Source organism: Rattus rattus, chromosome 14 (genome assembly GCF_011064425.1).
Source record: "Rattus rattus isolate New Zealand chromosome 14, Rrattus_CSIRO_v1, whole genome shotgun sequence".
Classification (NCBI taxonomy): domain Eukaryota; kingdom Metazoa; phylum Chordata; class Mammalia; order Rodentia; family Muridae; genus Rattus; species Rattus rattus.
This window is the reverse complement of record NC_046167.1, coordinates 41612296-41681464: the sequence shown is the minus strand read 5'-3', so window position 1 is coordinate 41681464 and position 69169 is coordinate 41612296. Positions and strand designations below refer to the sequence as shown.

General features: G+C 42.7%; 7 protein-coding genes, 6 non-coding genes and 1 pseudogene across 13 annotated transcripts in view; 4 read left to right on the top strand and 10 right to left on the bottom strand.

Annotated features, from left to right (window-relative positions):
- The window catches only part of Prss16 (serine protease 16), a 7582-nt gene extending 6107 nt beyond the window's left edge, over positions 1-1475 (bottom strand). Inside the window, exons 1-4 of the mRNA XM_032884603.1 lie at positions 1389-1475; positions 1148-1314; positions 350-449; positions 91-220 (exon numbers count right to left, since the gene is read on the bottom strand). Coding sequence (XP_032740494.1) covers positions 91-220; positions 350-449; positions 1148-1314; positions 1389-1455 — 464 coding nt within the window. The 5' untranslated portion in view covers positions 1456-1475. The remainder of the gene's footprint in view (positions 1-90; positions 221-349; positions 450-1147; positions 1315-1388) is intronic.
- Positions 1476-3778: 2303 nt separating this feature from the next.
- On the bottom strand, positions 3779-5106 carry LOC116883777 (peptidyl-prolyl cis-trans isomerase D-like). Its single transcript, XM_032885021.1, has one exon. It carries the CDS (start codon positions 4817-4819, stop codon positions 3947-3949), a length of 873 nt encoding a protein of 290 aa, XP_032740912.1. The 5' UTR covers positions 4820-5106; the 3' UTR covers positions 3779-3946.
- Positions 4989-6546, top strand: LOC116883205 (annotated as a pseudogene).
- A 2939-nt stretch (positions 6547-9485) lies between these two features.
- Trnav-aac lies at positions 9486-9558 on the bottom strand. The gene has a single exon. It is a non-coding gene; the product is annotated as a tRNA-Val (tRNA).
- Positions 9559-14403: 4845 nt separating this feature from the next.
- Positions 14404-14476, bottom strand: Trnar-acg. The gene has a single exon. It is a non-coding gene; the product is annotated as a tRNA-Arg (tRNA).
- Positions 14477-15753: 1277 nt separating this feature from the next.
- Positions 15754-15835, bottom strand: Trnas-cga. Its single transcript has one exon. It is a non-coding gene; the product is annotated as a tRNA-Ser (tRNA).
- Positions 15836-23381: 7546 nt separating this feature from the next.
- On the top strand, positions 23382-23455 carry Trnai-aau. The gene has a single exon. It is a non-coding gene; the product is annotated as a tRNA-Ile (tRNA).
- A 928-nt stretch (positions 23456-24383) lies between these two features.
- Positions 24384-24457, bottom strand: Trnat-agu. Its single transcript has one exon. It is a non-coding gene; the product is annotated as a tRNA-Thr (tRNA).
- Positions 24458-30319: 5862 nt separating this feature from the next.
- Positions 30320-31063, bottom strand: LOC116883353 (histone H2A type 1-H-like). The gene has a single exon (XM_032884431.1). It carries the CDS (start codon positions 31024-31026, stop codon positions 30520-30522), a length of 507 nt encoding a protein of 168 aa, XP_032740322.1. The 5' UTR covers positions 31027-31063; the 3' UTR covers positions 30320-30519.
- A 153-nt stretch (positions 31064-31216) lies between these two features.
- Positions 31217-31657, top strand: LOC116883356 (histone H2B type 1-K). The gene has a single exon (XM_032884435.1). It carries the CDS (start codon positions 31230-31232, stop codon positions 31608-31610), a length of 381 nt encoding a protein of 126 aa, XP_032740326.1. The 5' UTR covers positions 31217-31229; the 3' UTR covers positions 31611-31657.
- Positions 31658-32458: 801 nt separating this feature from the next.
- Positions 32459-37242, bottom strand: LOC116883357 (histone H4). The gene is made up of 2 exons (XM_032884436.1): positions 36830-37242; positions 32459-33404 (listed from the first exon to the last, which is right to left on the bottom strand). Exon 1 carries the CDS (start codon positions 37140-37142, stop codon positions 36831-36833), a length of 312 nt encoding a protein of 103 aa, XP_032740327.1. The 5' UTR covers positions 37143-37242; the 3' UTR covers positions 32459-33404; position 36830.
- A 1127-nt stretch (positions 37243-38369) lies between these two features.
- Positions 38370-38773, bottom strand: LOC116883355 (histone H2A type 1-B). The gene has a single exon (XM_032884434.1). It carries the CDS (start codon positions 38767-38769, stop codon positions 38377-38379), a length of 393 nt encoding a protein of 130 aa, XP_032740325.1. The 5' UTR covers positions 38770-38773; the 3' UTR covers positions 38370-38376.
- A 286-nt stretch (positions 38774-39059) lies between these two features.
- LOC116883354 (histone H2B type 1-C/E/F/G/I-like) lies at positions 39060-50758 on the top strand. Its single transcript, XM_032884433.1, has 2 exons — positions 39060-39440; positions 50527-50758. Exons 1-2 carry the CDS (start codon positions 39064-39066, stop codon positions 50591-50593), a joined length of 444 nt encoding a protein of 147 aa, XP_032740324.1. The 5' UTR covers positions 39060-39063; the 3' UTR covers positions 50594-50758.
- A 9382-nt stretch (positions 50759-60140) lies between these two features.
- Trnas-gcu lies at positions 60141-60222 on the bottom strand. The gene has a single exon. It is a non-coding gene; the product is annotated as a tRNA-Ser (tRNA).
- Between the last annotated feature and the right edge of the window lie 8947 nt (positions 60223-69169).

Sequence of the window (69169 nt, the reverse complement as noted above, 5' to 3'; positions counted from 1 at the left end):
CCCAGAGGCTCAGAGGATAGTGGGCAGTGGCAGAGACTGTGGAGACTAACAGAGCATTCTTGTCCAAACACTTTCCATATCCCCACTCACGCATGGCGGCTGGACAAGTAGTGGAGCAGGGTCACATCCAGGCCCCCAGCAGGCATACTCAGACCATAGAATCTGTGTTCCAGGCTTATCACCAGGGCCCCCCAGGCAGGGGCCAGTGCAGCAGGATGCCCTGTGAAGAGCACATGATAGAGAAGTGGATGTGAGTTGAGTATGAGCTGTGGAGCTTCTTAGGTCTCACATATTTTTATCTGCTGTTCCCTTCCTGGTCAACATCAGTTCACCAAACCTTGCTTCTTACCTGTCATTACTGAGCCAGGTCCAAGGCTGCCCTCACCTCCTATGTGCAGAAATACTGGTGCATCTTGGCCAGTTCTGTGTTGATCATTCACCCAGTACCGCTAGGTGTGGAGATGAAGGAAAAGAGATGGCAGTGAACATCCTGACTCCCTTCCCCTCACTCCAGCCTTTTCTCCAAGACTTTCCTCATCTACTCAGTGGTGTCTTAGCTGGACTTGTCTAGAGCACATGGCTATGAAGGTAGATATTTGGGGCCCTGGGGTGCACTGCTCAGCTTGCTGTGCTTCTGCAATGTGATCTATAAAGTAATTTTTCCTTAAAACATGGTACATGTTTTTGTTTATGTTTTTATTCTTAAATCCTCAGGGTCAGAGGGAACTGGCTGGTGCATGGTAGGCCTCTGCTATTTTGTGAAGCAGTAATTATAGAGTAGTGACTGACTTGATTTAGGCGTAGTGTAGTGACCTTGGAAGGGCAATGAAGAGGGGTAAATTTGTTTATTCCTTCTTGAGATTTTTGAACACCTGTTGCCACTGCTGATTTGGAGTTCTGCTACATGTTAAAAACCTGCCACTCCCCCCCCCCTGCCCAGGAGACAGTTTTTTGTCACTCACACTGGCCTCAAACTCACTACGAAGCCCAGGATGACCTTGGCCCCCAATTCTCCTGTCTTCCCTCCTCAGTTTCTGGGATTACAGGTGTGCAAGGCAGGGTAGAAAGCAAGGAACTGGGTTTGGGGCTGGGGTAAGTTGACTGACAAGAGAGTACAGGGGATATTGACCTCCTCTACTAGCCTCACCTGTAGGAAGATTCGTCTGTCAGTTGCATTGAAGGGATCCAGTGGCTGTTCTAACCACCCTTGTTTGGGGATAGCCCCAGGACCGTGGCCTAGGACAAAGCCTGGGTGTATGTTAGAGCTCTCCTGAAAGTTCTGAATGTGTTCTCTCAGGCGCCTGAGAAGCAAAGCTGTGAAACAGGAAGTCATGGGTGTTAGGCTGGGGTCTGTAGGTCTCTCTACTTGACCCTCAACCCCATCTTACCTGGAGCTGACAGTCCCCAGAGGGAAACCAGAAGCAAGAAGCCCAACCATGAAGCCTTGACTGCCATTCTCCCACTATTCTGTCTTAGGAAGGGTTCCAGGCACTCTGCTCTTTTCCATCTCTGAAAACCTATATAACATGTCCCTGGACTGGGCTTTGTCTTTCATGAGATGCTCCTGTTTCATGGGACGCCTCTCCTGGCAGGTTAAGCGTCAGTAGTAACTGCTAAAGCAAAACCAGACGCCAGCATCTCTGGATGATCCAGCAATACCGGCTGCCCCTGGCTCCCTCACGCTGCCCCTCTATCTCCTTCTCTACTGGTGCTTCCTTCCTCCTTGCAACAGTCAGTCTTTTCCCTGCTGATTTCCCATTCCCCATTTATGCTTTACCTTCTTCCAGGTTCTTCCCTTTAACTTCAGTGCCTCCTCTTGCACCCCCAGTTTCCCCTTACTCAATCTTAGACCATCCTCTCTGCCTCTTAGCACATCCTTGGTTATCCTAAGAATCAATATCCCTTTTGTTCTTTGGTCCCAAATTTTTACCTTAACTGTTTTCAGGTTTCCCATACATATCAAATTCACCACTCTCTCTGACCTACAATCCTACCACTCTTTCCTTAAAATTCTATACAGTGTATGAACATGGTGGGCCTATGCTGGCTCAGAATTCTTATCCCTGATTGTCCTCTCCATGAGTTGCTATTTCTTCATAAATCCATGGGGTTTTCCTCCTTAATCTTTAGTGTTTAGAAAGATCTAAGGTGGTTATCTTTTTTTTTCTCAAGGGCACAATGACCTGGGATGTGGTTTGGTTGGTAGAATGTTTGCCTAGGGTGTATGGCTCCCTAGGTTTAATCTCCAGCACCAAATTAGCCAGATGTGCTGCTGCAAGCCCAGGACACCTATAATCACATCACTCAGGAGGTGGAGGTGAGGAACAGAAGTTCAGTCATCTTCAGCTACACATAGCAAGTTGGAGGGCAGCATGAGACACAGAAGGAAAAAATAATTGTCAAAGATAATTATCTTTATTTCTCTTTTAGCTTGATATTTTTTCCTTTCAAGTCACTGTGAGAGAATTTAGATTTTTAAAATTATGTGTCTGAGTGCTTTGCCTATGTGTACATATATGCACTATGTTTGTGCCTAGTACCCAAGGTCAAAGGAAGATGTGAGAAGCCCTAGAACTAGAGCTACAGATGATGGTGAGCCACCATGTAGGTGAAGCAAATTTGGCTCTTCTCCAAGAGCAACAAACATTCTAAACTACTGAGCCATCCCTTCAGTATGAGAAGTATTATACCTATTTTCATGAATATATAGTTTGCTGTCCCTCTAACTAGAAATCAGCTCCAGTCAGGTTGGGATTCTTCTCTCTTCCTTTGCTAAACACTAAATTCCACTAATCATGCACATTGTAATTATTTGTGACAAGAATTCTTCAATTAATTTTGTTAGGTCTTCTTTAAAACTGTATCAAAGATTTATTGACTTTTCATACTTCAGTGCTCTCAGGTCTGATTACCGTTTCACTGACTTGTCTAAAAATCCTCTTAAAGGTTTGCCTCTTTCTGCCACAAGGTCATTTCCACTTAGCAGACAGGAGTTTCCATTAAATATGAGACCAGCCTTTCCCTCCATGGTTCAGGACACACTCCTGACTCCCTATCTTACTCAAAGTAAAACACAGAGCATTTAAAGTGGCATTTGAAACTGCACATGTGCAACCACTGTTACCTTCACAGTTTCAGGATAAGCCCCTTGCCCTCGGGCTCATTGCTCCTGCCATACTGAATCTAGAAATAAAGAACAGAAAGGGCTAAATGAAGGGGCTGGAGGAGGCAAGGTAGAGGAAGGAGTATGGGGAAGGATATCTAACATTAAAGACGCTAGAGAATAAGTGGTTTCAAAAAGGATCAGGTCTCTCTGCCTAAAATCTATAGCTCACAGTGTTCTGGGTAAATCTGACTTCCTTGGCCTCACATGAATTCCTATGGCGTATAGAGTCTTTTTGTTTGTTTGTTTTGTTTTTGTTTTATGAGATAGGGTTTCTCTGTTTCTCTGTAAAACAGCCCTGGCTGTCCTTGATCCCCCTTTGTAGCAGACTGGCCTAGGGCTCACAGATATCAGCCTGCCTTTGCCTCTGGAATTCTGGGATTAAAAGTGTGCACCACCACACAAAGCTTTGGATTAGTTTTCTTAGTTACACACACACACACACACACACACACACACACACACTAAAGGAGTTTAAATGGAGATTCAAGGGGATCTGATGACTTTGGGCTCCACAAGCACCTGAACTCACATGTGCACATGCATACACATACATACACATACACACAATTAAAATAAATTAAGATAAAAATAAATCTTTTAATAAAATAAATGTTTTTTTTTTTTCACTGTAATTCGTAACTTTATTAAGGAACCGATGTCAGCACTGCTATGTAAACAATGACAAAGATCAAGGGAAACACATCAGGGATTATGTAGACAGTAATATACATTGTCCTTTATATAATCAATGTATAATAGTTAAGGAAACTTTAATCCTTATTAAGCAAACATTTTTGCATACACTGCCTTCTCTTTATCTTTCTGTGCCTTTATCATTTGTTTGACTTTAAGCAATTCTGCCTGGATAGCTTTATCTCCTGGGGCTATCTCCTGCGCCTTCTTAAGATCAGCCAATGCTTGATCATATTCTTTCAATCCTTGCCATCCTTGCGCTTTTCGGTATAGTGCTTTAGTGTTTGAAGGGTCCATTTCAAGAGCCTCCAAGCAACTGTCAATTGCCCCCTGCCAATTTGACATCTTCAATTTACAAGCACCAATATTCAGCACACAACTTAAGGCTATGGGTTGCAGTCTGGATACATCTGCTTTCTCAATAACAGCCTTTGAACTATCCACGTACCTTAAAACCTTTGCATATTTTTTAATAGCCATCTCCCAGTTTTGAGACTTGAAAAAAGTATTTCCAATGTTTTTTAAGTCTTCAGATATTAATAAAATTTTATCTACATCCTTTAAGTCTATGTCTGCATCCTCAGGGAAATCTGGATGACAGTCCCCAGAGCCATCTTTGGGGAATATTCCCCAGTCATCCCCTTCCTTCAATTCTCCACATTCTGCAATAACACAGAGTTTGGCAGGTTTTTCACCATTCACTTCTACATTTTCAAGCATCCTTGCCACACCTAGTCCTTTTATTACTTGACCAAATACCACATGTTTCCCATCCAAATGAGGAGTTGGAACTGTTGTGATAAAGAACTGAGAACCATTTGTATTGGGGCCTGCATTTGCCATGCTCAGCAAACCCTCCCGATCATGCTTATAATGAAAATTCTCATCTTCAAATTTTTCACCATAAATACTTTCTCCACCTGTCCCATTCTGATTTGAGAAGTCTCCACCCTGAATCATAAATTTCTTAATAATTCGGTGGAAAGGGCATCCTTTAAAATGCAGAGGTTTCCCAGTTGTCGGTCCAGTGCCCTTTTCTCCTGTACACAATGCACGAAAATTTTCTGCAGTTTTAGGAACAATATCTGCAAACAATTCTAAAACAATTCGTCCAACTCGCTCCCCGCCGATGTCCACGTCAAAGAAGACTCGCGGGTTCTTGGAATTGGAGGGCTTGCTGCTGGGGATGGGTGGGACATCTTCACTGCAGGCGCTGGAAAGCAGGACACAAGTGCCTCGTGTACGAGAGGGGCAAAATAAATGTTTTTGTCCTGCATTTAAATTCACACAATCGCCCACTTCTGTGCCAGGCACTGAGCTAGGCACTTGATGAGCTTCACTTCTTAATCCTCAGAACATTCCAGGGAGGGTCCCATCTCCTGGGCCATAAGTGAATTGAAGGACTGCCCATTGCAGTTTCATGACTTCAAGTCTGTGGACCACCTGAAGGTCTGTCCCAGGTACACGGCAGTGCTGGCCCACTCCGAGGATGATGGCATTGGCATCGAGTAGCTGGACACCCTGCAGCTGGAGCTTGAGACCCTGCTGTCCTCTGCAAGCAGGGGACTGCGTGTACTGGAAGCTGAAACCCAGATCCTTCCTGACTGGCAGGATAAGAAAGGTGACAGGTGATTTCTGAAGCTTGGTTGAGACCATGAGCTTGGTACCCCCCCAAAACATGGGAAGCACAAGAAGCAGAAACCGGAAGGAAAGACAGGACATGGGCCAAACCCTGGCCCAGGACTACCCAAATCCAAAAATGTTCAACCCAAGATCCAGAAATATGAATTTACTGATGACCCAATCGATGTGCCTCGGATCCCCAAGAACGATGCTCCCAACAGGTTCTGGGCCTCTGTGGAGCCCTATTGTGCCAACATCACTAGTGAGGAGGTACGAACACTAGAGGAGCTCCTGAAGCCCCCTAAAGATGAAGCTGAACATTAAAGATTCCCCCACTAGGGAAACATTACTCCCAACGCTGGTCCCAGGAGGATCTGCTGGAGGAGCAGAAAGATGGGACTCGAGCAGCAGCTGTGGCTAACAAGAAGAAAGGCCTCATAGAACCGCTGACAGAACTGGACACAAAAGATGTGGATGCCCTGCTGAAGAAGTCTGAGGACCAGCATGAACAGCCAGAAGACAGCTGTCCCTTTGGTGCCCTGACACAGCACCTGCTGCAGGCCCTCGTGGAGAAAAATATTATTTCCTCTATGGAGGACTCTCCAATTCCTGACATGTCTGGGAAAGAATCAGGGGCTGATGGAGCGACACCCCCCTCACCCCGCAATCAGAACAAACCTTTCAGTGTGCCACATACAAAGTCCTTGGAGAGCCGCATCAAGGAGGAACTGATTGCCCAGGGCCTACTGGAGTCCGAGGACCGGCCTGCTGAGGACTCAGAGGATGAGGTCCTCGCTGAGCTGAGCAGACGGCAGGCTGAGCTGAAGGCGCTCAGTGCACACAACCGCACCAAGAAGCACGACCTGCTGAGGTTGGCAAAGAAGGAGGTGAGCCGGCAGGAGCTGAGGCAGCGAGTCCGCATGGCAGACAATGAGGTCATGGATGCCTTCCGCAAGATCATGGCTGCGTGGCAGAAGAAGCGCACCCCCACAAAGAAGGAAAAGGACTAGGCCTGGAAGACCCTGAAGGAGCGGGAGAGGATCCTAAAGCTCCTAGATGGGTAGCCTTACCTGCTGCTGGCCATCTTCCTGGCTGCAGAAGTCCACTTCCTCTGAAGCCTTGGCCAGAGGCTGCCTATCAAATGACAACAGTCTCAGGGCTGAAACACTCTCAGGCCACTCAGCCGAGCTTTGTGCAGCCAGTATGCAAGGCCTTACTGCGCTTGCCTGGACTTAGCATCTGCCTGATGACGCAGACGAGCAGGCTTGTTCCTTGTCCCCTTTCCCTCGTACCATCTCCACACCTCTCCCTCAAGGACTTCTTCCTTGAGGTTTTGTAAAGTACAAACTTAAGAATAAAGTGACTGCCGTGTTTTGTTTTGTTTTTTTTTTTAAAAAGAAAAGTTATAAAAAACAAAAAAAAATTCACACAATGATCGTATCAAATTATTCAGAATTTATAATCTGCTCAATAATTTCAAGATGATGCAATAGTTTACTTTTATAAGGAAAATAATTTTATATTTACAGTAAAGAGGAAGCCTAACTTTCAAGACAATCTTACAGGAGAATTTACAGCATACTTTTATTTCCATGGAATGGAATCAAGGACTAAGACCGAAAGATATACATTAGAAATCAACACATGCAGGGAAAAGACTTTAAAGATGAAATGAGGACTGAACATAGGAAACTTTTCAATGCGATCTGTTGACAGGAGTCAGTACCAGTACTGGATCACACAGTTCTAGGACCAGAGCAAAGTAAGTGGTGCTCGAAAGGGACTACAAGCAGAGTCAACATTAGGTAGGTAAATTGTAGGTAAATTCCTGGAGGTATTTACATACAAATCAGATATATTTCTTAGACATATACACAGAAAGAAGAGTTGATCGTTACTTACTATCTGCAATATCGACATTATCAAAATAGAAAAAAAAAACTCACTCAGATTCTGATTACATTCAGTAGAGCAGATTGTAAATTTCACAAAACCATTACCTCAACCACCACGTCTCCCTCACAGTTCTACCTCCACTGTCCTTCTCCATACTAGTAGTTGTCCCTTTTTCAGACTCCAATGCCTCCTGCAAATACGACTAGCTTAAAGCTACTTAGATGAAACACACCAAGGACTCTGAAAGTCTGTCCACACTTTGTTTTCACACCCTAAGTCTACAAAAATCTGTTTCGTTTTGTTTCAAACGGGAGCAATATATAGCCTTCAAAAACAATCCCAGAGGAGGTTAGGGGTGTGCAGGGGAAAGGTGTGTGTGTGTGTGTGTGTGTGTGTGTGTGTGTGTGTGTGTGTGTGTGGCGGGTTGTGGGGGTTGTCAGGGAAGGATAGGACATGAACCGAGAGACGAAGACCGGGCCAGTCATCTGGAGATTTTTATTACTTTAACAAGGGCATCTTCAGAATGAAACAGTTAAGATTCACAAAGGCTAGCGAACAGGTTAGCCGGGACCGGGACCAGAGGCTGTTGGGCGTTCTTTAGTTGGGGAGAGGATTGGACCAGACAAGATGTTTTCAGAAATCAGCTTGGCAGATTCTACATAAATAGTCTGAAGGTTGTAGCGATGAACATCCAATGAGACAACCAAGTGACAGTTTTTCCTGTTGACCTTCTCCGCCGGTGGGACTTTACCAGGAGGTTCTTCCTGACTAACTCTTCCGGATCCGGAGCAGTAGTCCGGGATCCCTCAAAATCCTGGGAGAAGGCGGAGGGCGCGCTGCTTGGGCACTGGCACAGAGCAGTTGTCGTGCCGTCGGTAGGTAATTGGTTTGCAGTTGGGCACTCTTCTCGCTTTCCCCAGTGCACTGACTTGATTTTTGGTAGACTGCTAGTTTATCAAGATTCCCCGGGGGAGTCATCAGAGTCACCCCCTCTCCGCGGCGGCTCAAGGCCACGATGTTCTGCTACTGCCTGCTTACTTTTCCTTTGTGTATGCTACTGGACTGGGGTCCAGGATGCCTTCTTTCTTTGGTGCGATGGTAAAGAGCAAATGGGAGAAGCTTACCTCATGTTCTTAACGTCCGTTCCTGTGAGCTTTGATGAGAGGTTTGTCTGCCCCTGACTGGTTGCTCTCTTGATAGCCCCCCACTTCAGTTGGTGTGATCATTATCATCTATTTCCTACCCCTCACGTATGCACAAATGCACATGCACAACACTGGCAGGCAAGAACCATTTCTTCACCCTTAAAAAAATATCAGCGGTTATCCTTCAAGGAAAAGCAGTTATTGTTCAATCTCAGAATAAAAATAAACTAGTTAGGGAAAGTGTGTATGAAAACTACAAACCTTTTAAAAATTAGGGAGGGGACGATATTTGAAGCCTAAGGGCTCAACTCAGTTCAGGGTAAAATGACTAAGCTCAGTTTTGCATCGATTGTTTTAATTTTGTTTCTACTGGAACAGCCTCCGAGACCAAAGCAAGGTAATGCATCCTAAGTGTTTAGGCAGAGTAGGCGGCTGCGCCCTCTCAAACAACAGCCACCGAAACAAAAAACAAAGCAAAACAAAACAAAAATAAATAAATAAATAAAATAGAAAACAACAAAACTGCTCGGGAATCAGGCGTGGTTACTCCCATGTAAGCTTAGCACTTTAGGGAGCTGAAGCAGGAAGCTTGGGGTTCATTTAGGGCTCCCCTGTACTACAGAGTGAATTCCAGGCCAGACTGTTTTGAGGCTTACAACAGAGGGCATGGAGGCCTGAGAATGGAAAGAAGCCTGAAATGGCTGGAAGAAATCTGCAGAAAGCTCACTTGCCACCAGCGTTCCTTAAAGAGTGGAAGTCCATTAAAGTCTACTCGAAATGGCCTCTCGCCTCCGGGCATCTGTCTCAGAACTAGAGGAGACTGCTCATCTTTGCGAATGAGGTGAACTCTCTGCGCGGAGTAGTTTAACACTTAGCTGCGTTTCAGCTGTTATTTTATTTGGCAGTCTTTGGTTGAAGAATAAAACTTCTGTGTAAGGATTTCGAATTTGCAAAAATGACAGTGTTTCCGCCCGGTTTCGAACCGGGGACCTTTCGCGTGTTAGGCGAATGTGATAACCACTACACTACGGAAACACCCCTAATGCTTGTCTTGCTTTTCTGTACTAGTTAAAAATAGACCTTACTATTTATCTCCATTTGATTCTTAAATTCAACAATGTAAATTAAAGCCCAAAGACTAACTGTGAAACAGGTAAAGTTCCTATACAGCTGCAATTCCTTCTACACGGACTCCAGGCGGAGAAACTCAGGTCAACTCTTGGCAAATTTTACCTAATGGAATCTCCTCATGCATTATATGCTCCTTTCTCCGCTTGAGTGAGCCTATCTTACTTTCCCATCCTTAGGCTAAATAAAAGACCAGACTGAGTTTTCATTCCAACATTTTCAGAAACTGCTCAGGTTGCGATCGACACGAAAGGCCAAGGTATTGTTCGCAAAGCGGATGTAAGGGATAAGTGGCTTGGGAAGTCTTGAGAAGTTTTTGAGAAGTCTAACACCAGGACAGGAAAACTTTATTCAGTTTGAGCAATTATCAACGAGCAGATAGATATCTGTGCTCTGATAATAAATATATGTCTATCACAGGACCATTTGGTCACATCTTTGTTCCCCAGTGATGGATAATCACACGGTAAAGCAGAGCTAAATCTAACTATAATGATGGCAAATTGAATAGAGCCTTCGCTGTAATCTTGGCGCCACACTGCAGTATGTGGAGCATTAGAAGTGTTGAAAATTGTCAATGCGCAAAGACCGAAGGATGACAAAGTAGGAGTAAAAGCATGGGAAGCCCAGAGATAGTTAGGAAGGGGGGCTCTTACTATGTGATGTTGTTTTTGGACTTTCTAAGTAACATGTGCTCCACTACTTTTCATGGCTGCATAGTATTTATCACTCTTTAGCTATTTCCTTATCCAGTGATGGCGCCAAGGTTGAATTCAATTTATAAAGGTCAATATTAATGCTACCATTAATATCTATCTCCCTATGACTCTGTTTCTTTGTATATTGGGTGTAAGAGTCATACCTAACTAGGAGAAGAATATCTAGATAACTAGATGTAAGGAACTTTTTCCCTTTGAGACAGGGTATCATGTAGCCAAGGCTGGCCTTGAACTCTTGATGCTTCTAATTTGGTGCTGGGATTACAGGTGGGCACAATCATTAGATATTGATATTCCAAACTTGGTTATAAAGTTTGGGGTGCTTTCATAAATGATTGCATCAGTGTAGCTCCCACCAGCAGAGATGAGAGAGTTGTTATATCTGCTTTGTCCCTGTTATTATTCACATATCCAAGTTTCTATTTCTAAACTTCTTACATATATGAACCTATATAAGGTTTTATATATATTATATATATGCATTTAAATTATAAACACGTTATTTTTTAAAAGGTTTTTTATTTTTGTATACACGTATGCATGTCTGAGTGGAGTGCCCATGGAAGGCCAGAGGGAAGCACTGGACACTCTGTGCCTAGAGTTAAAGGTGCTCATGAGCCGCCCAAAATGGGTGCTGAGACAAGTGCCGCAAGCACTCTTAAGCACCAAGCCATCGCTTCAGTGATTTAAACTCTTTAGACAATCTTTTAAAAAGTAAAATCCACAAATGATTCTACTGTATAGTGCAAGAATCACAACAGAATAGTATATTTTAAAACCCTCTTTTGTACATCAGTGTAGGTAGGTGGGACTCATTTTTGATGTTGTCCTTTTTTATACACTAGTTCTCTGGTCCCAGCCTTGACAGGCCAGGATTTTGCTTAATATACAGAGTTCTAATTGTTCTAATCAGATATGAGGGCTTTTCTTTTTTACTTTTTAAGCAGTGCTACAAGGCTTTGTTTCCTTTGTATATGCTCTTAAACCTAACTCCGGATTTTATAAATGCAACTTCATAACCACTTAGTGTACATTTACAATCTGGAACAGTTTAAACATAATACAGTATTTCTACTGCTGCCTAGCTTAGTGGACTTAAAATCAAATAGATACAAGTTTGTGTGTTCAACTCTTACTCTCCTTGCTAAAACTCCTGAGGGACAAACTTAGAGTTTTTGCAAGCTTAGAGTTTTTGAATGTTTCATCTTGCCTCTCAGACAAGCAGTATCAAGCAGGCACTTTTGGAACTCCTAGGCTATTGGGATGGGGAATGGGCAGGTGAAGCCTATTTACATCTAGAGAGACTTGGATTCTGCAGACAACTTACTCCAGGAGAAGACACTGTGGAAACCATCTAAGTGTTGAGACAGGTGAAAGGAAATGGAATCCACTTGCCCTCCCTCTTCTGGGACAATGAGGAAAGAAACTCAAGTCTCTACTGGAATCCTTCAGGAGCCTCAGAGCAGGCTGTCAGATCATTCTTCACAAGAGAGTTTAGGACAGCATCCATCAACAAATAAGGGAGTTTTCAATGTACTTAAATGATTAGGAGACAGTCCAATGATCAAAGGATAATGTGGGGGAGGGGGAGAGGAAGAGGGAGATGGGGAGGGAAGAGGGAGGGAAAGAGAGGGCAGGGGGACAAATGTTCTTGGTTTGATTACTGTTTGAGAAGAGAAAAATGTAATTGGAGCATCTCTGTAAATAACGATACTGTCCTTGGGCCTGGTGGCTGTAGCTGGATGCTATTTGGCTCCTGTTGTTTTTAGGATCTGTGCCTGTCCGTCTCCACAACGGGGTGTATTCTTAATGTCCTGTTATCACCTTGCATTGCAGACTTATGGAGAATCTGCTTAGGTGTTTCTGAAAGGCACACATCAGCATCGAGTGAGTATTTACATTACCCCTTCACTGACCTTTGCTATTTTAAACACCCAGGCATTTCTTTGACTTTAATTTGTATTTCTAAAGATTTAAGCATCTTTTCTTGTGTTTATTTAGTACTTGTATTCATACTTTTGTGTGTGCTAAAATATTTGCTCATTTTTATTTTTATTTTTTGAGACAAGTTCTGGGATGATTGTGAATTCCAGATCCTTTTCTCTTGATTCTCAAATGCTGGAGTTACAGCCTAGCATTATGACATCCTGCATGGATGGTATTCCTATTACAGAGTGTTGACAGTTCTTCATATATTCTCCAATGCATCTCAGTCATCAGATACATGTTTTGCAAACACTTCTTCTAATTATAAAACATGCATGTCTTGTCATTCATAGAGGGCCCAGTTCATCAAGTTCTCTTGAGAGTCAGGTTAATCTGTAAGAGAGGTTTTTCTTCTTTTTCTATTTTCAGCTAGTGTCAAGCCAAATAATAACTTTTGATTGCTGGACCTTGGTATTTAGTCTCAGGGATGAGTCAGTAGCCATATAAAGGAATTGACATTAGGGGCTGGCTTTAGGAATGTAATCTAACAGTTTAGTAAGGGAGAGGGAAAGGGCAAAACCTGCTGGCACCATGTTTGTCATGTTCCTGCCTGTTAGAGTCAGCAAGTCACTATAATTATAAAATACAGAGTTGTATCTCCCTTAGAAGCTGTCCTGTCCTCTGTTCTGGGGAGCTCATCTTTATTTTCCGTGTGTGGGTGAAATCGCATGTTCATATGTTCAGGTCCCTTTTCTTTCCTTAGATTTCAGAGTATATTGGTTACTAGGATACATCAGCTCACATATGGTTCAAGAAATTAATTATGTATCACTCAATTATCTGCACTATTTAAGTTAATTGGGAACTCCAGGTTTCAACACAGTGCTGCGTACGTGCAATGGATAACGAGGCATAGGAAAATTCTCCCAGTTTCAAGTTCAGTTGGCCTGGTCATTTTGAAGGATTTACCGGCACCTTAGCCTGAAGAAAACGGACATGGAAGGGGAGGCGATGAGCGAGCCACCCCGAAATAGCCAAAGTGCCTTGAGGAGGCCAGAATAGCTGCATTCAGCGACGCTACGCACAAACTACACTCGCCGTGGAATCCGTGGGTTAGCGGTGGTTCTTCATGAGAAAAACGAGAAAATCCGAGACGCTCCAAACCCTTTCTCTTTTCACGCTGTCTCTCTCTCAACTGTATGGAGTAGTCGCAGTCTGGGCGCGGCGTAACGTCATTTTTTAATCCCAGCACAGCTTGAAATTCAAACTATTCGATATGGATAAGATATAAAGAATAGGGTGCATATCGCAATTTAATTTTAATTTAATTTAATCTGTGTTCCTTCCCGGTTTCGCCTAGACACCCTTTTCAAACACCTCTTCCCTTCTCCTTGCCTCAAGCTTCATGTCCCGGAAAATTTTAGAAGGTAGATCCACTTTCCTCAGACACTGCCCCAAAGCTACACTTCCCGGTTTTCCTATACTCTCTGACTCTTAATTTTATCTGGGATCACTTTCAAGTATGAAAATTTCTTAGCCCACTTTATCGAGTCAGTCTCTGTTCCTACTCTCACCAACCCCGGAGGTGCTCAGAAGTATAGCCAACTGTGGAGCCCAGCCCAGGGCGGGGACGAGTGGTTGGGAATGAGCCAATAAAATATTGATCAATTTTTAGTTTTTTCCTCTGCTACTATGATTTTCAAAATACAGTTCAGCCTTTTACACTGTTCAATTCAGTGGTTATTCGTGTACCCGTATTACAACACCGTCGTTGTTTTCTGACTTCAAGATTATCTTTCCTCAACACCTGGCAACCGGTGATACTTCCTAACACCAGGTTTGGTGGTCTGGACAATTTATTTCAACGACAGCATGCAGTATGTACCTTTTGTATTGACTTCTTTTTCTCAATACAGTGTATTCCAGTTTCACGCATTTGGTGCTGTTTCAAGCTCTTTCCTGTTTGTTAGTAATCGTATATTGTTGGGTAATGTAAGTTAAGATAAAGTAAGAGCCAGCTCAGGTTTTTTCAGGACTAACCTGTTTTTCTTGCCAATCTCAATACATGAACAGAAATTTTCTAAACAGTATTATTAAAACACAAAGCCGAGCCAGCCAGGAGTCGAACCTAGAATCTTCTGATCCGTAGTCAGACGCGTTATCCATTGCGCCACTGGCCCGCCGTGAGAAGTAGGTGGTCTACTCTACTTATTAATAGCTGCAACCTTAAATTATAGTCCTGGTCTCAGTAAATGTAACAAATGTTTAATTTGCATAATTTACACCATTTGTATTACAGAAGCTCGTTTTTCCGTCTTTGCGGTTTCCGTTTTGTTAATAATACAGTTAGTTCCTCTGACATTGAAAACCCCTACCGCCAACCCGCTGACAGAATGAAAACGTAAAACAAAACTCACTCTTTCCTCTTTTTTCTTCTTTCCCCGTCTCCTGCTTTTACTTTTAGATGTTTAGAAACAATATCATTCTGTAGCCCTGACTGGCAATTCTTCTGTCTCAGTCTCCTGGAGTTCTGGAATTACAGGCGTGCATCACAAAGTTAAGTATTTTACGTTTTACAATCTCAATTCACGCAGCAATTTAGAAGTTCAGGGTGCAGTTGAAAATTAAGCTGAGCCAGACGCGGTGAACAAGCCTTTAGATCCCTGCATTCCGGATTTACCTAGAGAGTTGTCTTTAAAATCTAAAAGAAAGTTTGACTGAATATTACTTAAGTGTTCATTCAATGTGAATGAAACCATTTAAAAATGTACTTGTAAGAAGAGACAAACGTTTCCTGGTGCGGCTGCGGGGTCAGCCTGTATGCTGAGTGCGGGGCAGGGCTACTGTGTAACATCTAAACCGCTTTGTGTGGTGTCTCTTTTCTCATTTTCACCTGCCTGGCGAATCAGACAAGCTCTGTAATTCTACTCCGTTTTAGTTCCCAACAGCTTTTTTGTCTTTGGTTTTGTATCCCCCCCCACTTCTTTTTAAACGCCACAGAACTGTAAATATTTAAAGTAATTCGCCCTTCTCTCTCCCCTCCTCTCCCCTCCTTTTTTTTTCTTTCGTTTTTGTTTTATTTTGTTTTTCGAGAAAGCGTTTCTCTGTGTCGTTCTGGCTGTCTGGGAACTCGTTTCATAGACTAGGCAGGCCTCTTGCTTCTGTCTTCCAAATTCTGGGATTAAAGGTATCCGGTTGCATTTCTAATGTAAGTACGGAAAGTTAAAAAAAAAAAAAAAAAAAGTTTGGGGATTTAGCTCAGCGGTAGAGCGCTTGCCTAGCAAGCGCAAGGCCCTGGGTTCGGTCCCCAGCTCCGAAAAAAGAAAAGACAAGAAAAGAAAAAAAAAAAGCGAGCGCAGGAGTAAAACTTACTTTTCCTCTGCTTAAGTTTGTGAATTAACAAACTGACCAGGCTTCCACAAACTAGGGTGTTGAAAAACCATCTTAACCTCTCATACGCTGTGAGCAGGATTTGAACCTGCGCGGGAAGAACCCATTGGATTTCGAGTCCAACGCCTTAACCACTCGGCCATCACAGCTCACTCAAGCTGCATGTATGTTATGTCATTTGTATATTAAAAAAATAATTTAAAAAATTCTCTGAAAGCAAATTACATACTCTGAAGGCACTGAATGCTATAATCGCATCAATGCCAGACACTCCCAACTATTAGGAAATTTCCTTTCAGCAATACACAGAAAGCAATCACTAATCAGATCTCTTCCTCAAGTCTTACTCAACCCTATCCCTGTAGGCTTTTTAAAGGGAGAACAATATTCCAGCATACCAGAATCTCTGGTTTTAGTCTTCTCTTCCCCACTTCCGGTTTTCACGGCTTACCGAGTTTTTCTTCATAGATGTGGCAGGGAATCGCGTTTGAGCTAGTTGTGTGTACAACTATAATCTTAAATAAGATTGCTTTCCCGACACAACTCGAGAAGCACTGCTCTCGAGGGAGACAATTTGGTAAGTTCTATCTATACTCAAAATTTATGTGCCTTCTGAGGCAATATTTCTACAAATGTGCAAGATATGTTTGCACACATGAGTGGTTTTGCTGGGGTCAAGATCATTCTCTTCTGAATATGCAGGGTTGAGGAAAACATCAGCAATATGTGTTTTTAAAAATAATTCTCTTGTTAGTGTTAAACAATTTAAAATAATTTAACCTGGTAGATTTTTGGCAACACACACACACACACACACACACACACACACACACACACACGTCGCGCGCAGATCTAAATATGCATATTTAAGAGTCGGCTGTGGTTACACACCTGAAATTCTAGCACTTGAGAGGTGGAGGCAGGGAAAGCTTAAATTTTAGGCAATCCTCCATTACATAGTAAGTTGGAGGCCAATATGGGCTACATGAGACCCTGTCTCAAAGAAAGAAAAGAGAAAAATGAGACTATGAGATGTGTGTGTGTGTCCACACAAGATAGATAGACATCTTTAATATGAAATCAATGTTGAGATCGAAGTGTTTCGAGTACTACCACAGGAGTGTATACATGTATTTACATGGGAGATCAGACTTATATTTTTATAAATATAAGAGAGCTGGGTACGATGGCACATACCTTTAATCTCAGTACTTGGGAGGCCACAGTAAGCAAATCTCTGAGTCTGAGGGCAGCCTGGTCTACATAGAGAGTTCTAGGACAGCCAGTGGTATATGCAGAGAAACTGGGGGAAAAAAAGTCTCAACAATACATGATTAAGGAACAACTGAGACAAGATGATTCCTTCAATGGGTTTGAAAATTTTGTGGTATTAAAATGGTAAAATGCACCCTGTGTAGTCTAAGACAACTTTCTACTTGAGGCTAGTGCCCTTTTGAGCATTAATTAGGATCTGTTGCACGGTATCATTATTGAAAAGTTTCTCCTTTATTAAGCTCTGGGTTCTTGGGGGTGAGTTCTTTCTGGAAGGCGTTGCTCAGCTGTTACAGTGTAATCAGCTCAGGATGTCTATCAGGATGCCAAAACCGGAAGGCTTGTATAGCAACATAGATTTCCCAGAATTCTGAGGCTAGAAGTCCAAAAAGGCATTTCTTCCTATGCTCTTGTGAGAGCTTTCCTCTGTGTGTACACGGAGGGCAGTCTATGATGTCTTTTACTTGGTCTCCTAAGAACACATGCTGCACTGGATTACAGCCTCATTTTGAGATCCTATTTAACTTTTTTTTTTTTTTGGTTCTTTTTTTTTCGGAGCTGGGGACCGAACCCAGGGCCTTGTGCTTCCTAGGCAAGCGCTCTACCACTGAGCTAAATCCCCAACCCCCCTATTTAACTTTAATTATCATCTAAAACGTCCATCTCTCAATGCCATCGAACTGGAATGAATGTGGGCTTCAAAGGAATGAATCTCCACGAAGACACAATCAGCCCCATAAGAAGACCCTGCATGTCTTTGGTAATTTAGTGCCCACATTGGTCCTATCACTCTCAGTTGCACTTGTCTCAGTGCTTGCAGGGTTCACTGTGATGTCTAGCAAGAATGTACCAGAGCTGTGTGTATGAGTTTTTCTCACAACATCAATGAAAGGTCCTCTGGTGAAGCTCACCATTTTCAAGAAGGTCCTAGATCTGATATAAATCTCACTTTAGTCTTTAAACCTCCTCAGCCTGTAAGTATTTTGCTCTACAGAGATACTTCATTTCATTATGTTGAGTCATTCTAACTGTAGCTCATGTATTAATCAACTAGGAATACTTACAACCATTGCCCTTGAGCTGTAGCACTAAATCAGCTGAGTTTGATCCGATGCAATGTTCATAACCCTTCTCCATTGATCCCACACTCTTAAAGTCCATTCCCTTTCAGATTTGTTAGATTTCCATTAGCACACATTGACAAATTTAGCCTGGTATGGTGTCCTGAATCTCAGTAACTAGGAGACTGAGGGAAGGGGGAAGAGGATTGGCACAAGTTCTATACCAGCCTGGGTTACAATGTAAGGCCCTGTGTATGTATGTATGTATGTATGTATGTATGTATGTATATGTGTGTCTGTATGTATGTGTATGTATATGTGTGTACGTATGTGTATATGTGTGTGTATGTATATGTATACGTGCATATGTATATATATGGTATGTATGCATGTTTGTGTGTATGTATGTATATGTGTATGTATATGTATATGTGCATATGTATATATAGTATGTATGCATGTATGTTTGTGTATGTGTATGTATGTGTGTATATGTGTGTATGTATGTATATGTATGTGTGCATATGTGTGTATATAGTATGTATACATGTATGTGTATATATGTATGTGTGTATGTATGTATGTATGTATGTATGTATGATGACTACAATGACACAATTCTTCTGGTATGTATCACACCTCCTCAAGGTCACACTTTGACTTTACCTTCAAGGGTCAGAGACATCCTGAGGACATCCAGAGAGCCTCAAAGGACAGCTCCAGCTGCTACCAGCTATCAAGAGGAGTCAAAAGCTGGAACCAGAGAATCATTTCAGAAGATGTGGTTCAGGAAGGTCATAGTTCCCACCTTCCAATCTTATTTTATTACAGATAAAACTTCCTAAATTTCATCAGTGCTCCAACTCAGACAAGCATCTCTTACCTACTAAAGTTCCCCGTTTTACCTGTCTGTTCTACTACATCCATGCCTTGTGGGGTAGAAGAAATGTCTTTGCTTGCTCGCCACTAGAAGAATCATGGCTCAGGCTTGTAAAAGAGACAACAGATGACAACAAGAGACATTTTATTAGTAGTATTAAAACAAGATTTAAATTGGGTATTGGTGGTTCATGTCTTTGATCCCAGCACTTGGGAGGCATAGGCAGGCAGATATATGATTTCAAGGCCCGCCTGGTCTACAGTGTGAGGTCTGGGGCAGTCAGGATTATACAGAGAAATGTCTTGAAAAACCAAAAACCGACCAATCAAACAAAAACCCTAAAAACAACAACAGAAAATCCCACCAAGATTTATATGGTCTTGGATAGGGTGCACAAGTGTAATACCATTACCAAAATAAGAAAGAAAGACAGACAGACAGACAGAAAGAAAAAAAGACAGACAGAGAGAAAGAAAGACAGACAGACAGACTTTTAGGATTGGCAGTCCCAAAGAAACAGGCAAACCATGTTAGGTTTGACGAAGACAGGCTAATTATTTATATAAGAATTATGATCAGATGATAATAAACTGGGGTGGGGTGGACACTTGATTAAGGTTGGTACAGATTATTTTCTGTGTTCTTGAGTCCTTTGCTTTGATTAATAAAACAGAAATATGATACTATCATGATTTTACAAAGGCCTCATAAGAAGACACATGTTTCTTTGAGGGAAAAGATCATGCCTTTCTGTATCTTAATTCTATTGTAGACAGTGGCATTCTTGGTTTTGTTTGTGTCTCTGAATTTTCCAGAAAACTGGCACAAGTGAGTTTGTCGAGTTGATTGCCTGCAGAGGAAATAATGCTTATAGTTGCAAGCAATGCAGAGGGCCCCTGACTCTCTCCTGGGCTCATAGTGTGCACTTCAGATTCTTTAAGAGTCATTTTTCTGTCACCAGGAATGAGCATTTAGGTGCGTTGAACGTACAGAAGTTAGCTATGTAGACAGTGTGCGGAGTCTGGAAATTCTCTTTGCAGAATGTGTCCTTAGCTTTGCTTGCTCCTTCGGAGTTGGATAGAACCTTTTGTTGATTTTTATTTATAAACATAGAAGAGTGAGAGAATCCTATTGCCTATTAATGGTGAACATTTTTTGACTGGCCCATAATGAAATCTTAAACCTACGGTTGTAGGAAGCTTTCTCACTTATACATGGATGTAACCACCAGACAAAAGCACTAGTGTGTCGTTTCTGTAATTTAGTGGTTAACACGTTCGCCTCTCACGTGAAAGGTTCCCAGTTCGAAACCGGCCTGAAACAACTGGGTGTCTCCCCCCTTTTTTTTTTTTTTTTTTTTCCACCCCTGAATCAAATTTTGTTTAGATCATGAAAATACATTCTCCGGTGGCCGGGTGCTCTGAGACTTGCTCTTCATCCTGTTTAGCACGGTGCCCTCTACTGCCGAAGAAGAGTCTACCCGCGATTCTCTGGGTCGATGGTTTTGCACCTGGACCAAGGTGCAAAGTAGAATGTTACAGGTCAGCGCGTGGGAATTGGGAGGTGGAAGAGTGGTCTTGGAGTGAAGGTGGGGCGGGATACCAGGCCCAAAGTAACACAACCACGCAGCACCAAATACAAAATACAGAATCTTAACTAGTACTAGTGGTTTTTTTTTTTTTTTTTTTTTTTTTTTTTTAACGTTATAAAAAGGCATTTAATTGAAATTACTCTATTTGGTAATCAGTTACATATCTGCTATCTTTTAACCCAAAAGGACTACTAGTATAAAAATGACAGTAATTAATGTAGAACTAATTGAGCATAGGAGGATACAGAAAATGTCAATATTTCTGTCTTCTGATTAAGAATCAATTAACTATTTTTAAGGCAGAGTTTCATTATGTAGCCTCGGATGGCCTAGAACTCACCATGTGGACCAGACTGGCTTGGTACTTACAGATATACAACTACCTCTGCCTCTGGAATATTGGGATTACAGATGTATATCTGCATACCCCAGGTTTGCCTCTCTCTCTCTCTCTCTCTCTCTCTCTCTCTCTCTCTCTCTCTCTCTCTCTCTTTCTCACTGTTTAAAAAGGAGATATTTCACACTGTAGTTTAGAATCACCTACGCAGCCCAGTCCATCCTCAAATACACAGAAATTCTCTGCTTCAGCCTTCTGAGTGCTGGAATTCAGGGTAAGAATCACCATGATCTGCTAAGAAATCATTTTAATTTTATTAAAATTTTGTAGCTTATATTATTCTTAAGATACACAGTGCTTGATCTAAAAAAATGCTAACATATACAACAGACCAATTAACCTGGTTATTGTATTTAATATAAGAAATGCTGACATTTGTCTCATGATGTACTAAAAACATTTTTTTTTTACCAGCTGTTTTCTTTTCACATAATAATTTCCCTCAAGTTGTATTCTATTCAGGCATTAAGACAAATTTTCCCTGTTTTTTTTTTTTTTCTTTTATGGGGGTGGGGGATGCTGGGGAATCAAAACCACAGCCTTGCCCATATCCTCATTGGGAGACACATCCTTAGCCTCATAGTGAACGCAATCAACTCTGCCATTCCAAGCCTGTACCATCCTGACTCATGGTGTCCATTGGTGTAATGAAACTATGGGAACTCCTACAAGACTCATAACCTAAGTGTTGTAACCTTGTCTAAAATCTGTCTACAGAACAAAACCAGGAACCAGTTGTGCTTATTAATTTTATGTATCAACTTAACTGCATTGTGGTCTTCAGATACTTAGTCAAACATCATACTAGATGCTCCTGCTTGGGTGGCTTTTGGATGGGACACATTTAAATTGGTGGATCTTTAGTAAACAGTAAGTGTATGGACATTATGTAGACAACAGCAGATGTGAACATCAAGGGGGATTCTCAGCAACTTTCTTTGCACTGAAATAAAACCACTGGTTGAGTCTATAGCCTGCCAGCATCCTTCATTAGAATTTGGATTTGAGAAATCTTGTTTAAAATATTATTGAATGACAGTGTTAAAGCCATGGTGAGGAATGGAGTGAGGAACAGTATCAGGTTAATGGGGCTAGTGGACAGAGTGTGGGGCTAGTGGACAGTGTGGGGATCATAGGTAAACACCACAGTCAAGGTATTTCTCACTAAACTGGTTTCATATGCATCTTCATGGTGACAAGCCAGGGAGAGCCAAATTTGTGCACAGGAGAATGGGAGATAAGGAACTCTATATGACATTGATATTGAGGTGATCAGTTTTAGGACATCCACATTCTCTTGATGAAGTGACTTTGTAGACTTCTTTACTGGAAATGAATTTTGCAAAGAAACACAGAAATGAGCCAGGAAAATAGTTTTAGGAGTTTGGTTACTGTGTGACCAAAGAATCTTTGCCAACCTCCACAACCATGTGAGCTAGTTTCTTAAAACAAAAGTCTTTCTGGGTATGTGCACACTTCATTGTTCTGTTTCTCTAGAAAACTCTAACGAAATCACTATTATTTTAAATAATTCAGCTCCTTAAAATTACACACAGAGAGTAGCCATGTCAACAGCATCTGTGATAATCACGAAGCAAGATCAGAAGTTCAAGGTATTCTTTGGACACGTTGCCAGTTCAAGACCAGCCTAGGACACAGGATACTTTCAAAAAAACCACAAGCCAAACCAGAACAAAGCTAAAAAGTCAAAGCAAATAAAACTTAAACTCCAAAAACAAAAACTCTGAACTACCCAACCAAACAAATAAAACACAAAAAGTTTACATGTTTCCTTTGGGAAGTGGTGAGTCAACCCCAGGTCCTTAGATTATCCAGTTAATAGGATTAAAATACCTTTATTTCTCTGAGTAATAAAGTATAAAACTGAAAAATTTATATTTACACAGTTTGGAAAATGAATGCCATCTGACAATAAAGTCGCAGAACCCGTCTGAGAAGGGCCTCGATGCATCATCAAAGTCACCGTGAATCTGAGGCAGGTGCTGGGCCCTTCCTTTCTCAAGTTTCTACAGAAGGCAGAGGATGTCAAAACAGAAATGTCATTGTCTGGGTTGCTGGCTATCTTGGATGGGTACAGGCCTGCGTTTGGGCAGCGGACAGAACAATTATTACATTATTTGGGCGCCATCGTGCGTCCATATGTGGTACTGATTTCCGTCAGCTGAGTCTTAAGTCTTGGGCGCAACGGTGAAGGTGCAGCGCGGGGCCACGAGACCCCGCGACGGGCTGGGAAACGAGCAATTCCCACGCGCAAGCTCTTGGAGGTTTTAGAGATCAGATTTGCAGTCTGAGAGATTCCGTTTCCTGTGGAGAAGCAGCGTTGTGTTCATACAGGCACCAAGAGTGGCTGTTTGTTCTTTTATTTATCTGTGTTTTTAAATAACAGCAATAAAAAAGAGTCACATTTTATTAAAAAGTAAACACTATTATCATACCTTTAAGTATATCTAACACGCTTACCTTCTTGCGAAGTGGCCGGTTAGCTCAGTAGGTTAGAGCGTGGTGCTAATAACGCCAAGGTCGCGGGTTCGATCCCCGTACGGGCCAGAAGGAGCTTTTTGTTTTGTAACTGTCTTTTCAGTTGTTGCTTTCAGCCAAACCACAAACTATATTAATTTTGAGATGCTCATTCCGTAAATCTTGACATATCAGAACTATCCCTCCCTATATCTTAAAATCCAGTCCAGAATGTCTTATATAGGGACTCTTGATTAGGCTTTGTGGTAGTTACTGATACATAATATCAGTCAGTAACTCTCAGGGCTCCAAGTCTCTCAGGGAACCTCAAAAAACAAAACTCTAGACAAAAACCACAATACAGCTGTATTTATTTTTATTTTCAAACACGAAAGATCTGATGTGATTTCATAAGAATGAGGACAATAGGTGTGGATGGAGATGCATGGTCCTCAAGTCTGGGGAGTGACGCCAGGGAGATCAGAATCCAGGAAGAATGATGACACTAAGAGACCTAGTTTTTCTGAGACACACAAAATAATAAAGAAACCCGGATTCCTCGGGATTCTTAAAGCATAGGGTATTAAGCATCAGCGTAACTAATTCCTTGCTCTCAAAATGAGTCCTACTCCAAACCAAATGGCATGACTTATTAATTTTTATTAGGCATTGGTAGTCAAAGTCATCATTTGACCGAGAATGCTTGTTGGCACAGGCTAAGGATTGCAGCCTGAATTTTCAGGACAGACCTTGAAATACCACTTTGCTACAAAACAATTCTCGTACTCAACCATTCAAACTATCAGCAAAATCTTCCCCGTTTACTAACTCTTCATTTCCCCCTTTCTCTCACGCTCTGTGTCTGAGGAATTTGCCCTATGGCAGCAGAGCTCAACTCAGAGATTCTCCAAGATGAGAACTCAATACAGAGTGTGGCCAACTGTATGTGCGCTGAAGCATTCTCTATACATTTAGAGAGGGTGAATTATTCAAAGTACGAAAACGAAACCAGCACTAAAGGCCCTGCTGGGACTCGAACCCAGGATCTCCTGTTTACTAGACAGGCGCTTTGACCAGCTAAGCCACAAGGCCCCTTCTAAGATTAAGTCCAATTCTATGGTATATATAAAGTTTATTTGAAATACAGCCTTTCCCCATGTTTACCTAACTTTGCACACTAAAGAAAAGCACACGTATTGTTTCCAACTTTATATAAAAAGATAAATTCCAGCATTTAAGAAATATTTTCTTAAATGTAAGGTTTAAAATTGATTTCAAAAAACAAACAAGGCTGAATATTTTATTTCATGGTTTCTTGCGCCCCCTAGCGAAAATATCCAGTATATTTTAACAATTTCTTCATTTTCTTTTGTTCACGAGACTTGTTCTCCATTGGGTTTCAGTTCGTCTTTTCCAGGTATTGGAGGTAAAACAATGAACAAAACAACAAAAATATATTTCACTATAATGTCTTCATTTTACTAGGAGATTAAAAGGCAAGTTTTAAAAAGCTAGCTACCCAGGCCAGTCAAACAAATAAAGCAAAACCTTTAAACAAACAGGAGATATCAGAAATGATCTCTTGCTGGTCTGCCAATTTACTGTACCTGAGAAAACTCATCATGTTCCATTCCCTCTCCTCACTTGCTTGTCCGTCCTTCCTTCCTTCCTTCCTTCCTTCCTTCCTTCCTTCCTTCCTTCCTTCCTTTCTTTCTTTCTTTCTCTGTCTCTCTGTGTCTCTTTCTGCCTCTGTCTCTGTCTCTCTGTCTCTGTCTCTGTCTCTCTTTCTTTCTTTCCTTTCGAGATAGGGTCTTGATGTGTAGCCTTGACTAGCCTGGAACTTGCTATGTAGACCAAGCTGGCCTCAAATTCAGAGATCTGGGACTAAAGTACTGGGATTAAATGTGTGGGCCACTTTAACCAGCTCTCCTACTTTAATCTGCCAGAAGAAAGCAGATTGATGAGGACTTTGGTAGACAGTGTTCTCCCACTTGCTTTGTTCTGGCATTTGCCCGGTCCCTAGATGTACTGCAGCCTTTCAAAGACATCCTGGTCATTGTGCTGATGTTGGAAGCTCTGTGCACCTCCCACAGTCTTGCTTGATGCTTTGCACCATGATGATAAGGCAAGACTAATTCTCTGTTGTGTGGATTATAAACTGAATAGAGGATGTGGAGAAATAGAGAAGTGAGGTGCAATGTGACCACCCCTTCAGAATGACCAATCAGAGTGTCTAACTGGGACACTGTGGAGGGCATCAGAGCAGACACAGATCTCTCATTGCAGGTTGTCAGCTGACATGGATGTCTAGTTGATGTGTATAGAGAGATGGAGGCAAACTTAATAGAAAGGCAGCTTAACACAGAAGTCCAGCCCCATCAATGTGTTCCTTCCTGTGACAAGCTGGATGGCATCTCCTTTGTCCCCACATCCTGCTGCCATCTTCCCCCGCCCCCTTCTTTCTTTTCTTCTTATTTTCGAGACAGGGTTTCTCTGTGTAACAGCTGCTGACTCTCTTGGAAGTTGATTTGTAGACCAGGATGTCCTGGAACTCACAGAGATCCACTTGCCTCTGCCTCTTGAGTTCTGGGATCAACCAGAGTATGGTGATTTTTTTTCTTTTTTAATTTTAAGAAGCACTGGCATTCCCTTGTGTGCACCTAAATCATTTCTAATAGCGTCATAAAGTCACCTGCCTCCCCATGGGTGCTCACCATACCCTGCTCATTGTCTGTTGGGGGGCGGGGGGACACTAAAGCTTGTTCTCACTGTCTCCTAGCTCCCTCCATGCTCCTATGCAGGTATCTTACTGTGATAACTAGAAACAGGTTGGCTGACTTACCCAGTTTGTTTTTAAAGGGCTTCATTCCTACCAGGACTTTGTACTGTTCATTCCTGTCAACTCTTAAATCCAGCCATCAACTTTGAAATGTTTAGGGTGATGTGTATAGTGACAAATAGTGCATAGACTGAAAAAGCTCATTCATAAAAACCTATTTTTATTTATTTATTTAAAGATATATTTAAAAGGATTTTGGTCGTCTACTTATACGTTAGACACTAGAATTGGATTTCCTTTTTGTAGTGCTGGGGACTGGACTCAGGGTCTCATGCAGGCAAGGCAAACATTCTGTCAACTGGACCATGCTCCCAGTTATTTGCCTTATGTTTTAGGGCTTTATTGCTGTGAAGAGATACTACGACCCTGGCAACTCTTATAAAGTAAAATACTTAATTGGGGTTGAGTCCATTATCATTGTGGCAGGAAGCATGGCAGCACATAGGCCAATCTGATGCTGGAGAAGGAGCTGAAAATTCTACATTTGGATCCCAAGGGAGCAGAAGGACACTGCCATACTGGGCCTATCTTGAGCGTAAGAGACCTCAAAGCTTGCCCCCAGTGACACACTTCCTCCAACAAAGCCACGTCTCCCAACAGTGCCACTCCCTATGGGTCAAGCATTCAAAACCACAAGTCTAAGGGGCCATTCCTATTCAAGCCACTACAGCTTGCCTCTTACACATGAAGTTTTCTTATTGTTTGTCTATGTTCTTTGTGAGGCTGACATTTTTTTTTTTTCATGATGAGGAACAGGAGGTACGTTTCCACGTTATAGTCTAGTGACTGTGGATTTCACATTTGTGTGCTTGCTACTACTCTGCTGACTTTTGTTAACAATGAACTGAGCATCAGATCCTTGGCTTTGTGATGATCAAATTCATTTTTTTTTCCTCTTAGTTGTACCTTTGAAGTTACTGTAGCAGGGTATAGGTTTCTCCATCCTGTATCAGGGACCGGACACCATCATTGGTTTCTACCCTCTTCCCTGAAAAGTCCCCAGGAAAGCACCCAAACCTGTTCTAGAAACTCAGGGTCCAAACGCCCAGCTAACCGCACGTTCTTGATTCTTGTTAAACTGCTTACTTGTTTCCCATGTAACTGCCAAGTAGGATGTAGTTTTTCTTGTTGTCTTTAAAATTCTTTGGACTATGCATTCAGGGCTGCTCTGTGGAAGATTTTTTCTCCAGGCAGTTGCTGGCTGCTTCATACAGACTCTCAATTTGAACTTTGGTCATTCTGAGTGGTCTCTGAGTTTTTAATGTCATAACTCCATATAAAAGGACTGTTGTTTTTTATATTGTGAGGTTAAAGAAATGTTATCTTGAAAAAAGAATATCTAGGTTTTAATTTTTAAGATATTGAGTCATATAGATAAATGCCTTAGGTTCTTCTTATATTAAAAAGAAAACCAACACCATAGGTTTTTCTCTTTTTTTATTCAGTATTGGGGATTGCAGCCAGGGCCTCATTCTTGCTAGGTAAGTTTTTAGAACAATAAATGGTAAAATACTAATGAGATCCACCCTGGGGCAGCTGACATACTCACACTTATAGTGATATACTCACATCTATAGTGACATGCTCACATCCATAGTGACACACTCACACTCATAGTGACACACTCACATCCATAGTGACATACTCACACTCATAGAAACACACTGACACTCATAGTGACATACTCACTATAGTCACTATAGTGACTTTTTAGAGACCTAAGGTCTATTAGGTAACAGTTATCTTTTCACAGTCATACTTTTAAATGTATTTCCATACCTGACAAATGTAACCTAAGCACAGACTTTGTTCCATCATTTGTTGCTCACTGAGCAGTACAGCACAGAGCTGCTCCAGAGGAAGGAGGATTATCTAGACCTTATGTCCCGTCCAGTGCCTTTCTAAAACTGCTAAACATGTTACAGCCCTACAGTTCATGAACACACACACACACACACACACACACACACACACACACACACACACACACACACACAGTGGGACAATAGGATTAGCTTACTAAATTACTGTCTTATATTCCAATACTGTCAGTCCCTGACCTGCTAACCTCAGAAACTCTTCTCTAAACTCAGAATCCTCTTTTCTCAAGTCCATCAATGTACAGAATTTCCTTTGTTTCGTGGGCTGCTGTTGGATCTCCTTTTCCAGCTTCTCTCATCGAAAGTGGCTGGTGTTATTAAAAGACAAGATAACCCTTGAAGTCCTTCTTCTCAGTAGTGACCCTCCCTAGGTCACACCAACTGCTTACAATTTTATGGCCTCTCAGATCAACTACACTGAACCCGGAATCTTCATTATTTCAACACACTAATAATTAGGCTCTATTTTAAAAATGAACTGCAGAGCACATTCATTCTTTATGCTGACCTTTCATTCACCTGGCTCTGTAAACTTTACTCTTGTGTCAAACTAAGGACTTTATCCCCCAGATAGGCTCCTATCCCTGAGTTTCTGATATTTTGAGTAGTTAAGATTTGTGAAAATATTGTGGGAATTAAAAAAAAAAATGAAGTAACTTAAAATTTACCATTCTTCTGGCTGGTAGGTGGGCATGCACACACACATACATGCATACTTATACATATGTACACACACACACACACACACACACACACACACACACACACACACACACACACACACACACACACGACCAGTACTTTCAGGTCTGTATGCACATATAATCAAGTAGCAAGAAGAGAACATGAAAAAGAAAGAGTAGTGGAATTGATATGAATACTGTTGGAAATTAGATAACAAATTCAGGAGACTAGTGAAAGCAAGTCAGTTTTTAATACACAATTTATTCTGCATAAAGGAACACAGCATAGAGAAAAGACAAAAATCAGCTGATGTGCTGATCTGGAGCAAGACAGTGGTTTTTAAAGTTCCCTGGTCAGGAAAGTCTCCTGTCCAGGACTTGTCTCTTCCCAAACTCCCTCCCCTATAGGTTTGGGACTCAGCGTTTTCCCTAATGAATAATCTGGGACTTAGACTGCCCCCTTCTCCACCCAGTCATGTAGAAGATCACCTGCAGCTTTTGACTCTCAGAACTCTGAGATAAAGCCTGTAAATCTGATGAACACATACGTCAGGGCTATTTTAGCCCCAAGAATTGAGTGTTTCTTTGAAGAATTAAAGCTTCAAATAAAGATACAAAGTCAGAAAATGGTCTTTGTATGCACACATATTATCTCTAACAACTCACACGTGCCTCTTATGAGAGACGAGGTGCTGCGTTTTCTGACTGATGTGTGACTGAAGACATGGCACTGGGGATTGACTTCTGCCCTGGCACTACATGTTTCATTAATTTAGTATTACTTGTATTTCATTAATAACAACTTTTACTTATAATTATGCTAATTACATTTATAATCCATTTGTTTCTATTTTTAATTACTTTTCCTTTGCATTATTTTGTTCATTTTATTGTATTTAAATCTATGATTAAATTATTTAATATTTATGTATATATTTGTTCTGGTGGTATCATGGCTGCAATCTATGCTAGGCAGGCTCCCCTCCCGAGCCATACCTGTCCCTCTTGTTCAGACTTTCAGTCCTTGCACTTTGGCTGTGCCGGCGGTAAGTTTCAGAGCTGACATTTGATTTTCCATTTGTAGTGTACTTGGTACATTTTATGCTAAACTCTCATGTCTTTTCAATTTGTGACCAAATAACACCTTCAATGAAGTCTTTGTCTAAACTTCTCTAAATTGGGCTATCTACTGCCTGACACCCCACACCTGTTTCCTTAGCTGGAAGCAATTTCCACATGAGTAGGTTTCCTAGGCTACATTAATCAGAGTTACCCTCTAATGAGGTGAACCACGTGGTCAAGAGTTAACCATGACTTGGAAAAAAGAGGTAATTTAGTAAACATGTTCTGCTGCAGTGAGAGAAAAAAAAAAAGTAAAATTCCACTATCTGCTGAGGTTAACTAGGCCTGCCAACTTGGATTCGTCCCAATATCCTAGGGAGCGGCAGACAAGCTTGTTCTACAGGGGGTTCCAGTGAGATCTTGTCTGAAAAAACAAGCTTTATAAAGGGGGAGAGGGGAGAGGAGAGGAGAGAGCAGTATCTTAAGTCCCACGCTGACGGAGCACATTTACACTGCACTGCAGCTTATTCATCACGAAATCGCAACCAGTCCAGCTATTGTGCTTTAAACTGGATAAACTAAAGGCTTGTATATTTTCAAGATTGAGACCTTAGGTTTGCACGCACCAGCTTCTTTTTGGATTATGTGAATGGCTCTGAAAAGAGCCTTTGGGAAGTATGGAAACCTGCTTCACTTAACCTTGTGGTGGCTCTCGGTCTTCTTGGGCAGCAGCACCGCCTGGATGTTGGGCAGGACGCCGCCCTGCGCGATGGTCACACGGCCCAGCAGCTTGTTGAGCTCCTCGTCGTTGCGGATTGCCAGCTGCAGGTGGCGCGGGATGATGCGCGTCTTCTTGTTGTCCCTCGCCGCGTTGCCCGCCAGCTCCAGGATCTCGGCCGTCAGGTACTCCAGCACAGCCGCCAGGTACACCGGGGCGCCGGCGCCCACCCGCTCCGAGTAGTTGCCCTTGCGGAGCAGCCGGTGCACGCGACCCACCGGGAATTGCAGGCCGGCCCGGGAGGAGCGGGTCTTAGCCTTGGCGCGAGCCTTGCTGCCCTGCTTGCCGCGTCCAGACATAATAAAGAACTTGTCCCTCTTGCCTTTAACGCTCGCTACAAAAACATGAACAAGGAACACGCTCTTGATTTTTATAGTTAAGCCAAGGCGCGAAAAAGGAGACCCGTCATTGGTTAGCATTCTGAGTTAATTTTAACCAATGGAAACGCGGTTTTGGGATTTGTGTATTCTTATTGGGTAAAAGCAGACTCAGCCTTTTCTCGGAATGACCACTAAAAAGATACAGAGCACTTCATCTTATTTGCATGCGAAGCTCTAGATAAAGAGTACCCGCGGCTTCACTACCTGGTTTTCCTGCTCGGTATTCTGTTCACTTCTACAGTATGCCTGAACCTGCCAAGTCTGCTCCCGCCCCGAAGAAGGGCTCCAAGAAGGCCGTGACCAAGGCGCAGAAGAAGGACGGCAAGAAGCGCAAGCGCAGCCGCAAGGAGAGCTATTCGGTGTACGTGTACAAGGTGCTGAAGCAAGTGCACCCGGACACGGGCATCTCTTCTAAGGCCATGGGCATCATGAACTCGTTCGTGAACGACATCTTCGAGCGCATCGCGGGCGAGGCGTCGCGCCTGGCGCATTACAACAAGCGCTCGACCATCACGTCCCGGGAGATCCAGACGGCCGTGCGCCTGTTGCTTCCCGGGGAGTTGGCCAAGCACGCGGTGTCCGAGGGCACCAAGGCTGTCACCAAATACACCAGCGCTAAGTAAACTTCTCAGCAGGGTTAACACCAAAGGCTCTTTTAAGAGCCACTAAACTACCAGTATTAGAGCTGTAAATCTTTTTAGAACTTCCACAGATAATTCCCGTGGCCGGTGTAGTGTTTAATACACTACGATAATACAAGGAATTGCTTGTCTCGGTCAGGGTGGCCCAGTTTTGAATACTGCGTAAGCCACAACGAACTTTGAGCAAAATGGAAGTATTTAGGAGCTATATTATGTCTTGGCCTAATTTATTCAAAATCAGACCAGGGCTAAGGATGCAAATTCAGCTGGTAGAGTGGCATACCTGAAGCCCTAAGCTAAATAAATCCCTCCCCACTGGTCTGGTGGACCACATCTATAATGCTTGCGTTCTGGTAAGTAGAAGTAAGGTCACGATTTCAAGGTCGTGATCCTGTGTTAGAAATTCGGGCTAGGTTGGCTTGCAGGATCCTGTCTCATGCTAAAACCAAACCAAACCAAACTAAACCAAACCAAACCAAACCAACCCAACCCAACCCAACCCAGCTGGATTTAAACCTGTCTGTCGTTGTTCCTGCCTTTATTTGATTCCAGTACTCTGAAGGCAGGGCCAGTTGGATGTCTGTTCAAGAGCCGTCTAATCTACAGAGTGAGTTTGAACAGCTAGGGCTGTACAGTAAAACCCTTGCGTGTGGCATGGAGACAGAGGGGACCTTTAGGGAACAATTTACTGAAACGTAAACATTTTTGCCTCTCGCCTGTCTAGGCTTTGACGATACAAATACCGAGCACACAGAATGGATTGCTTTCTCCTGGAAGTGTACTTACAGGTGAGCAAGGTCAGACTGGAATATTTCAACACGCCGAACAAGTTTTCTATCCATCCAAGTCTTTATTAGAACATTGCTTGTTACGTTAATATTCTTAAAAAATATAAAATGATTTTAAACACTTCTTGAGTGATTATCAAGCACTTATATAGACATGTCCTGTAGTATCTGAACCCATTTAATCTTTACACAAATCTATGAGGTAATAATTACTATGTATTTTTTTGTTTTTAAATGCTGGGAGCAATCTAGAAGGATGTAAAGAAAACGGTTTTCAAAGCAAAGAGCAAAGGTGGAGGTAATTGGAGAAGGCATTTATCACAAGTAAAGGCGGGATGGTGTAAAGAGAACTTTCTAGTGTTTCCCAACAAGTACAATTTTCTCTCTTCTGGCCCTTCACTTTTAACCACAGCAGTCTTAGAAATCAGGTAGCTGATGGGAAAAACCACCGGTGCAGTATACTACCCATTTCAATTTCATGAGACACTAAAAAGAAACAATATTTGCATATTTCTTCAGTAGGTATTCTAGGTTTCTACTATCCAGGGTTTTGTTTGTTTTTGAGACAGGCTCTTGTTATGTAGCTGGGATTCTTGTTTTGTAGCCAGAGTTGTGTAACAAACTCTGGGCTCCTGGCTCAGCTATTTGAAATTCTGGATTATAAACCTGCACCACCCATCGAGCCTCTTATAAACAGGACTTTTTTCTCTTTCTTTTCTTTTGTTTAGAATGATGATGGATTCTACCTTCAGTTTTATTTTATTAATCTTAGAGTAAGCTTTCTAACTCCCAAACTCTCAATAAAGTGCCGATGTTATTAACAATAGGTTAGTAAGCCGGTTTTCAAAACTATATCATTTTTGACTTTACAAAGTTTGTTTTATTCTTCTCTGAAATTCTGAAGATACACTGTTTTAATAGAAAAGTTGGGTGGAAGCAAAGCCTTTGATTGTTGTTTCTCTCCTTTCATGTAGATTTCACTTTGTTTCTATGGAGAGAACAGAATTAGTTGGGGTGAATCGGAGGTAAGATCAATGCTCAGAAACAGCAAAAGTAATGCACAAGGGCTGGAGAGATGGCTCAGTGGTTAAGAGCACTGACTGCTCTTCCAGAGGTCCTGAGTTCAAATCCCAGCAACCACATGGTGGCTCACAACCATCTGTACTCTTCTGGTGTGTCTGAAGAGAGCTACAGTGTACTTATATATAATAAATAAAAAAAAAAAGGGGGGGGTTGGGGATTTAGCCCAGTGGTAGGGCGCTTGCCTAGCAAGCTTAAAGCCCTGGGTTTGGTCCCCAGGTCCAAAAAAAAAAAAAAAAAAAAAAAAAGTAATGCACAAAGCTTAAATAATTTGGTCAAAATTACAAAAGGCAGGACAAGATTCCAGTACAGAGTTCCAGGACAGAATCCCTTCTTTTCCTTATCCCTGTGTGTCATTTCCTCTGTCCTCAGCCACATATATTAGTTTCACTTAACTTTGGATAAAGCAAGATTTTAATTGTATTCTTTTAAATGAATTATTAAAAAGTTGGATTTGCTACATCAATGCCCCTTAAAAGAATTGATTTTGGGTGGTAGTGGTACATGCCTTTAATCCCAGCACTTGGGAGACACAGGTAGGTGGATCTTTAGGCCAGCCTAGTCTATAGAGTGAGTTCTGGGACAGCCAGGGCTACACAGGGAAATCCTGTCTCAGAAAATCAAAAATCAAATCAAAACCCCAAACCAGCACCAGCACCACCACCACCACCACCACCACCACCACCACCACCACCAAATAATTTGATTTTTATTGAGGAGTTTATGTCCCAGGACAATTGTTGCTTTGCTCTAGTTTCCTCAGGTGACATTTGGACAGTCTGGTCAGTGTTTCAGTCCCCATCCTGAGGAAAGAGTCTCATTTCAAGTGCCCTAATGGTGGCTGTCTATAGGATTTTTGAAGCTCTTTGGAATTTTATTGCTCTACAGGGTTGGAAGAGTACTTTTTCCACCTCTGCCTCTGTTACTTTTTTCTTAGATGATGAGATTATAGGGTGGGTCTGAAAGTGAAATGAAATAGTTACACTCCGTGGTCCGACACAGGGTTATAGGCTAGGACCCCTCCCCCCCACATCCCCACTACTACTCTTTTTTTTTTTTTTTAAACTGTAGATGAAGTTTCTGGGAGATTTTGTAGAAAACTGCAAATTTTGTAGTTGAAATGGGAGAAAGGTCTTTAGCGAAATTTGCTAGGTTGAAATTCTCATCTGGTGAAGATTCCAATTTAGAGTGAGGAGCTCTGTGCCACTCCCATGTCTCCAAACTTTTCTGCTTCTCTGTCCTGCCTCAACGTGAGATATGAATAGAACAGACTTTTATCTGTTTTATGAATGTAAGTAGAGAAAAGTTAAATGTGTTCATTCTCCCAGGATTTTCTTTGAATTGTTCCTATATTTGCATCTAAGAGCACAATTCCCGTTACTCTAAATTCACTGCTCATGTTTCTGATTAGTTAGCAGGCACATTTTTCAACAAGGCAAAAAAAAAAAAAAAAAAAAAAAAGAAGTGACAATAATTTTAATAAGTTCCACATGAGCCACTGTAAAAAGAATGTTTTCAGTAAGTAAACCATGTAAGTAGATCTTGCACTTTTTTCAAATGTTTGAGATATAGTGTCAATATTATACTTTTATAGTACATCAAGTTTCTAGATCTGTATTTTGATTATTTTGTTTTGTATTGTTTGAGACAAGGTCAATACTGACTGTCCTCTACTTCTTGAGCATTGAGATTAAAGGTTCAAGCCCAGTGTGATTTGTTTTGAGCTCTTTTGAGTTTGAAGAAATAAAGTTTCAGAGATGTGAAAAACAAAGCTGTAAAAACAAGGCTTTGAGAAATCCATCCGACGTCAGGATGTCTATGATAAACTTGTGACCTTTCTGAGAGATACATCTGATGTCAGGATGCCCAGTGATATGGTAAAGTTTTGGTGATCAAGATTCTGACTAAGCTAATTAAGACAAAACAAAAACAACTGTTCTAGGAAAGACCCCATACGCCTCTCTGTGGTAAATTCCGAGAACAACCGCAAGATGTCATCCTGACCCTGCCCAACCACCCAGTTCGCCCCCTCTCTAAGGGAAGTGCCAACTTAGCCCTTTCCCAGAACTTTTCCCAAGGCCAGGTGAAGGGCAGGAAGAAGAAAGTATCTAACTAAGCCAAGAACAGCCTCTTGAGCAGGCCAGCCAATACCTGACCAGATCCTTTGTTCCTGCGTACCACCAATGAGAATAAGCCAGCTAACCCTGTTACTGAAGTCTGCCCTCTGTAATTAATAAAAGTTTTGTGCTTTTTGGGTTCCGGGTTCCCTCTCCCTGAGTGGATGAGCTACCCCACGTACCTGGATTAAAAAATCTTATACCCTCATGTTATTGCAGCGGTCACTTTGTCAATCTGTGCTCTGTAGGTTGCGCTCTTGAGGTAAGGGGGTCTTACAAGTTCTCCAACGAGATTCCGATTATGTAACTAAACTGTTCTGAAGATTAACATCAATCGGTTGATTGAATCCAGCACTTAAGTAAAAACTATCGAAAATAAAGCACAACTAAGCATTCACTTTCTCAGTCACATGCTGCGTTGTCTTTGTTTAAAAAGCCACACCTGCCAGGTGTCTTGGCACACACCTTAATCCCTTGGGATGTCTACCTACATTGAGAGTTACAGGACAGCCAGGGTAAACAAAACCAAAGACTAGTATTATTTGACATCCAAAGTGCAGAGGTGACTTCAAAACATTAGCGCAGGATTCAAATTTCTTCTGAAATAATCAGCTACACATTCCTAAGGAATTGAGTGGTCAGTGAAATGGGATCTAACATGAAAAATGGGGTAGGGAAGGATAAAGTGTTGTTTTTTAACAAATAAATATACATAAAGGATAAACATCTTTTTCAGGTAAGCTCCTCACAACCCGGAAAGACGGGAAAAAAAACCAAACAAAAAAAATTTCAACTGGCTCAGTGACAGCCAGTAACTACCATTACTAGCTCTTTGATGATTTATATTGCTAATGAAGAATAAATAATGTATGGTAGTGATCAAATTCCCTGTAATCCCAACTACTCTTATTTAATTATTCTCCAGACAGTAGCTTCTCAGTGTAGCCCTCCTGGCTGTTTTAGAATGTGCCTACACTGTCTCCTCAAACGAAGTAGTGGTTGCAAGAGGGCTCCCTAATCTACTCTGTTGGGATTCTTTTAAAAATCGGCAGTAGTTCAAAGATGCAGTCCTTTGGGAGGTCCAGTCCCTGAACAATAATTGGGTTTTAAAAACAAGCCCTCAAAATGTTGAAAAGCAGTTTAGTTTAGCTCTTTTGCTGATCTTGTGGTGGCCCTAAAAAGGGCCTTTTTAAAACAGTAGCAAGAACCTGAGCACCTTAGCCGCCGAAGCCATAGAGGGTACGGCCCTGGCGTTTCAGTGCGTAGACCACATCCATAGCGGTGACGGTCTTGCGCTTGGCGTGCTCCGTGTAGGTGACGGCGTCGCGGATCACGTTCTCCAGGAAAACCTTCAGCACACCGCGGGTCTCCTCGTAGATGAGGCCGGAGATGCGCTTCACTCCTCCGCGCCGGGCCAGGCGGCGAATGGCGGGCTTGGTGATGCCCTGGATGTTGTCGCGCAGGACTTTGCGGTGGCGCTTAGCGCCGCCTTTGCCCAGGCCTTTCCCGCCCTTGCCTCGGCCAGACATATTATTATGTGGGCTGCTCTACAGAGAAACAGATGGCTTCCCGGGAAAAGCAGTTCCCTCTTATATGGAACTTGCGGACCGGAGTGAAAACATGGAGCGTCAGGCGGAAGTGCCTGCGGCCGGGGGAGGTGGCGCAGGAGCCCAGCGGCTCTTTCAGTTCATGTAAGAGCAAGTCTCTTCCTCCTTTTTAAATGTGGCACATTCTTCAACAAGAAAAATTAAACAGTATAGTATATAAGTGGAAAGGAAGCAAATCTCGTCCTTCTCTCCTTATTTACGTTCTTCCTTTTAGCACTTTGTATAGGACGATGTTATTTTACTTGGAATATCTTTTAATCAGTCAATGAAATAGCGAGAAAACTCACTAATTGGATCACAGCTAAAAAGTTCTATAGAACGTTTTAGTACGGGAACTATTTAATTTGCGTTACTGCTGTTTTTCCTCACTTATTTTGGGACAAGTGCCTTACTGTATCTGATAGTTGCTGTGTAGACCAGGCTGGTCTCGAACTTCCAGATCGTCTGGCTCTGCCTCCCGAATGCTTGTTAGGATTAAACACGGGGTTCAATACTTAAGTTAAACAGGTCCTGAAATAATTTAAGCACAGGAAAACTAAGCAAAATTATATACTTAAGGTAACAAGACATTATAAATGCTGAAGGAACTCCATTTAGAAGTCTCAAGGAAACCAGATTTTACAGTGAATTTATTTACCTGAGGTTTACTTATGGTCAAGGCTTACATTTCACATGGGAGGTATAAGGTAGCATTACAGGCCACTAGAAGAGAGTGGCTCTACTTGCTGAAATGGACACCATACAAGCTCCTCTAAGAAACCAAAGGCCTAATTCTATGATCACTTAAAGTGACTTAATTGTGAATCCCTAGGCATAGGCCGCCCAAGCTAGTGCCACAGAAGGAGCCTGCAGTCTTTATTCCTAAAAAGCAACGTCTTGCTCTGTACATTTTCTTCGTGCACTAACCCAGAAACTAGAAGCCACGAATGTTTTCACTTTAATCCCTTTCCACTCAGAGTCGGGACTTTATTTGAAAACCGCAAAACAAAGTTACTAGTGAGAAACTGGAGTTGAGCCTAACTTACTAAAGAGACCTGCGGTGCTATCTATGACTCCGTTCAGTTCTTTTACCAAGAGGTAAATGTTAAGCCCTTGTTAAAAAGTTAAGTGGCTCTGAAAAGAGCCTTTGATTTCGGATCAAAGTGAACGGCTGGTCTTACTTTCCTTTGGCCTTGTGGTGGCTTTCCGTTTTCTTGGGCAGCAGCACAGCCTGGATATTGGGCAGGACACCGCCCTGCGCGATGGTCACGCGGCCCAGCAGCTTGTTGAGCTCCTCGTCGTTGCGGATGGCCAGCTGCAGGTGGCGCGGGATGATGCGCGTCTTCTTGTTGTCCCTCGCCGCGTTGCCCGCCAGCTCCAGGATCTCGGCCGTCAGGTACTCCAGCACAGCCGCCAGGTACACCGGGGCGCCGGCGCCCACCCGCTCCGAGTAGTTGCCCTTGCGGAGCAGCCGGTGCACGCGACCCACCGGGAACTGCAGGCCGGCCCGGGAGGAGCGGGTCTTGGCCTTGGCGCGAGCCTTGCCGCCCTGCTTGCCGCGTCCAGACATAATCAAGAATTAGCTTCTGAAAATCGTATAGAAAGTGATTAGAGAAGGGTTCTCTGTCTCTTATAGTTTTCTCTGGGCGCGAAAAAACACCTATGGGATTGGCTGCTCCTTTTTAATCTAGACCAATGGGAAGCGTTTATACCAACAAAAATTGTGGTTGGCAAGAACTTATATGACGTATTTGAGAAATATCCAATCAGAATTGTGCTTTCTTAGCCCTCATTTGAATAAGGCCTCTTTAAAAAGGAAGAGCGGTTAGTTTTCGCCCTAGAGTTCCTGAGCTACAGTCTCAACATGCCGGAGCCCGCCAAGTCTGCTCCCGCCCCGAAGAAGGGCTCCAAGAAGGCCGTGACCAAGGCGCAGAAGAAGGACGGCAAGAAGCGCAAGCGCAGCCGCAAGGAAAGCTACTCGGTGTACGTGTACAAGGTGCTGAAGCAAGTGCACCCGGACACGGGCATCTCTTCTAAGGCCATGGGCATCATGAACTCGTTCGTGAACGACATCTTCGAGCGCATCGCGGGCGAGGCGTCGCGCCTGGCGCATTACAACAAGCGCTCGACCATCACGTCCCGGGAGATCCAGACGGCCGTGCGCCTGTTGCTTCCCGGGGAGTTGGCCAAGCACGCCGTGTCCGAGGGCACCAAGGCCGTCACCAAGTACACCAGCTCCAAGTGAGTTCCTCTAACACAGTAATCCAAAGGCTCTTTTCAGAGCCACGCACAATTTTAAAGAGCTGCTGCATGCATATTGCCAACTTGAAGTTTTAAGAGTGCGTCTACAGCCAGCTTTGTATCTGAATACTGGAATACAAGGATAGTAAGGTTACACAGTCATTTGGTTAGGTTGGCGTAAGACCGGAGGGCAGAGTTACTGGTCTGTTCTCTTTGTCCTCTCACCTCTGTTGTTTGGTATTTTACTCCCTGCACCCTGAAACAAAGTATTCCATTCATTTCTGAAAGGGATACGCTTGTGCTAACCATAAACTGAATACGAAGCTAAATGAATTTCAGGTGCTTTTTAAGGTTTCATTTAACTCGTGACTGCTGCCAGTGTCTGGAGTGTCTGTAGACTCCTTTCTGATTCAGTAATGCATTATAGTACAACGTGAGGAAGATGTTGGTAATTGCTGAAGGGTGTATAATGGAAATTTGAAAGGAAGGGCACCACTGACACTTTTGCACAAGTTATACTTCAATTAGTTCATCCCCACCCCTCCCCAGCCAACCCTATCCCTTCAAAGTGAAAGAAATACCGTCTCAGTAATGAACATGACCCCTTTTTGTCAATAAGCACATTCCTAAAGAATTCCGTGTTAAATAACTGCTCAGTGTTCTAGGTTAAGTCCAGCACGGTAACCCCAAATCTTGTAGTTCAGTGTCTGGATATCAGAAAAAGAGGAGAGCTAGAAGGAACTGTTGGCCCTAAGGAAGAGCTGTCTGAGCTAGATTCTTCCATTTCGAAGATTAGTTGAGAAGATATGTCTCCCTCTTGTGGCCATTTAGGATAACAGCTGAGGATTTTAGCTAGGGTCTAATAGCATATGTGAGCCTGTTCCCAGCAGTCTCCAAAGTCCCAATCCTTACCTATTTGGGTAGGGAATACTTAAGTCATTTAGGTTTTTCAACTTCTATACTAAACTCTAGTCAGACTCTTCTAGATTAGGCATGCCCTTGGTTAAAAAGAAGACATGAACAATGACATACTATTAACAAGCTCAAAGCCATATCTCCAGAATGACCCTAACACTTTCAAATGACTTCATGGGGAAACTCAACCAAAGTTGCCAAAAGATGGAGTCAGTCTTTCAACCTGTCAATCTGTGAGTTTAGGGCTCCTCTTTCAGGTGGATAACTTAGGTTAGGCCATTTTCCTCAGCCTAATGTTTTATCTTCCCTCCGGCAAGTCCCACCACTTATCCAGAGGTCACACAGGTCAGCATGGATCTCAGCCCATGTCACTGCATTAATGGAAGTCCAGCTGTGGTTATTTATTCTGCACAGAACCATGTTTATTAGTTTTATCCATGTACGATATGTAAAGACAATTATCAGGATTCTCTTAACCTGCTTTATGGATTCAAATGACTGAGGTTAAAGCTATTCCTAATGTGGTTCTTTCTGCCTGTTGCTTTTCTCATTAGCTTTTCAGAAGGAACCCTTCTCTATTTATGAGTAATGTGACCAAACTATGTTAGTAGTTTGTTTGTATATCAGTAACCTGATCTGAGAAGGGATCCCACAGCATGGCCGCTGCATCTTCTCTGAGGAAAAGCCTGATTCTCCTCTTTGAAAGGCAGGGTGGGCATGTGTGGATCACTGTGGGGTGGATACAGTTATTCTCTTTTGTAATTGTCTCTGTCTGGAAGGACTTCTGAGACCTGACAACAGAAACTGTCTTAAGAGCAATGTCTTCTTTGGCATCTTGTCATCTAGTATCACACTGATATAACAGTTTTTTATCCCAAGATCTGGGATTTGGCATACGGTTCTTTTCTTGTTCATTTGCTTACTAGCTCCACCCACCCACTCTTTCCACTAGAAGTTCAATACCTTGGGAGTTGGATTTGGTGGATGGGATATTTTGAAATGGGGGTGGAACATTTTAATCACTTAAGTGTTCTGGGTTCTAGAGCAGTGTCTGGCACTGTGTATCTGTGCTAGGTGGTTTATGTCAGCTTAACACAAGCCACAGTCATTGGAGAAGAGGGAGCCTTGATTGAGAAAATGCTTCCAAAAGATTGGGCTGTAGGCAAGCCTGTGGGGCATTTTCTTTTTTTTTTTTCTTTTTTTTTTTTTTTTATTAACTTGAGTATTTCTTATTTACATTTCGAGTGTTATTCCCTTTCCCGGTTTCCAGGCAAACATCCCTTCCTCCCCCTTCCTTATGGGTGTTCCCTCTCCACCCCCCCCATTGCCGCCCCCCCCCGACAGTCTAGTTCACTGGGGGTTCAGTCTTAGCAGGACCCAGGGCTTCCCCTTCCACTGGTGCTCTTACTAGGATATTCATTGCTACCTATGAGGTCAGAGTCCAGGGTCAGTCCATGTATAGTCTTTTAGGTAGTGGCTAGTCCCTGGAAGCTCTGGTTGCTTGGCATTGTTGTACATATGGGGTCTCAAGCCCCTTCAAGCTCTTCCAGTTCATTCTCTGATTCCTTCAACGGAGTCCTGCTCTCAGTTCAGTGGTTTGCTGCTGGCATTCGCCTCTGTATTTGCTGTATTCTGGCTGTGTCTCTCAGGATCGATCTACATCCTGCTCCTGTCGGTCTGCACTTCTTTGCTTCATCCATCTTGTCTAATTGGGTGGCTCTATATGTATGGGCCACATGTGGGGCAGGCTCTGAATGGGTGTTCCTTCAGTCTCTGTTTTAATCTTTGCCTCTCTTTCCCTGCCAAGGGTATTCTTGTTCCCCTTTTAAAGAAGGAGTGAAGCATTCACATTTTGATCATCCGTCTTGAGTTTCATTTGTTCTAGGCAACTAGGGTAATTCAAGCATTTGGGCTAATAGCCACTTATCAGTGAGTGCATACCATGTATGTCTTTCTTTGATTGGGTTAGCTCACTCAGGATGATATTTTCCAGTTCCAACCATTTGCCTACAATTTCATAAACTCGTTGTTTTTTTGATAGCTGAGTAATATTCCATTGTGTAGATGTACCACATTTTCTGTATCCATTCCTCTGTTGAAGGGCATCTGGGTTCTTTCCAGCTTCTGGCTATTATAAATAAGGCTCGATGAACATAGTGGAGCACGTGTCTTTTTTATATGTTGGGGCATCTTTTGGGTATATGTCCAAGAGAGGTATAGCTGATCCTCAGGCAGTTCAATGTCCAATTTTCTGAGAAACCTCCAGACTGATTTCCAGAATGGTTGTACCAGTCTGCAACCCCACCAACAATGGAGGAGTGTTCCTCTTTTCTCCGCATCCTCGCCAGCATTTGCTGTCACCTGAGTTTTTGATCTTAGCCATTCTCACTGGTGTGAGGTGAAATCTCAGGGTTGTTTTGATTTGCATTTCCCTGATGACTAAAGATGTTGAACATTTCTTTTAGGTGTTTCTCAGCCATTCGGCATTCCTCAGCTGTGAATTCTTTTGTTTAGCTCTGAACCCATTTTTAATAGGGTTATTTGTCTCCCATGGTCTAACTTTTTGAGTTCTTTTGTATATTTTGGATATAAGGCCTCTATCTGTTGTAGGATTGGTAAAGATCTTTTCCCAATCTGTTGGTTGCCTTTTGTCCTGACCACAGTGTCCTTTGCCTTACAGAAGCTTTGTAGTTTTATGAGATCCCATTTGTCGATTCTTGATCTTAGAGCATAAGCCATTGGTGTTTTGTTCAGGAAATTTTTTCCAGTGCCCATGTGTTCCAGATGCTTCCCTAGTTTTTTTCTTCTATTAGTTTGAGTGTGTCTGGTTTGATGTGGAGGTCCTTGATCCACTTGGACTTAAGCTTTGTACAGGTGATAAGCATGGATCGATCTGCATTCTTCACATGTTGACCTCCAGTTGAACCAGCACCATTTGCTGAAAATGCTATCTTTTTCCATTGGATGGTTTTGGGCTCCTTTGTCAAAAATCAAGTGACTATAGGTGTGTGGGTTCATTTCTGGGTCTTCAATTCTGTTCCATTGGTCTATCTGTCTGTCTCTGTACCAATACCATGCAGTTTTTATCACTATTGCTCTGTAATACTGCTTGAGTTCAGGGATAGCGATTCCCCCTGAAGTCCTTTTTTTGTTGAGGATAGTTTTAGCTATCCTGGGTTTTTTGTTATTCCAGATGAATTTGCAAATTGTTCTGTCTAACTCTTTGAAGAATTGGATTGGTATTTTTTGATGGGGATTGCATTGAATCTGTAGATCGCTTTTGGTAAAATGGCCATTTTTACTATATTAATCCTGCCAATCCATGAGCATGGGAGATCTTTCCATCTTCTGAGGTCTTCTTCAATTTCTTTCTTCAGAGTCTTGAAGTTCTTGTTGTACAAATCTTTTTACTTTGCTTGGTTAAAAGTCACACCGAGGTACTTTTATATTATTTGGGTCTATTATGAAGGGTGTCGTTTCTAATTTCTTTCTCGGCTTGTTTCTCTTTTGTGTGAGAAGGCTACTGATTTATTTGAGTTAATTTATACCCAGCCACTTTGCTGAAGTTGTTTATCAGCTTTAGTAGTTCTCTGGTGGAACTTTTTGGGATCACTTAAATATACTATCATATCATCTGCAAATAGTGATATTTTTGACTTCTTCTTTTCCGATCTGTATCCCTTGACCTCCTTTTGTTGTCTGATTGTCTGGCTAGAACTTCAAGAACTATATTGAATAAATAGGGAGAGAGTGGGCAGCCTTGTCTAGTCCCTGATTTTAGTGGGATTGCTTCAAGTTTCTCTCCATTTAGTTTAATGTTAGCCACTGGTTTGCTGTATATGGCTTTTACTATGTTTAGGTATGGGCCTTGGATTCCTATTCTTTCCAGGACTTTTATCCTGAAGGGGTGTTGAATTTTGTCAAATGCTTTCTCAGCATCTGATGAAATGATCATGTGGTTTTGTTCTTTCAGTTTGTTTATATAATGGATCACGTTGATGGTTTTCCAGATATTAAACCATCCCTGCATGCCTGGGATGAAGCCTACTTGATCATGGTGGATGATTGTTTTGATGTGCTCTTGGATTAGGTTTGCCAGAATTTTGTTGAGTATTTTTTGTGTTCATAAGGAAATTGGTCTGAAGTTCTCTTTCTTTGTTGGGTCTTTGTGTGGTTTAGGTATAAGAGTATTGTGGCTTCATAGAAGGAGTTCGGTAGTGCTCCATTTGTTTCAATTTTGTGGAATAGTTTGAATAATATTGGTATGAGGTCTTCTATGAAGGTCTGATAGAATTCTGCACTAAACCCATCTGTACCTGGGCTCTTTTTGGTTGGGAGACCTTTAATGACTGCTTCTATTTCCTTAGGAGTTATGGGGTTGTTTAACTGGTTTATCTGTTCCTGATTTAACTTCGGTACCTGGTATCTGTCTAGGAAATTGTCCATTTCCTGCAGATTTTCAAGTTTTGTTGAGTATAGGCTTTTATAGTAAGATCTGATGATTTTTTGAATTTCCTCTGAATCTGTAGTTATGTCTCCCTTTTCATTTCTGATTTTGTTAATTTGGACACACTCTCTGTGTCCTCTCGTTAGTCTGGCTAAGGGTTTATCTATCTTGTTGATTTTCTCAAAGAACCAACTTTTGGTTCTGTTGATTCTTTCTATGGTCCTTTTTGTTTCTACTTGGTTGATTTCAGCTCTGAGTTTGATTATTTCCTGCCTTCTACTCCTCCTGGGTGTATTTGCTTCTTTTTGTTCTAGAGCTTTTAGGTGTGCTGTCAAGCTGCTGACATATGCTCTTTCCTGTTTCTTTCTGCAGGCACTCAGCGCTATGAGTTTTCCTCTTAGCACAGCTTTCATCGTGTCCCATAAGTTTGGGTATGTTGTACCTTCATTTTCATTAAATTCTAAAAAGTTTTTAATTTCTTTCTTTATTTCTTCCTTGACCAGGTTATCATTGAGTAGAGCATTGTTCAATTTCCACATATATGTGGGCATTCTTCCCTTATTGTTATTGAAGACCAGTTTTAGGCCGTGGTGGTCCGATAGCACGCATGGTATTATTTCTATCTTTCTGTACCTGTTGAGGCCCGTTTTTTGACCAATTATATGGTCAATTTTGGAGAAAGTACCATGAGGAGCTGAGAAGAAGGTATATCCTTTTGCATTAGGGTAGAACGTTCTATAAATATCCGTTAAGTCCATTTGGCTCATGACTTCTCTTAGTCTGTCTACGTCTCTGTTTAATTTCTGTTTCCATGATCTGTCCATTGATGAGAGTGGGGTGTTGAAATCTCCTACTATTATTGTGTGAGGTGCAATATGTGTTTTGAGCTTTAGTAAGGTTTCTTTTACGTATGTAGGTGCCCTTGTATTTGGGGCATAGATATTTAGGATTGAGAGTTCATCTTGGTGGATTTTTCCTTTGATAAATATAAAGTGTCCTTCCTTATCTTTTTTGATGACTTTTAGTTGAAAATTGACTTTATTTGATATTAGAATGGCTACTCCAGCTTGCTTCTTCCGACCATTTGCCTGGAAAGTTGTTTTCCAGCCTTTCACTCTGAGGTAGTGTCTGTCTTTGTCTCTGAGGTGTGTTTCCTGTAGGCATTAGAATGCAGGGTCCTCGTTGCGTATCCAGTTTGTTAATCTATGTCTTTTTATTGGGGAGTTGAGGCCATTGATGTTGAGAGATATTAAGGAATAGTGATTATTGCTTCCTGTTATATTCATACTTGGATGTGTTATGTTTGTGTGCTTTTCTTCTCTTTGTTTTGTTGCCAAGACGATTAGTTTCTTGCCTCTTCTTGGGTATAGCTTGCCTCCTTATGTTGGGCTTTACCATTTATTATCCTTTGTAGCGCTGGATTTGTAGAAAGATATTGTGTAAATTTGGTTTTGTCATGGAATATCTTGGTTTCTCCATCTATGTTAATTGAGAGTTTTGCAGGATACAGTAGCCTGGGCTGGCATTTGTGTTCTCTTAGGGTCTGTATGACATCAGTCCAGGATCTTCTGGCCTTCATAGTTTCTGGCGAAAAGTCTGGTGTGATTCTGATAGGTCTGCCTTTATATGTTATGACCTTTTTCCTTACTGCTTTTAATATTCTTTTCTTTATTTTGTGCGTTTGGTGTTTTGACTATTATGTGACGGGAGGTGTTTCTTTTCTGGTCCAATCTATTTGGAGTTCTGTAGGCTTTTGTATGCCTATGGGTATCTCTTTTTTAGGTTAGGGAAGTTTTCTTCTATGATTTTGTTGAAGATATTTACTGGTCCTTTTGAGCTGGAGTCTTCACTCTCTTCTATACCCATTATCCTTAGGTTTGATCTTCTCATTGAGTCCTGGATTTCCTGTATGTTTTGGACCAGTAGCTTTTTCCGCTTTACATTATCTTTGACAGTTGAGTCAATGATTTCTATGGAATCTTCTGCTCCTGAGATTCTCTCTTCCATCTCTTGTATTCTGTTGGTGAAGTTTGTATCTACAGCTCCTTGTCTCTTCTTTTGGTTTTCTATATCCAGGGTTGTTTCCATGTGTTCTTTCTTGATTGCTTCTATTTCCATTTTAATTCCTTCAACTGTTTGATTGTGTTTTCCTGAATTCTTTCAGGGATTTTGTGACTCCTCTCTATGGGCTTCTACTTGTTTATTTATATTTTCCTGGAATTCTTTTAGGAATTTTTGTGATTCCTCTCTGTAGGCTTCTACTTGTTTATTTATGTTTTCCTGTGTTTCTCTAAGGGAGTTCTTCATGTCTTTCTTGAAGTCCTCCAACATCATGATCAAATATGATTTTGAAACTAGATCTTGCTTTTCTGGTGTGTTTGGATATTCCATGTTTGTTTTGATGGGAGAATTGGGCTCCGATGGTGCCATGTAGTCTTGGTTTCTGTTGCTTGGGTTCCTGTGCTTGCCTCTCGCCATCAAATTATCTCTAGTGTTACTTTGTTCTGCTATTTCTGACAGTGGCTAAACTGTCCTATAGGCCTGTGTCAGGAGTGCTGTGAGACCTGTTTTCCTCTCTTTCAGTCAGTTATGGGGACAGAGTGTTCTGCTTTTCGGGCGTGTAGTTTTCCTTTCTACAGGTCTTCAGCTGTTCCTGTGGACCTGTGCCTTGAGTTCACCAGGCAGGTCACTTGCAGCAGAAAAGTTGGTCTTACCTGTGGTCCCGAGGCTCAAGTTCGCTCGGGGGTGCTGCCCTGCAGGGCTCTCCAGCGTGGCAGCAACCAGGAAGATCTCGCTGCCTCTTCCGGGAGCCTCCGTGCACCAGGGTTCCAGATGGCCTCCGGTGTTTTCCTCTGGAATCAGTAATGTGTGCAGAGAGCAGTCTCTTCTGGTTTCGCAGGCGTGTCTGCCTCTCTGAAGGTTTAGCTCTCCCTCCCACGGGATTTGGGTGCAGAGAACTGTTTATCTGGTCTGTTTCCTTCAGGTTCCGGCGGTGTCTCAGGCAGGGCTCCTGCTGCTCCTGGGCCCTCCCCCACAGGAACCCAGAGGCCTTGTACAGTTTCCTCTTGGGTCAGGGATGTGGGCAGGGGTGGGCAGTGTTGGTGGTCTCTTCCGCTCTGCAGCCTCAGGAGTGCCCACCTGACCAGGCGGTAAGGTATCTCTCCCACGGGTTCTGCTGTGGGGCATTTTCTTAACTAGTGACTGATGAGGGAGGACTGAGCCCTTTGTGTGTGTGGTCACCCCTCCGCTGGTGGCTCTGGGGTCTATAAGACAGAAGGCTGAGCAAACCATGGGAAGCAAGCCAGTAAGCAGCACCCATCCATAGCCTCTGCATCAGCTCTGTCTCATTATGATGTAGAAGTGTAAGCCAAATTAACCCTCTCCTCCCCAGCTTGCTTTATCATAGCAATAATAACCCCATTAAGGCAATATAATCTAGATAAATTAATGAAGTAATTATTCTTTGCTTTACTGTTGCCAAAAGAGAGCCCCCAAAAAGTTTATTCCACTTAAAATGGCTCCTCTGAGTGCTTCTAATTCAATGTCAAGTTTTCCCACTTGCCAAAAACAAAAGAAGCTTCAATTTTGCAAAGATGCAGATTTCTTCATTTTTCTAAATGTTTTTCATTAATGGTTACTGGCAATTACAGAACCTTATTTTCTTTTAAAATACTAAAAAAGGTAGCTATAAATCTTGTATCTCTCTATGGTTGGAACTTAGAACTTTTAATAGAGTTAATTTAAACATATTTATAGACAAGATCTTACTGCATAGCCTTGGCTGGCCTGGAACTCACAGAGCTCTTCTTACCTCTGCCTCTAAACTTCTGGGATTAAATGGTGTGTAAAAATACACACCATTCCTGTGTATTTTTTATTATTATTTTAATTATGTGTGTTCATGCATATGGTTTTGTGCATGTGAGTGCAGGTGCCTATGGAGTCTAAAAGAAGATGTCAGATCTGGAATTACAGGTTGTTGTGAGAAGCTCAGTGTAGATGCTGGGAACTGGATTTAGGTCCTCTGCAAGATCAGAAGTGCTCTTTACTGCTGAGTTATCTATCTGGCCCCAGAATTTATGACTCTGGTTAGGAATGACTGGCACACACAACTTAATGATACTTTGTCTCAAGATAACAGAAGGGCTTGAAGTTTGTTCAACTTTTAGAGCACTTACTCAGCATACCTAAGGTTAAATTAGCTGTGCAACTGGTGGGAGGTAGGAGGGTGACCCCAATAGTTTATAAAGACTTATCCATATGGCTAACACCCCTGTGCTTAGTTAGATTCAATACTGGAGGACAGTGTTGTGGACATTACCCCATCCTTACCCAGGGTTGGGCAGCTAAATAGCTATTTTTCTCTGGGTTGGGACCACTACGCTGAATGGATAGACTTTCAGGTCCGAATGCCAGAAAAGGTTAGTTTTGCTTGTCTTTTGCCTAATCTGTTGTTGTGTTGTTTTCTTTCTTTTGTTCTGATTGTCCTTGTGTTTTTAGAACCATATTTGAGTTGTCCAGTTTTCTCTGTCATTTAGGGCAAGCACCTTGTTCAGCTGACTTCTTTCTTTAGCCACTTTTAGCCATCTGGGCTGAGATATGCCTCTAATATTCTCTCTAAAAGAGTTCTCTCACAACAGTCATTGGCCCAATCTCTTCAGCAGAATGTGTTGGGAACAATAAAATATTGGTCATGTTGTTTTACTTAATCCAATCTATTTTTTTTTACAAGCACAAATCATTATCTTTATGTATTTATTTTTTATTTTATTGTATGTGTATGTTCATGCAGGTATACCTATCTGTAAGTGCATGTGTGACTGTGTGTAGGCTCCAGAGGACAATCTTAGGTGTCATTCCTCAGTAATCCCCACCTTGTTTTGTAAAAGGATCTTTCATTGTTGTGGGACTTGCCACGTCCTTTGGGCTGGCTGTCTGGCCAGTGAGCCCAATGGTCTACCTATCTTCAACTGCTCTCACTACCAACCTTACCTTTCTTCTTTCCTTAAAAAAAATGTGTTCACAGATGAAACTGAGGCCCACTGAGCTGCCTCCTCAGCCTAACTATCTTCATTGCAGAGAGGAAGTTGAAACCGAAGAGAGAGAATTACCCTCTTAAATAAACATAGTTTAGTAGCAACATTCGGTAGTGAAAACAAACAGTTTGTTTGTATGCATTCTTCCATTTTGGCAAATGTTTCCTCCATGTCCTTCATCCTCATCTTCAACAACCTGACACATCTTCTCCATTGTCCCTGCCCTTCCTTCTTTTTCACTCATACTTTCATTCATGGTGGCAGTCCTGTGAAGAGCTGCTGTGTCACATCAGTGACCCAGCCTGGTGGAATGGAATGTCCCAGATTTCTGAGCATTTTCCTTCTAGAGAGAGTTCTAGATTTTTGATCTTTTATCATCTTAAGCCTTCCTATACCAGTGAAAGAAGTCGACTGCAGAGTTCATTCGTTCGTGTAACTCTGCCAAGTCCTTCAGATGAGCTCCTGCCCTCCTAACTTGGATTTCAGATGATTGCTCTTCATCACACACCCTTTCCTAGTGATATCCAGTTCTTTCCTCCCTGAATGCCTAATGAGTAGATTGTCCTTCTTTGTCAGAGAAGTCTCTACTTGTGTGCTTATGGCCTCCACCCTCTGTTGCTCTTTATTTTCTTCCTTTGAGGCCCATTTGTTCCCACTTCTTTGATCTGACCTGCTGTCTTTTCTCTAGGCTTCTGCAGCAACACAGGAATAAGAGTCTCTGTCTCACTCATCGTCTTCCTGGTCACGTAATCTAAGTGCAAAGTTGAACTGAGCATGCAAACTTCAGAGTTTGTTGATTCTTCCTGAAAAGATTGGGATCATCGATGCTGGGAGAAAACAGACAATTCATAACTTTTATTTATGGCGGCTTTCCTGACTCAGGCCATGACAATGTCTTACACCAAGAGTTATGACCTCAAGACACCAGGAGAGAGAGAACGTTGGTGGTACTCGGATACCTCTTGGACTCTCCAGTAGTCATTGTGCTGCCCCTCTCACTTCTACTGCCACAGTGGAAGCTAGCTGTGAAGTGCTGAGCCCAGGGCAGAAGCAGCAGAGTGTCACCTGTACCAGCACTAGATGCTCAGAGCACAGCATGGCTAGAGCTGAGCCGCTCCTTTTACTGTGAAAGAATGACAGTGCGCGAGGTGTAAAGAACCAAAGCATGACGATGACATTGACAATAAGAGTAAAACATGAAAGAAATCCATCATTGGTTTCAACCACTGCAAGCACAGTAACATATTTGATTTTGAAAAGATCCTTTGACACTTGACATTCCCATAGTCTCTTTGTACAGAAGAGGATTTATGAAGGATATGGAGAGCAGTGAATTAATTCCTTAAAGCTACATGGTTACAGAGTTTCTTATCTTTGTGTGTGTGTTGCTGGTGATTTCTTTTTTTTTTGAGACATGTTCTCATGTAATCTATGTTGGCCTCTAACATGCTAAGTAGCTGATGCTAGCTTTGAGCTTCTTCCTCCTGAGTACTTGGGTTCGAGGCATGTATCACCCTGACTGGCTGGTAGAAAGATTTTAAAGTCATTTAGGTAGTTCCAAACTCTTCATGTTAGCCCCAGTTTCATGTTATGCCCAATTGTATTCAACAACCAGAACTTTTGGGGGGGGGGCTGAATTCAATTAAATATGCAGTACCTTCTGGAGGCTGTTTTAATAAGAAGCAATATCAAACATTTGGACAAATTGTTTTTGGTAGACTTAGAACTATGTGGGGACACACATTCTAGTTCTACTAAGACAGCCTCTCTTGCTGAGCCAGCAGCCCTTCCAAAACAGGGGCAATAGTGCCAAATGCTGTAGGAAATAAGCTGTTCTGTTTTTTTGTCTCAAACTCCTGTATCATGGCAAGTTGCCAGTGTTGAAGCAGGTGACTGGTGATTTGTGTGGTGGTCATAATCTTAGTCCCAAAGTGGTATTTTTTTTTATTTGTCCTATAATATTTCATTTAGAACATACAAACACAATAAAGAAATATTAATATGCACACATTTGAAGTGTTTAACAAATCAAAAATAGGGCTAGAAAACAAATGATGAACTGGAAAATATTTCTATTATGTAAAACTGAAATGGTTTTGCTACCAATCTCTTCATCAGTATTCCAAGGGCCTGAGGATGTATCCAAGTTGCATCCTGCTTCCCGAGTTTAAACAAAGCCCTAGGTTTGATCCCCTGCATCCAGACACAAACCAAGGTGGCACACATTTGTAATTCCAGCACTGGGGAGGTGAAGGCATGAGAACCAGTAAATCATGGGTACATTTCCTTACTTAACATTTGATGCTAGCCTTGGCTGTATGAGCTATTCTGTAGTCAGAAAAGGTGGTAATCCCTTTTCCCCCAGCTCATATATTATAAGGTCAAAACAATAAATTTTGTAACTCTTGAGGAAATGGAGACTCCTCAAGTGTGAAGAATGCTTCAAAGCAGGCATCTCTTGATTTCATCTTTCATTACTGGGTTTCAACCTGTGGGGTGGTCTATTAGACATACTGCATACCAGATATTAACATTGCCACTCATATCAGTAGCAAAATTACAATTATAAAGTAGCAGTAAAGATAATTTTACGGTTAGAGGTCATCACAACACAAGGAACTTAGCATTAGTGTATGGGGAAACAAACCGAAGCCATTTTGAATAAATCTTCCATTTTAGATAGGGGTCAAATAAAAGTTCAAGTTCCCACGATCTCCCTGGGTAACTGAATCCTGGTGGGCAAGTTGAAACATAAATGCTAGTCAAGTCTGCCCCACCAAAGCTGAGTAAACCAACCAGGGCAAACGGGATAAACGAATCACAAAGAAATGTTCCCAGGAAAGTCCCCTATTCCTGAATCCTGATTGGTGAAGAAAATGTAGTTGTAACTTTGCACAGATATTTGCACCACAACATTCTGTGACATTCTGGCTCCAGGAGTGGGGTCAGAGGCGGGTGGGAGGTGTCTTAGTTCAGATCCAGAGTCGGTTCTGTGGCTCTGATCCATCAATATTGGCTTGATTACAACAAACCTTTCTTTTCTGCATTGACCTGGTATTTGAGTTGTATTGGACCAAGTGAACCCCATAACATTAGGACAGTTGAGAACCGCTGTACAAGTTGGGATTAGACAGCTTTAAGCACTTCCAAGGAATAAAATGTACTGGACATCATGGCCTTGAGAGGACTGAGTTAGCCAGAGCCAGGCTGACTCCATACAAGCTGCAAACAGGCAGTTTGGGAGACTAGACCTAAGCTTCTGTTTTCCAGAAATGAGAACCTGGATCTAGGAACCTGTGGCCAGCCAGCTACAGCCTTGGGCAGTTAATCCTGAAGCAAGCATAGGTAGCTAGAATGAGTAACTACCTACTCTGGGAAGTCTCCAGAGCCTAAGCAGTTGTAAAATCAGTCAGACCCTTAGAGACAGAGCTGATGGATCAAGGTAAATGGGACATACATACAACTCACTGGAATTCCCATAATTGACAATAAAAGCTGGACCTGAGAGCCTATCAGGGGTCTCTATTCTCAATGAGGAGACTCTTGCATGCAGGAATTTCTGCTGAATAAACGCTCTTTGTTATTGCATATTATTTGAGTCTGGGGTATCATTCTTTGGCGAATCATGGATCCTTACAGCCTGTTACTTCCTAAGTTGGGTCATAAGTGAAAGCACTTTTTCCTCCCTCTGTCTGTGTCTTACAGCTTGCTTGCTCTTGTGAAACAAGCCACTACATTGTAAGCTGCCCACATAGAACTCAAATGACCATCAATAGGGGTGGCTTCCAGTGTTGGTGCCCGCACCGAGAATCGGGCAAAAGCCTGTGGGATTAAAGAAACACACACACAAGTTATTCGTGTTAAGCAAGAAAAGGAAGGGGCTCCTGTAGCTTTATCCACCAAATATATATCCCAAGTTAACCAGGTAGAATAATTCTGGGAAGCACAGTGGGAAACCCCGACTCGAGACTTTGGTAACAAAAGACCCACTATGTGTCCTGAACTTACTAGGGAGAAATCCAGGAAGACCAGCCTAAATCTCAAAAACAAAAGACTGGGAAGACAAAAGACAGGAAAGAATTGACCATCACCCAGGTGTGTCATTACTGGGCCAAACTGCTCCTTTGTTAGGAACAAAAGTCTTCCACATGCAACAGCAGGGCTCAGCAGGGGTCAAACCCTGCAAGAGACCCAGACCGGTCTGACATGGGGTGTGTGTGTGTGTGTGAAACATTTCAGGGAACCCAGGAGGCTCTGACAAGTCCCCCTATTTTATTTTATTTTTATTAAGCAAGTCTCCCTATATTAATTTCAGCAGTGCCTGTCTTAGGACACTTTGATATATCAAGCCTCTTTCCCGTCTCTGGAAAATTCTGCCACTCTCAGAATTTCCTGCCTTAGGTGAGGCCTGGTCCCAAAGAGTTGCCCATTCTCAGCTAACTGCTGAGCCCAATTTGGGCAGAAGGTTTGTCTCCTACCAAGGAGAACAACACCAGCTTAGTTGCTGCCCAGGACTGGAAGTGCTGTTGTGCATGTGATAAGAAGCACAAGGGCCCTAGGGCTGAAACTCAGAGGGCCATAACACCAAGGGCCGTTGTCAAGCTGTTCCTGTAATAAAATTTAGAATTCCCAATCATCAGCAACTACTCCAGAAAGTTCACCACTGTGCTTGCCTAACAATAGATTGGGGGGAGGGTAACTCCAGACACTGCAGACACAATGGCTGCAGTAGCAATGACTGCTACAATAGCAGCAAAAATGCCAAAGTCTTTCCCAGGACAGTTCAGCATCGGCCATTCTTCTCTGGAACAACCGGCAGGCAATGGAACCTTGTCTGAGATCCACACAACCAGGGCAGAGTTCCCCGGTCTCCAGCAGCTTCATGCAGATGGCATTCCTGTGAAGCTACAGACTGCAAAATGGCAACACCAGTCACGGTGGCAACAGCCTCCAGGGAAATGAGGGGGGCAGGGGTAACAACTGGAGTCCAGTCTTCTCCAGCAAGCAGCGGTGCACAGAGGGTTGGAGCTCAGGCTGTGGTGGGAAAGGACACTCGCGATGGTAACAATAACTGTAGCAACGCCAAAATCTCTATGATGACAAAAGATGAGGAGGAATCCTCTATCTTCCTCCAAGGGCACAGGAATGACTCCAGGGACCCGAACCAGGAGAGCTGAATCATCATGCTCCCAGGATCAGCATGTCTCACCAGCTACTCTGGCAGCTGGCACACTCCTGCAGCATCCTGTAGGAAAAACACAAACATGCGCTCTTCCCCATATAAAATACCTGGACAGGATCATGCCAATATATGGGTCTTTCTATTTCACCTAGGCCTGGTTGTAGGGTACCATAAACACTCAGAGTGTTCCTTGGCATCCAAATTTTAAAATTGAAATAAAAAGAGCATTATTTAAATAATTGTATAGCATACAGGGATATAACTTCCCCTTTTTATGTTTTAAGATATTGTTAAGATATTATTTATTAAGATAAATCTTCAAGAATTAACACCATTATGTGATACAGAAAGAAATTGAGGTCACTGAGCACTTGTATTTATAATTTGATTTTTATACCAAATTATTTTCTCTAGCATTGTTGTTTTGGTGATAAAAAGAATGAAATTGTTTGACTAATTGTTCTTATATAAGGTGTATAATCTGCCTGGTAATAAATTTATTGTGGCATTGCCCTCACTAGAGGGTCCAGGCAATTCATTTTGAGTTCTTAAATGGCCTATAAAGGAACAGTATTTAGTGCTCTTAACCACTAAGCCATCTCTCAAGCCCCTCACAAGCTTTATTTACCTAAACATAAGCATTAATTAGAAATGTCAAATCCTGTAAATATTGTCCAGATTCAGCCTTACTAGAAATCCCTGAGCTGGCAGGGCGAGGCTGGGAGTTGAGAGTAAGCAAATGGAGTCTTCCTCTTTTCGTGAGGGTGTGCTATCAACTCCATTACCATTTCCAAAGAGCTAGGTATGAGTCTATGGTTTTGTTTAGTTGCCTGAGCCAGAGCTCTAAAAGGATAGTGAGTTGTCAGACATTCACAATGAAATCATCACTCACTGATTTCATGTAGAAAACTTGCCTCTGATAAAGCATTAAGTAATTGTAAAACTTAAGGGTTAGTAGTATCTAAAAAAAAAGGAAAACTTTCAATTCTAAACCATAAGCCACACATTGGCTATCAGTATGTGAATTGAAAGCTTGATTTTTTAACATTTAAAAAACAGCAGCTACAGCACATAATTCAATAATCTGTGCTGAACAAGGGGAAACTAAGAGAATAAACAAATGACCCAATCATATATGTAGCCTTTTCATTAGATAAACCACCTATAAATACAGTAAGCGCATTTCCTATGGGTTGCATGCACAAATTTACAGGAAATACAAAAGCATGCAAAGAGTAAAATTATCAATTTTGCCTGAAGAATTTGTGTATGTGATAGGCCAAATATTAGTATTTTGTAATAACCAATTTAATTGCTGTTTGGAATAAGGTATGTTTCACCAAGTTTCTTTTTAAAATATTTTCATGACTTTAGCCTACAATTGCCAGGACGTAAACAAATTGCATAAAAACAATCTTCTAAATCTATCTTGAAATGGCAGTTGGAGTAAGCAAACAGGCTGTGATGCTCTCACAAGTTCTAAAACCTCATCAATCCTTTATAAATCCTGTAACAATCTCTGCCTTTTTTAAAAAATTACAAATAAGTTTGAGTTAGTCAATGTAACACTGGCAATCCTTAACCACAATCTTTAAGTTCTCCTTGTAACACCAGAGCATAACCACAACTTTGGAAAGCAAAACTCAACCTCCAAACAATCTAGCCTCCAAAATCCAGTCTCCAAAACGCCGAGTTTATCCTTCATGCTACAAGGTTTGACTGCCAATTCCCACATATGAACACACAATGGCGCGGTCTCCAATACTTCCACAATGAGACATTGCCTTAAAATCTTTTAGAAGCCTGGTTTCTAGGATAAGAATTCCATAAAAATATTATCTCAATTTAGACCTGTTTCCCTAGGTTGGCTCTTGCCACATGTTGTCTAGAATGACTCCATCCAAATTACCAGTTTTATGCCAACTTTCTGTTACCAATGTTATAATTTTTTAACCATATCCAATAACTTAAAAGCCAATAGTCCATAACCAAGGCATATAGAGCATATTTATACATTTAAAACCAGTCAGAAACAAAATTGAAGTGACTACACATATCTTTAATATTTAGACCAAACACCATTTTTACTTTTCTAGCTGTGATTTTAAGAGAAGCATCTTGTCACCTGCTAAGTCTAGTAATAAGTCAGGGATTTTTCTAAGAGAAACAGCCATCAGCTCCCTTACCATAGAAGCTGAGGAGCTACTGGTGCCTTTAAGATCAGCTCGTGCAGACGCTCACCCCCGGGCAGCTTCTCCAGCTGACCTAGGCTCCTAGCTACAGGTGCAGGGCTCCAAAGACTGATTGAAACTGCTTTTTATTCATTTGTCCCTTTTTTGAAATGAGTTAAAACCAAGTCAAGGTGTGAATGACCAGCAGATAAAGTTTTTACCATTTTTTCTTTTGAATGTGAAACATAAAACATTTAAGCAACGAGAAACAAAAACCACAGACATAAACTGACAGACATGGATGACTTGGTGCACCAAGGACAGACAATAGACATAGAGGGAAAAAACTAGATGGTGTCCCACCGAAGGGACCCAGATATCCTACCTATGGAACCCAGAACCAGTAATAAGCATTTCTCCAATAGGAGCCAGCAGAGAGGTAGGACTTCTCCTGCCTTCTCTCTGTTCCTAGGAGAGCTCTGAAAAAGTTTTTCTCTTTCTCCAAAGCATCTGCAGAGAGTCTGGGAGGACTGTTTTTCCCAAACCCATTCTTTCTCATGTCTAGGGTGTAAACTATCTCTAGTCAGGGTTCAAAGACTAAAACATAACTCTAAAAGAACGCATACACAAAAACACTTTACCATTACCTTGTCCCTTTCTTATTACAAGTTTTACTCACACTAGCCCACATCATCGAGGCCTTTTCTAGCCCATCTTACCCCAATACATCCCTGCTTCTGCGCCAGCTTCCCGGGATGTCCCATCAGGAGACCTTGTCTTCCCGATCTCAGTGGAACCTCCACTCCAGACCACAGCTGCTAGAGTACCCAACATCCTGTCAAACCCAGTTCAGCGATTATGACAAAGCCGATCCTTTCATACTCCAGCCATAACAACAGCTAACCCTTCTGCTGGTGTTGCACTTGTAACTTCGAGAGGGAAGCTGAAAGTAAGGGACTGGCTAGGCCACCCTGTTTTTAGCATTCTGGCCCTCAGAAATCGAAAGATAATAAATATTTTAAACAGTGAGGTTTTAGTTATATAAATTATTCAGATGGGTAGCATTAATGTTTAAGAATGATGAATTGGTGATAAGAAAATGTAAAGAGATGGCTGAGGGTGGCACATGCCTTTCATGTCAGCACTGAGGAGGCAGAGGCAGGCAAATCTCTGCGATGAGGTCAGCCTGGTCTATAGAGTTCCAGGGCCACAGAACCTGTCTCAGAAAACAAGAAGCAAAAAGAAACTGTAAAAAGTGATGGAAGTTAAGTTGGGTTAGTGGCTGGATTTGAGGTGGATCTTGATGCCTCTGTGAAGGTTATGCTTGCCTTGAGATTGCTTAGTCTCTACCTGTGAACTGTTTGGCTTTTGTGGTGTTTTAAAACCAAAACTTAAAAAGAAAAGTTTACTGTGTGTGGTTGCTCTCACCTTTAAGCTGGAGGCAGAATTCAAGGCAAAGTTGGCCTACCACAGTGAGTTCTAGGACTGCAGGGGCTATGTAGAGCGAGCCAGCCTCAAAAAACAGACGAACAAACAAACAACAATGAAATCTCTGAAAAAATAAGTATAAACCTATTTTATAAAATGGGAATTTCATAAATTGAAAAAATAGAAGTTCTGAGATAATACATGGCTATTTTATATTAGCATAAATTTCAGTGTATCTTTAAAAGTTTATGATTATTTAATACTTTTGCAGTTAGTAGTTTTTAAAAACGATATTTTGGGGAAGGGGAAGGGTTAGGGGGATGTTGGCCCGGAAACCAGGAAAGGGAATAACACTCGAAATGTAAATAAGAAATACTGAAGTTAATAAAAACAAGTAATAAAAAAAATAAAAAAACCAAAAAAACCGATTTTTTTTGAAATTTTATACATGCATGCACTGTATCTTGATCTTAACCCCCCCCCCCATCTAAATCTCCTCGGAAATGCCCTTCCCCTAATACACGTGCCTTCCATCTTCATGATTTTTAAAAAATATTATTTATTTACCCTTTGATTTAATTTGTTCCCTATATACACGTGGTTGTGGGTCATCCACTGGGGAATGGGCAACCTAGTGATCACTCCATCCAAAAAAATGTGACTCTCCCCCAGCAGTCAGTCATCAGCTGGGATTGCAGCCTCTGCAGTCCCCTCCCCAATCTGTGCTGGTATTTTTAAGTGCCTTGATCTTGCGCAGGTAACCACAGCTGCTAAGCATCCATGCTGTGGCCAGAAGACTGTGTTTCACAGCAGCTCCTCCCCCCACCTTATCATCTATTCTTACATTCTTTTTGACTGTTCTAACAAGATGTTTGCTCAGCCTGGAGGAAGGGAAGTTAGTAATCCTAAGACTGATAAGTTAATAGTAAATGAAAGCATAATTAGAAAATGGAGTTTGCAAGATTCTAGCCATTCTTAGTAGAGCCAAAATACATGCGAAAATATAGCCTGTTTCATGATGTACACAGTATGTAAGCAGTAATGATTCCAGTCTGGTATGACGGTTCTCGTGTGTGTGCACTTTGACCTTTTATTTTTCAGCACTCATGGTAATGTTGATTTCTAAAAGAGGGACTGGTATACACGTATGAATGGGAATTTCAAAATGAAATTAAAGTCATAAAATGAAGTAAAGAAAGGTCTTCAGCTTTATCAGGATCTCCTTTTCTTCTCCTTACTTACTTTTCTATCTATTCTTGATTTTTTAGTTTTTCTTACAGTGGCCAGGAAGGAATTCCCCAGGAGAAATTGCATTAAATCAATCAAACCAGGCACTTCGCTCACACCCTAGCAACAGGGGGCGCCAAGCCAACTACAGTGAAGTCAAACAGAGCTTAGTAAGATTTAATATGCTGGAACCACGCCCATGGACTAAGCAAATGAGACTTAGTTACATATAAAGAAGCTAGACTTGAATTCACAACTACGTATAGTACCTTCGTATTTAAATAAAAGGCAGACTGATGAGGATGGGATTTGAACCCATACATGCAGAGCACAATGGATTAGCAGTCCATCACCTTAACCACTCGGCCACCTCGTCAAAGCATACCAAGGTATCTGTCACGTGGCTCGGCCAGAGTTTTGAGGCACCTGGCCACAATGTAGCGCTCACTGGGGGCAGTGTGGACATATGGCTTGTGTGTAGAGGAATGACCTAGACGGGAAGAAAATGTGAGGGGCGAAAAACCTCAACAACAGAAACAACAACAACAAGGAACTGGGATGTGCTTGCTTTCGCTGTATTCCGAAAAAGTAGTCATCTGACCCGGAACATCCGGCAGGAACATCCTAGGCGGTCCCTCCCAGTAGAGGTCAGAGGATGTGGCCGTACAGGAGACTATGGTGGGCGTGACAAGGGTGGGCGTGACAGAGGTGGGCCCAGGCCTCGCTGGCAGACAGCGCCCCCTGGAGCCCATGACGTGTGCTGGTTTCCACCCAGATGACTCAGCACGTATCTTGGGGAGCTAGTTCCTGGGAAAGTGGTCCCTGGATCAGAGTAGACCATACTCAGCATCCTCTCTATTTTCTGCTTACTCGGACTTGATCCCTGGGCTCTTCTCCCAGGCTGTTGGCACTAGAGATTTCTGGCTTGTCTAGCTCGCTTTGATTTTACAAGGAACGTGGTGCTTGAGAAAGCATGGGCACGCACGTGCACACAGATGCACACATGCACGCGCGCATGAAGAGAGGAACCGGCAGGGGAAGGAGATGAAAGGAGGGATGATTCTGAAAAGGAAAGACGTGGATATTACTATTTTCGATGTTTTTGTTTGTGATAGGAATTGAATAATAAATAGAGTAGAGATAGATAAACATGGATAGGGATTACTGAATAATCCAAACTGTAAATGTCCCCTTGAAAATGAGTTAAAAGCAAATTGTTGTTTTGTATTGCTTTTTGTTTTGTTGAGACAGGATGTAGCCTGGACTGAACTCAAACTCATTACAGCCCTCTTGCTTCCCAGTGCTGGAGCCACCGAACTACTCCCTGGTGTTTCCTTCCTTCCTCCCCCCTTCCTCCCCCCTTCCTTCCTTCCTTCCTTCCTTCCTTCCTTCCTTCCTTCCTTCCTTCCTTCCTTCTGAGAGATAGAGTTTTAAATTAGCCCAAAACTCAGCAACAGGATCTGACTCAGGAAGACAGATGGTTAAAAATGCAGGAGGACTGGTGCTGACTCACTGACCCTCCGGATGTCACCAGACATGAGTAAATGAGTGACCTGTTCTGTTCTGCCCCTGTGATATTTGTTCAAGCCCCCATTGTGCCCTACAGACAATGTTCCAGCCATTGTGTCCTGTAGATAGTATTTCAAGAAACCAGGGCCAAAGCTTAACCAGATGTGTATCAGATGCAGATGCTTTGTCAATTCTGACAAACATTTACCCTAAAGGACAGGAATCAAGATCTGTTCTCAGGAGAATGAAGGCTTGACCTTTCCCCTGATTTAAACCCTAGAGTCTTAAGAACAGTCCTGTGACTTTGAGAGTTTCCCGTTATGACATTTTTGGTATTTCCTTTTGACGTCCCCTCATCTCCTGGGGCTTGTGACTTCTTCCTTTAAATAGCCCTTCTCCCAGCCGCTCAGGGTCAACCCCTCTGTCTCCTGTGTGGGATATGTGTCGACCCGGAGCTCCGAAATATACCTTGCCTCTGCGTATTACATCAAGACTGGTCTCTTCTGTGTCTGGGGTCCGCAACTTCCCGAGACTTGAGTTGAAAGACCCCAGCATAGCAGCAGTAACGCCATTTTGCAAGGCTGTACTTAGGATGACTGGTTCAGGGAAAGGTCAGAACACTGAGTACACAGTGGCTGCCACCCAGGATATGTGTGGAGAGCCTGGCGACAGGATGATTGCGGTTGAGCGCCTGACAATGAGAAAGAGAAATGTGGAAAGCCCCGGGAGAGGTCCCACACCCTGGTGGGAGGCCGAGTCAGCCGTTATGTTCCAGGAAGACAGCTAGAGAACTTGCCCCCCGGGCTGACCCCTGTAACCGTGCATCTGCTTCTGTATGCTTGCTTCTGCTTCCCAGAACCCTAATAAAGCCCATCCCTGGTTCTGCTAGGCGCGCCAGTCTTCCGAATTGACTGAGACGCCCACGGATATCTGTGTATCTTGATCAATAAAAATCCTCTTGCTGATTTGCAGCCTGTGGACTCGGACTGGTCATTGGGCTCGAGGATCTCCCTCCTGAGGGAAGATTCTCTCTGAGGGTCTTTCAGAGTGAGGGTCTCCCTTTGGGGATCTTTCACTTCCTTCCTTCCTCCCTCCCTCCCTCCTTTCCTTCCCTTCTTTTTAAGATTTACTTACATTTATTTATTTGTTTATTCACTTGTTTATTTTTGTGAGTGTAAATATGGGGGTATATATGTATATACGTGTGGATATCTGAGAAGGCAAAAAAAAAGGGGGGGAAGGAGGTGGGGGATCCTCTGGAGCTAGAGTTACAGGCCACATGACGTGGGTGCTGGGAACTGCACTCGGGTCCTATGGAAAAGCACTAGGATTACAAGCACTTGTTGAATGCTTGACAAAAACAAAACAAAGCAACAACAACGACAACTAAAACTCCAAGCAATTGCTCTGGGCTCTACTCAGGTCCTGATGCTTGAGGCAAGCAGTTTACTAATGAGCCATCTGGCCAACTGATCCCCACCACACTTCTTGTTGGTATTTATTATTTGTTGAGCTGCTATCTGCCTTTTCTTCCACTGAGACCAGATGCAGAAGCTGGGATCTATATGATGTTATTGAAAGAGCGAACCCCAAAACGGGGAGCCGCGTCTCTCGCTCCGATCGCGGGGTGGGGTGCCCCCAGGAATCACGAGTAGCCGTCTTGATGTAATAGCAAGAGGTAGCTTTTATTAACGAGATCCCGGGTCGACTCAGGGATCCCGGGTCGACTCGTATCTCACGCAGGAGACAGAGGAATCGACCCCGAGCCTCAAACTCGGGGTTTATATAGGGAGGTTAGGGGTTTGGCGCGGTTACACACAATTCAATTGGCTAATTTCTGGCGCGGCTATAGGTGATTGGCTCATTTAAACATGGCAGTGAGATTACAGCACAGCAGGAGAATGGCATTGACTGGAGCGTACAGGATTTTGGGAGCTAAGGCGTATCAGGGTTTGAAGGACATCTGGTTAAGGTGTGACTCTGAGTAAGCTGGGGGAGGTGCCCTCCTGCCAGATGGTTTGGGTCAGTCCTGATAACTCGGGCTGGTTCCTGCATTCCTTTTCTTTATCTTTATGGTCTGTTAGTCCTGACGGCAGGGCGGGGATGCCTGGACTTGCTTTTCACAGTGTTTAGTCCTGAGTCTGAATTTTCTTTTAACTTCATATTTTTAAACCTTAAATCTGTATAATTTTCCTTTCATTATCAGTTGGGGCTGGACTCCCCACAACCCTTGATCTCTGCATTATTTTTGTTTTTTGTTTGTTTGTTTTGTTTTGTGATTGTTCCTATTTGCTGTAAAGAGAGGCTTCTTTGATGAAAGGTGACACGGTACCAAGAATCGGGCAAAAGCCTGCGGGATGAAAGAAACACACACACACACACACACATACAGGTTATCGTGTCAAACCAGGAGAGGAAAGAGAAGAGAGAGAGAGAGAGAGAGAGAGAGAGAGAGAGAGAGAGAGAAAGAAAGAGAGTCAGAGAGAGAGAAAGGAGAGCAGAAGAGACTCCTGTAGCTTTATTCACCACTTATATACCCAAGTCTCCAGGTAGAAAATATCTGGGAAGCACAGTGGGAAACCCTGGCTCGAGACTTCGGTAACAAAGACCGACTACGAGACCTGAATTAATTAGGGAGAAATCCGAGAAGACCAGCCTAAATCTCCAGGATAAAGGCTGAGGAAGCAAAAGCCAGAAGTAAATTGACCACCACCCAGGTGTGGTCCAGGTGTGTCAGTTCCACATGCATCAGCGGGGCTCAGCAGAGGTCATGCAGTGGAGACACCCGGTGTTTACTGAAAGACCCCCTCCCAGAAAGGGAATTATACAAGCCCAAGGCCCTCAACTATAGAAGTAAAAAGTAAGTTTTTAGATACACAGAGTCAGAATTAAAATAAGCCTGGGAAAGTTCAGATGTGTCCATGCTTTGTGGGACAAGCTGACCCATCATTTAAACAGATTTAAACAGACCATAAAAGAAAAACAAAATGCAGAAACCAGACTAAATTATGGGCATTGCTCCATGGGCCACCTGGCAGGGAAAAAGAAACAGTCCCTGACCCCCCGGAAGCCCTGACCACCATGTACTTTTTGCTAACTCACTGTTATGATTATAGCCAAAATAGGTAATGTACACGTATGCCTCATTTACTCCACCAATCACACCCCTGTAACCATGCATCTGCTTCTGTAAGCCTGCTTCTGCTCCCCAAAACACTATAAAAACCCATCCCTGGTTCTGCTAGGCGCGCCAGTCTTCTAAATTGACTGGGACGCCCACAGATATCTGTGCTTCCTGATCAATAAAAATCCTCTTGCAGATTGCAGCCTGTGGACTCGGACTGGTCATTGGGGCTAGAGGATCTCCCTCCTGAGGGAAGATTCTCTCTGAGAGTCTAACATTGGGGGCTCGTCCGGGATCGGAGATCCTCTGCCCAGAGACCACCGACCACCCACCGGGAGGTAAGCTGGCCAGTGTTTGTCTTGTCCTGTCTTGTCTTGCTTTGTGACTTATTCTGTAAATGCTTAGTTACTTGGCTTGGGTCTAGACCGTTTGTATTTGGGCGGGCCAGAGAAGGAGCTGACGAGCTCGGACTTCTCCCCTGCAGCCCTGGAAGACGTTCCAAGGGTGTTTGGAGCCCGGTTTTTCGGGGCTCAGCATGTATCGGAAGGATACGTGGTTTTTGGTTGGAGGAGAGAGGAGAGAGCCGGATCTACTGAAGCATCCGGACCCTCGGTGCCTCCGTCTGAATTTTTGGTTTCAGTTTGACACTGAAGCCGAGCGGTGCGTCTGTCTGTTGCTTGTTTGACTGTTGGAATTGTCTTCTTTGTGTCCTAATTTTCTTTGAACATCTGTAGAAATTGGTTATAGGATGCTTTGTCTTGGTCTTGTTTGTTTGGTTTGTTTTCTGTGGTATTATCCAGTGTCTTTTTGGCTTTTGTTTCGTTTTTGGACTTTGGACAGATGACTGTGTTTAAAATCTTGGACTGACGACTGTGTTTTAAATCATGATACTGTTTGCTTTGTTTGTCAAGGAGTTTTACTTGGTCCTCTTGGTGCTTAACTTGGAAATAATTTGCTTGAGAAAAATTGTTTTCTGCCGGGGAGTTTTATCTTTCTCTCTTGAGCCTCCTCCCCAAGGAGAGATGCCCCTCCCTTTGCTCCCCTTGTCCAGTCTAGCTGCTATTAACAGTTGTGTATGAAGGACTGGATTAGCAAGTGACCCTGTCTGAAGCAAGCATTAACAAGAGCCTGAAAGCTTTACCTTAGATCCTGAAGAAAATTTCTCCCTGTTGCTTAAACATTCACAGCTTCTAAGGAAGGGACAACACAGAGTAGAGAAATGTAGGGGCTGAGGGTAGCGAACATGCAGGCCTGCTAGCAAGCTGCAGGCTGCGCGTGGGCAGTGGCGCAGCTCAGGCCAAGTCAGCGTAAGAGGAGTTTCAAGGTGATGAGGCCTGCCAGGTTAATGCTTGACAACAAAAAGATAGCGTGAGTTAGTGGTTGCTTTATGAGACTTTTGGCCCTGAAAAAATAATTCCAGTTGCTGCCTTCAGTGGCCAGACCTTCAACACTTGCTCACAGAAGGAGAGCGTTCATTAAGAGAAGTTCTTTAAGGGAGCCTGCCTTATCTGCTGGCCCTATTCCAAGAGAGGAGTTGATCTCCAACATTAAGTAACCTTCTCTGTTAGTCATCATTGACATGGAGAGTGCCTATGATCCTATCCCCTCAGCAGCCAGGTCCTGCCCCTGTGGTCGAAATGCCCCAGGTTGGGGGGACAGAGAAGCCCCTAAAATAGTTTCGAAGGGAATCTGCAACAAACTGTGAAGAACTTTGTTTTGCCAGTCAAAATTTAGAATTCAGGCTTTGGCGGTGGCCAAGGTCAGGATTAATGTTTTCTTTTCCATGGGCCTTTAACCCAGTGAGACAGTTTGGTAAAGGGCTGCTACTGAGGTCCTGATAGCCCCAGGTGAACCGGTTACAATTCTTTTGTCAGCCACTTGGCATCTAGCACCCAGGTCTAACCATCTCTCCATCCGTTTGTTATTAGTTCTTAGGTCCAGAGAGACGGTCGGTAACAGATCAGCTCCCTCTCTGCTCGCCGTTCTGTTTCACAGACGCAAAGCTGGTGCTTATTTTTACAACAGCCTTTTTGTCCCAAAAAGTCCTCCTGGTTTAGCTGTGTGACTAAATGCTATTTGCCCTCTTCAGTGGACCTCTATTCTCAAGATTCTCTTGTTTTCTCACCATCCCACTTGAGATGCTTGTTAGTAACTGTTACAGGTCTTCTTGACCACCGAGGAAAGACAGAATCCTACTAGAGGCCAGAAAGAATGTTCCAGACATGGATGGAAGACCCTCACTCCTGACTGTTGACTTGAATACCCCTGAAGGTAGGGAGTCCTCTGGGTCTGCCGTCAGGCTCCAAGGGTGGGTCTCCAAGGGGCTGGAAAATGCCCCACCAATCTGGCTAAGATAAGGAAAAGATATAGAGAAAAAGTTACAGAAGTTTGAAGGGTTAAGCTAAGTTGCTGAGAGTTAGTATAAGTTACAGAGAAAGTAAAGTTAAAGTGTGGTTACATAAGTGGACAGCATCTAATAGCTGTAGAGGAAGATATAGAAGATATGAGAGAGAGACTGAGGAAGAGAAAGAGGAAAGAAGGTAAAAAGAACAGGAAGCTAAGGAAGAAAAGAGACAAGAAGAAGAAGCTAGAGAGCTAAAGAGGAATAAAAGACAAGAGAGGAACATATACTGGCCACAGTAGTTAGGGAACCTAGGAAGACAGTACCTGGCAACAGAAGAGAATTCCTAGCTAAAGATCAGTGTGCCTATCGAAAGGAAAAAGGACACTGGGTCAGGGACTGCCCCAGGAAGAACAAGAGGGGCCTCTCCAGTGGCCCGGAAGGCAAGCCTCTTGGTCCTAGAGTGCTGGCTATGCACAAAGATAGAAGGGAAGCCTGCCCAGTTGTTTTGTGAATATGGGGGCCCAACGCTCTGTGCTCCTACGCCCAAATGGGTTAGTGTCCAGCAAAAGACCTTGAGTACAGGGGACTACCGACAACAAATGATACTCATGGACTACCCGAAGAACAGTGGACCTTGGCGTGGGCCGGGTATCCCACTTGTTCCTTGTGATTCCAGACTGCCCCTACGAGTCTAAACCCTGCAACCCTGCTCCTGGACCCCGACCTAGATCCCCCTTCATGACTGTCAACAGGTGCTCACTAAAGCACAGGGGTGGCATAAAGATCAGACTGACCAGCCACCAGAGGGGGGAGATGTCATCTGGTTCATAGATGGGAACAGCTTCTTAAAGAAGACAAAAGATGGGCTGGGGTAACAGTGGTAGATGGAAACAGAGTCATTTGGGCTCAGGCCCTACCAGAAGGCACCACTACTCAGAGGGTAGAGCTCGCTCCCCTCACCAAAGCCCTTGAGCTGAGAAGGAGACTTAACATCTATGTGGACAGCAGGTATGCCTTTGCTACAGCCCATCAGCAGAGGGCCTGCTGACATCTGAGGAAAGAGAGATTCTGGCTATGTTAAGGGCCCTCCATGACCCAGACAGGCCGAGGAAGAGACTCTGGTACACCTCAACGAGAAAGAAGATCCTGCTACAATTTTTACAGGCAGAGGCCATGGTCTCAAGTATCTCGTGGAACAGATAGTGCACTGATGTATACCATGCCAAAAGGTAACTGTTTTCAGGAAAGTTGACTGTGGTAAGAGGGTCCGTGGGGAACGGCCTAGATATTACTGAGAAGTGGACTTCACAGAGATAAAACCAGGAAAATATGATTTCAAATGTCTCCTAGTGTTTATAAATATCTTTTCAAGAATAGGTAGAAGCTTTCCCCACCAAGCAAGAGACGGCCTCAATAGTCATCAAGAAGATACTAGAAGAAATCTTCTCCCTGTTTGGAGTGCCCAAGGTAATCTGGTCAGACAATGGCCCTACTTTCGTTGCCAAGGTAAGCCAGGGTGTGGCCAAGTATTTAGAGGTCGATTGAAAATTACGTTTTGTTTACAGACCTCAAAGTTCAAGACAGGTAAAATAAATAAATAAAATTTTAAAAGAGACCCTGACCAAATTGACCATGGAGACTGGCACAGGCTGGGTGGTACTCCTTCCCTCTTGCTCTCTTCAGAACAAGAAATGCCCCTTCCAGATTCAGCCTTACCCCCTTTGAGATCTTATATGGGGCCTCAGCTCCTCTGACTGTATTAGATGATGTTACTGAACCAACACGTCATAGTGCCATAGTAATAATGATTTGTATGCCAGGCTAAAAGACCTACAGGTGATACAGAAAGAAATCTGCTCACAGCTGACAGCAGCCTATGCCCTGGAGACCCCTGAGACATCTCATCAGTCATCAGTTCCAGGTCGGAGACTACAGCTACACTGAGCCCAGACACTCGAGCCTCACTAGAAAGGACCGTACCTGGTGCTGCTGACCACCCTGACAGCCGTCAATTCTCAGCCCTCACCAGCCGTGTACTAGCTGTTGGGGCTGAGAGCTGGGACCTAGAGGGACACTCGGATCTTCAAAAAGCTCCCTAGACTTACACATCAGATAAGTGGATACATCAGAGACGTGACTGGGAGGTTGCTATAATGCTCACTTGAGGAGTGTGTTTTAGAAACAAGAATTTCATGTTTGCTCTCGGTTCCCTCGGAATAGGTGTAGGGATAGGCTTGATTTTTATTACAAATGATATAACATTGCATATGTTAATACTCCTAACACTTCTTGGGACTGTGCCTCAGGGATCACAACCTATATAAGTTTAGAAGTTCTAAAAGACCT

Excerpts from the sequence above, each read along its gene's own strand:
- LOC116883355 (XM_032884434.1), bottom strand. The coding sequence starts at position 38,769 with ATGTCTGGACGCGGCAAGCAGGGCGGCAAGGCTCGCGCCAAGGCCAAG.
- LOC116883353 (XM_032884431.1), bottom strand. The coding sequence starts at position 31,026 with ATGCTAACCAATGACGGGTCTCCTTTTTCGCGCCTTGGCTTAACTATA.
- LOC116883354 (XM_032884433.1), top strand. The coding sequence starts at position 39,064 with ATGCCGGAGCCCGCCAAGTCTGCTCCCGCCCCGAAGAAGGGCTCCAAG. Across the intron at positions 39,441-50,526 it reads ACCAAGTACACCAGCTCCAA|GCTTCTGCAGCAACACAGGA; the intron begins GTGAGTTCCTCT and ends TCTTTTCTCTAG.
- LOC116883777 (XM_032885021.1), bottom strand. The coding sequence starts at position 4,819 with ATGATTCAGGGTGGAGACTTCTCAAATCAGAATGGGACAGGTGGAGAA.
- LOC116883356 (XM_032884435.1), top strand. The coding sequence starts at position 31,230 with ATGCCTGAACCTGCCAAGTCTGCTCCCGCCCCGAAGAAGGGCTCCAAG.
- LOC116883357 (XM_032884436.1), bottom strand. The coding sequence starts at position 37,142 with ATGTCTGGCCGAGGCAAGGGCGGGAAAGGCCTGGGCAAAGGCGGCGCT.